Source organism: Mus caroli, unplaced genomic scaffold, assembly GCF_978045245.1.
Source record: "Mus caroli unplaced genomic scaffold, Mus_caroli_1 scaffold_13, whole genome shotgun sequence".
In the NCBI taxonomy this organism is placed as follows: domain Eukaryota; kingdom Metazoa; phylum Chordata; class Mammalia; order Rodentia; family Muridae; genus Mus; species Mus caroli.
In genome coordinates, this window is record NW_028227268.1 from 43,812,501 (window position 1) to 43,878,282 (window position 65,782).

A 65,782-nucleotide genomic window follows, 5' to 3' on the forward strand; every position below is an offset into this window, starting at 1 on the left:
AGATAGTTAATTATTTAATTATTCTAGATCTTTAACACTCCAAACTCCATAAGTTGATCGACCTTGGAGAATCTTTAACATGGGCGTGGCTTCTCTCTTCTAGGAACTTCAGTTTACAGTTCTCCTGTTGGCTAAGCATCATGTGTGTTCATGTAGAAGCCATATGCTTTATGTCCCCGCCATATGCTAGAAGGCTTGTTCCTAGGGCCTCATGTAGCTAAGGCAGCAAGTGGGTTCCTTGGCTACACAGAAAGGTTGAGAGGAGCCTGGAATACATAAGGCTCCGTCTCGATAACAATGAGAAAACAATCATAATAAATACTTTGATTTGTCCTGTGATCTTGGCTTTACAACAGATTCCAGCTCGGAGAAATGAATGGCTTATCACTTTATAAAAGAAACCAAATCATTTTATATTTCTTTCTAACAAGTTGTTGTTCTCTTTTGTACCAGGCCTTACTGGGTTAGGGGTAGAAAGAAGGCACCAGATTTATAAGAAATCAAGATTACCTGGGTTTTTTTTAAAAAAATATTTGTTTATTTTCATTTTCTGTAGATGAGTGTTTTTGTCTGCATGCATGAGTACCATCTGTGTGCTGTGATCTTCTGATCCTCTGGCCTGTGCCTCCCAAGTGTGGGCTTACAGACTATTCTGCTGGGCTCCTCCTGACAGCGACTTAGCAATAGTTAGTGTCATCACCTGCCACTGTTGCCTGCCAGGTGCTAGTCAGGTGTGACAATATATAATATAATAAAGAGGACTGCTTGCTACCCTCCCCCTGCCCCACCCACCACTCCCTCTCAATCTCTCTCTCTTTCCTCCCCCTCCTCCCATTCTCTTTCTTTCTCTGTTTCCACAAGCCTCTCTCTTTCTGTCCTTTATCCCCACTTTCTCTGCCCTCGAGGCTCTGCCTGCCTCTACCCTTTCTCCAGGTCCCCGATCCCCTACCTTCCCTGTCAATAAACCTCCCTTATACTAGGTCTGTCATATGTCAAGATTTCTCAGTGGGGCACTGAGACTTTGGCATGGACCCACCAGGTCCCCCCACTCACTCCCTCTGCCTCCACATTATATTTCATAACCCTGAGCAGGCCATGAGAGCAATAAGCAACTCTGCCTATTCTCTTCCTGGTGTTTATTTCCCTTACCCTAAAATCAACATTAAAAATATCTGAATGAGCTGGGCATGGTGGTGCATGGCTTTAGTGCCAGCACTCTGGAGGCAGAGTCAAGCACAGATCTCTGAGTTCAAGGCCAGCTTGGTCTACAAAGCAAATTCCAGGACTACACAGAGAAACCCTGTCTCAAGGGGGATGGCAGGGGTGTCTTGGTGAGCTCCAACACTGCTTCACACTTGACTTGTCCTAAAATTCTTTTCTGCCAAGTATTCTAGATCTGTTTGAATAGAGATCTCTGTAAAGAACTCTGGGACTACTGTGAGTGACAGCGTGGAGCTGTGTCTCTGTCTCTGCCACCATTAATATTTGTCTTTCCTTAGAGAGGTGTGGTGTGTACACATGTAATCCTATCACTCAGGAGCCAGAGGCAGAAAGCTCATATATTGGAAATCTGCCGGAGACCCTCAATCTTTTATTTAAGTCCTGACCCAAGACTGTTAAAGTAGATTCTCTTAGGGTTGAGATGGGGGAGAGCTTTTTTTTTTTTTTAAAGATTTATTTATTTTTATTATATATAAGTACACTGTAGCTGTCTTCAGACACTCCAGAAGAGGGCATCAGATCTCATTACGGATGGTTGTGAGCCACCATGTGGTTGCTGGGACCTGAACTTTGGACCTTCGGAAGAGCAGTCGGGTGCTCTTACCCACTGAGCCATCTCACCAGCCCGGGGGAGAGCTTTTAGTGCCGTACTTCATTCAGTGTTGCTTCCAAAACAGTTCCCTCACCCAGTGCCTCAGGGCTGACTAAAGTGTCCTGTTTCTACACTTCTCAAAATGGCTCCCCTGCTCACGTGTGTGGTAGCTGGCCAAAGGGACCCCAGTCACCACCTCTCCTCATTCATACAATGAATCCATGCATTTCACACCTTCCTCAAGCCATAGAGTCTGGTTTTCCCCTTGCAGCTACGCTAGCGCTGTGACGTGTTCTGACAAAGAGGTAGAAAAACAAAATACTTCACCCCAGTCTGAGCCTTTCAGAAAACACAGAAGGGCCAGGCAATGGTGGCCCACGCCTTTAATCCCAGCACTTGGGAGGCAGAGGCAGGTGGATTTCTGAGTTCGAGGCCAGCCTGGTCTAGAAAGTGAGTTCCAGGACAGCCAGGGCTACACAAAGAAACCCTGTCTCGAAAAAAAAAAAAAAATGTGGGGAGTTTTCCAAAAGGCAGACCATGTAAGGAGACCAAGGTGCCTTACATTCTGCTTGGTGATCTATACCAAAATCAAACAAACAACAATAAAAAGATAGGCATATTGCATATATTGGTGGGGGAGACTATTTTATTCAAGTCTGGGCTAGAGGGGAAAAAATCCATCTTTTGTGAGGGGGTTTTAGGAAGATTTTCCGGGGTTTATGGAAGAACAAGGAAATCCTGCGCATGCTCTCTAGAGGCATTCTAGGGCAGCTGCTCAAGCCCTCCCCCCTTCTGTGACTCTATCTACTGGACTAGTTCCTTCTCAGTCTTTTCCTTTGAGAGATTATAGATGCATCCCTATAATCCCCAGAACTGAGGGGCAGAGCCAACATAAAGGGTTGGGGCGGGGGAGACCTGGGGAAATAGCAGGTAAGAGAAGTGTCTCAGGCAAGGGCGGACCCTCTCTTTCAACCCAGAAATTCTCCAGCCTCTTCACACAAACAGAAATCCTGGCAGTCTCCCTCCCCACGCCCTGACACGTGACATGTGACACAAGGACATCACTTCTTTCTTCACATGCCTTTTCCATAACTTTTATTTGGGGTCTCCTGTGTGACGGGAGCATGCCACAAAGCTTGCATGGTGTCAGAGGACATCTCTTGGGAGTTGGTTCTTTCCTTCCAATGTGGGATCTGAAGATTGAAATCGGTCATCCGGCTTGGCACAATCACCTCCACAGGCTGGGCCACCTCGCTAGCCCTCCTTTCAGCCATTTTTCCTCAGTTACAACAGCAGGCTTTAGGGAGACATTAAAATGAATTTGTTCTCTTTACTTGGCAATGTGTGTGGTCATCCTATAAGCACACTGACCCCAGCCAGCCAGCAGTAAAAGGTGGCCAGGTATGATTCATGTAGCCCAGGCTAGCCTTAAACTCACTATGTTGCTGGGATAATCGTCTTGTGCACTGAGTAACGGTTGTCTTTGTATCGTTCAAACGTGGATTTCTGTACCAGCACAGTGCTGAGTACTGCCATGACTTTGGTATTGTTAGTTTTATGAAGCATCACCTGCCTCTATGGTTCATAAACAGTCTTCTCTATCACTTCTGACTGATTTAATAAAGAGCTGACGGCCTATAGCAGGGCAGGAGAGGAAAGGCAGGGCATCTGGGCAGAGAGGAACTCTGGGGAAAAATCAGGGAATTTGCCAGTCAGACAAGGAGGGACTGAAGGAGAGAGGTAATGGCCATGTGGCAGGCAGAAATTAGAATAAACAGGCTAATTGAGTTATACAAGCTAGTTGGGGAAAAGCAAAACTATAAAGGCCTAAGCATTCATAAATAAACACGAAGCGTCTGTGTCGTGATTGGAAGCTGGCGAGTTGAGACAGTCCAGTGATACTATGTAATTGAAGATAACTTTGATCTTTTGATCCTCCTGCCTATTCTTCCAATTGCTGGCTGGGATTATAGGAACACAACAACAATAACAGTAACAGTTATGTTATTGTGATTATCATAAGTAAAATGTAACTTAAAAACAATAAACAGGAGTTGGAGAAATGACTCAGCAGTGATGGGCACTTGTTGCTCTTGGCAGAGGGCTCAGCTACAGTTCCCAGGATACACATGGTGGCTCACAACCATCTGTAGCTGTAGTCAGGCATTCACACACATGGCACACTTAGCATGCATGTGAGCCAAAGCACTCAAACATTTAAAATAAAGAATAGGGCTGGTGAGATGGCTCAGTGGGTAAGCACTGACTGCTCTTCCAAAGGTCCTGAGTTCAAATCCCAGCAACCACATGGTGGCTCACAACCATCTGTAATGAGATCTGACACCCTCTTCTGGTGTGTCTGAAGACATCTACAGTGTACTTATATATAATAATAAATAAATATAAAAATAAATTAATTAAATAAAATAAAGAATAAGTCTTGCCAGGTGGTGGTGGCACACCCAGAATTCAGGAGGCAGAGGCAGGTGGATCTCTGAATTAGAGGCCAGTCTGGTCTTCAGAGCAAGTTCCAGGACAACCAGGGGTATACACAAAGCAACAGTTTTGAAAAAAACCTAACTAATTAAGTATAATGGAAATAAGCTTACTACATATTAGCCTATTCTATAGAAAGTAACTATAATCTAGGCTGGTTTTGAGCTCGTAGCAGCCTCCTGCCTCAGTTTCCACATAGTCTTCTTGATACTACATCAAAACTGTAAGTACTGATAAAATAGTAAGAGAGACACTTGCAGGAACAAGAGGCAAAGTTCTCACGCCCTGAGTCCACCAAGCGCGCTAACCACTGAGTCTCTCTCCTCCTTAGTAAACAATGTATGGTGCACATCTGCTCCTATTTCCTTATATCTTATCACAAGGGAAAACCCGACCAGGTAGAGGACAAGCGCTATGATGTCTGCAGAGACAAGCTGGCCATTGACCTGTCTTACACAGGAAAGTCCCACCATGAGGAAGGAAGTTTATAAAGCACTATCCAGCCCCCGAAAGCCCCAGCCCACCTCTGGCCACCTGGTAAACGGCTTGCTGTCAACTGCAGCCCCATGCTGGGTCTTCTTCCTTAGTTCCATTTCTAATTAAGCCGTTGCTTGGTGCATAGCTGCCAAGCAACTCCGTTGTACTGTAGCCTCCATTTTTGTTTCTGTCATCACTGGGATCGGGAACTGCCTGGTGACTCTGGTGGGTGTGGGAGATAATGCCAGGACAGGTGCAATGCACTGGGCCTCAGGCCTCCAGACACCATCTTCTCCAGCAGTTAGGCAACCTCCCCAGTGTGCTTGTATTCTCCCCCAGAGTAGGGCTGTAATGGCCCCAGCAGGAGAGGAGACATTCTAGAGACATCAATGTCCTTCATCAGTTAGAATAGACTATGGGCCCCAAGGAAATTCCCTCAGAAATCCCGTGCTGGGAGAGGCAGAGGCAAGTAATCAATCTTTCTCTCCCTTCCTTCCTCCCTCTACCCCACTGGCCCCTTTTTCTCTTTCCAAAAACCAAAGTGCATAAACCACACCCTTTTCTTGCCTTTCTTGGTAGCTGGGGAATTCCCAGAGCACCGGAGACCTGAGTGGCAGAGGGCTGGCTAGCAGCTGACTCCATAGCTTGTGGCCCTGGAACCCCAGAGTTTCCAGACTCTGGCAGAGTAGGAAGAACACACCCACCTTTTTCCTGGAATCCTTTCCTCTTCTCTCTTAATTGCCATTCAAGTTAGGTCACAAGATGCTGGCCTGTGGTGTTTGAGTTGGGGCACCGGACTTTGTCCTTTTTGGATCTTGCTATCAAATGTCCTACAGGTTAGGATGCCATAACCCTGCTGTGTTCAAGCCAAGAGGTGGCAGGAGGCAGACTTCTCTTAAGACTGGCCATCCTGGGTTAAAAATCACTGGCAGGGGACTAAGGTGGCATGTGAAAGTCCCTTGGTGTGTGTGTGTGTGTGTGTGTGTGTGTGTGTGTGTTTGTGTTTCCTTTCTCTTTCCCGTCTTCCTTTCCATACTGGCTCCCATTTCCCACAAACCAGTCTGCTTTCATAGCCTCTAAACAGCCTTTGGGGAAATATTTCTTGATTGCTATCAGGTCCAAAGTTTCATACACACACACCACTACCCCAATGGCAGTGCTGGCAACAAACATTCTAAATAGAAGAACTTTGGCCAGAAAAACACAAGCCAGAAAGTAGGTTTCTGTTTACCAGAAACCTCCCTTGATCCATTATCTGCCAGGATCTCTCTTCATCTACCACAAAAGTCAGCTACGTCAGTCAAGAACATCTAGTTCCTGGTCAATAATGCCTGAATCTCTCCAAGCCCCCTATGTTTGCTGACTACCGTATGAAATCTGCTTGCCTTTCTCCATCTTGCTCTTCTCTCTGCCCCCTGCCCAGAGATTAGGCAGAGATTAGATTTGGGCAGTTTGGTCCCCAGCAAATTTTTCTTTTTAGCCATGAGAGGTCTAGTTTGGTGGTTTCACTGTGCCCTCCCTTATAATCCTTGGACAATCCAGCTGAGACCTGTCACCATGAGATCCAGAGCCTTGTACAGGAGCTAGAGTCCAGTCTCTGTAAGCCAGGGCTCTACACTCAGTGCTTTTCCTTGTAAAACACCTTATATTAGGACTGGAGAGACAGCTTAGAGATTAAGAGTACTGGATGCTCTTTGGTTTGTTTGGTTGGTTTTTTTGGTTTTTCTTTTTTTGTTGTTGTTTTTTTCAAGACAGGGTTTCTTTGTGTAACCCTGGCTGTCCTGGAACTCACTTTGTAGACCAGGCTGGCCTCAAACTCAGAAATCTGCCTGCCTCTGCCTCCCAAGTGCTGGGACTGGCTGCTCTGACACAGGACCACGGTTCAGGTCCCAGCACCCACGTGGTGGATCATGATGGTCTGTAACTCCATTTCCAGTGACTCTGATGTCCTCTTCTGGCTTCTATGGGCACCAGGCGTGCTAGTGGTGCATAGGCATACATATAGGCAAACATCCACATACATAACACACAAAAAAACCAAGTCCTCAAAACACCTTGTACTCCCTAGTTTGGTTGTTTCTTTTTGCTGTTAGTTTAGTAGGGTCTTGTGTAGCCCAGGGTAGCCTTGAACTCCTTGATCTTCCTGCTTTTATCTCCCAAAGGCTGAAGTTATAGATCTGGGCCACCACACCTAATTCGATTCTTTTGTAAGGCCATCCAAATACCCTAAATTGGACCACATTCAGGAGGTCTGTAGAGAAGACATGAAGCTTTTCATTGCTGTGTGTACTGGCTATTTTTGTGTCAACTTGACACAGCTGGAGTTATCACAGAGAAAGGAGCTTCAGTTGAGGAAATGCCTCCATGAGATCCAACTGTAAGGCATTTTCTCAATTAGTGATCAAGGGGGAAAGGCCCCTTGTGGGTGGGACCATCCCTGGGCTGGTAGTCTTGGGTTCTATAAGAGAGTAGGCTGAGCAAGCCAGGAGAGGCAAGCCAGTAAAGAATATCCCTCCGTGGCCTCTGCATCAGCTCCTGCTTCCTGACCTGCTTGAGTTCCAGTCCTGACTTCTTTGGTGATGAACAGCAATGTAGAAGAGTAAGCTGAATAAACCCTTTCCTCCCCAACTTGCTTCTTGGTCATCATGTTTGTGCAGGAATAGAAACCCTGACTAAGACAAATTGGTACCAGCAGAGTGGGGTATTCCTGTGACAACCTGACCATGTTTTGGGGAGGACTGTGGAAGGACTTTGGAACTTTGGGCTTGAAGATCTATTCATTGTTAAGAGCTCTGTCAGATGTTGTGTAGGAGCTTGGAAGATAATGTTGAGAACAGTGCAGAAGATGGAGGTCTGGTTTGTGAAATTTCAGAGGGAAAATTAAAGACTCTTTTCAGGGCCATTGCTGTTTTGATTGTGAAGATTTTGTAGTTCTGGTTAGCTGGGGCTGAAGAATCAGCTGTGATTAACAAGATACCAGAACTACTAAAGCAAAAACTTTGCATTACTGGGACTATTGATGCTGGTTAGCTGGAGCTAAGAAATTAGCGGTGATTAAAAAGAGACCAGCATCGTTGAGGTGACATCTTCTGGGAAGTGTTTTCTGAAAGCACAAAGAGGCTGTGTTCCAGAGATAGGCAAGGTTGTACTCCTTCTGCAGCGGGATTTGGTAATGTGTAAGGGTCACCCAGGTGGTACTGGTTTTGAAGGCATGAAGGGGTCATGCAGAGCAGCTGAGGCTCGGCACTGTGAGAAGCCATGGAAGGCCATTGGTGAAGGTGCAGCCTCAGTTGTAATTGAAGGCCCAGGACTGACAGGGTCATGCAGTGTTTTGGAGATGCCAGTACCATGAGATGACCACCAAGAACAGCAGCAGCAGTGGAGTACAGGCATCTGGAGCCCAGAGGACGATGTGTGTGCTACAAAGGGCATGGCTGGAGAAATGACCCAAGCCCTTGGAGGAGCCCAGAAGATCGTGAGTTGGATCCCAGATGTTGGACGGTTGGAGATTGATTTTTGCTTTGATTGTGACTGTGCCCTGATATTTTCCCTCTTGAAGGAAGAAACTGTTTTAGTGGAGCCCACAGTTAAGAGACTTTTAATTGTAAAAAGACTTTGGATTTTAAAAGAGATGGATATTTTAAAGAGATTGAAATTTTAAGAATATGTAAAGACTGTGGGACTTTTAAAGTTATTTAGATCTTGGGGATGAATAAGAATGTAAGGGTTGAGGCTTACTAGTGATGTGTTTGTGTGTCAAGTTGACAAGGGGTCAATTGTACTGGCTATTTTTGTGTCAACTTGACACAGCTGGAGTTATCACAGAGAAAGGAGCTTCAGTTGAGGAAATGCCTCCATGAGATCCAACTGTAAGGCATTTTCTCAATTAGTGATCAAGGGGGAAAGGCCCCTTGTGGGTGGGACCATCCCTGGGCTGGTAGTCTTGGGTTCTATAAGAGAGTAGGCTGAGCAAGCCAGGAGAGGCAAGCCAGTAAAGAATATCCCTCCGTGGCCTCTGCATCAGCTCCTGCTTCCTGACCTGCTTGAGTTCCAGTCCTGACTTCTTTGGTGATGAACAGCAATGTAGAAGAGTAAGCTGAATAAACCCTTTCCTCCCCAACTTGCTTCTTGGTCATCATGTTTGTGCAGGAATAGAAACCCTGACTAAGACACTGTGTAACTGGGTAGAAAGAAGAACATAATTAAACCAGTATATCATGAGAGACAGTATCCAAGTGATCCCTCAGGAAAGAGACAACCCAGCTGTACTCTCCTTTTCAAAGATTTATTTTTATTGTTTTTAATTCTCTACAGTATGCACATATGCACACGTAGTCACAGGGGCCAGAAAAGGGCATCAGAACTGGAGTTACGGGTGGCTGTGAGTCACCTGATGTCGGTGCTGTAACCAAAGCCAGGTCTTCTGGAAAGAGCCACAAGCACTGTTAACCACTGCGGCATCTCTCTAGTTCCCATCTTTTTCTGATTTTTGCTATGAATTTGACTGTTTGCTTCTGGAAGACAGGTGGTCAAACCCAGCTTCTCGGGAAAGAGCCTATGACCCCAGGCTAGGTTCATTTACTAATAAAAGCCTGGCATCTCTGTTTCATTTGGTGTCTAGATTTTGGAGGCAGAGAGATAAATCACTGTCCTTAACTTTTCCTCTTGAATCATCTTGAATTCCAGGAAGAGCAATTTTTTTAAAAGACAGACTCCACCCCCCCACACCCCTCCACCACCAAAGTGTCTGCACTCTCACCAATGAACAGATGATTGACAGATTAACAATAGCCTATTGGATCACCTTGCAGGACCGAGCTAAGTCAGTGATGGGCTGGACCACCCACTACTCAGTAGGGGTGGGGCTACTCAGTCATGTACGCCTCTGGTCATTGGAAGGTAACCCTCATGTCAGCATCCTGAAGATGAACTTGAGGTCACTGTGAGGCAGGACGGGAAGACAGGGAAAGCTTCGGGGAAGACTGGGAGGGAAAGAATGAGAACAGAACCTGGTTTGCCCTTCCTGCTCATAGGATTAAATTTTTTCAGCAAAGTAAAGCAGAGTAAAGGCAACGTTGCTCTCAGAGGCCACCTGCATTTCCCTGGAGACATCTTGTCAAGGGCGGTAAACAGGTGGTGCTTACTCAAGGTTTCAGCCTGTCCTTCTGTCCTGAGCCTTTACACTCACCTCACAACTTTGTTGACAGAGAGAATCTACAGTCAGCTGAAATTCTTTACATTTTAGCCATGTTGCAAGGTACACTCTTTGAGCAGTGTTAAAAGGAGAAAGGGGGCCAGGCATGGTGGCGCACGCCTTTAATCCCCAGCACTCGGGAGGCAGAGATAGGCAGATTTCTGAGTTCGAGGCCAGCCTGGTCTACAAAGTGAGTTCCAGGACAGCCAGGGCTATACAGAGAAACCCTGTCTCAAAAAAACAAACAACAACAACAACAACAAAAAACCAAAACAAACAAAAATAAAAGGAGAAAGGGGGGTTCTTAACTTTTAAAGATGTAACCTCAGAGCCACCAAACCTCCATCTATCTCCACTGTAAAGAAATCTCCCGGACTCTCCCAGAGAACCCACTCCCCTTTCAGGCTTTCCTGTTCTCTCTCTCCTTTTCTCCTGCTTTTTAATAAATCCAACTTTGCCTCATATTTGGCTCACCCTGACATTCATTTCTTTGTCAAAGCCATGGGTTGGCCTGGGTGATGTTCTCCAAAATGAATCCAAAGCGTGACTTGGAGATGTGTCTCTTTTGCGGATGACAACTCTACTGCTTTAATTGCTCTCCCTCCCAACACGGCCACTCTGGCTAAATCTCCCTCTGCCTTTCACTATGACTTGCCTCTTGAACTAGTTTATTGGGATTAGGTGGCCAAGACTTGCTTGTTGGCGCTACAAGAGTCCAGTCTTTTACCTGAAAAACTTCAATAGCAAATGAGCAAGTCAGTGCCCCAGCTTCATGAAAGCCTTTCACACTCTTATGTACATTTAAAACAAAACAAACAAAAAACTAGGTTTAGCTTTGGGGATCTTAACTTCCCCAAACTGGGGCCCATCCAGATAAATGGTTCATTTTCTAGACAGTATACACAATGACCCAGGGTGCATGGGGAAGGGGAATGAAAAAGGCGGCATGGTTCGAGAGCAGAGGCTGCTGGTGTAATGGTGTCTCCTCCAGATCAAATGTGTCTGTCATCATTCTGAAGCAGAGTATTGGTGATGATCCCACTAGACCATCACAAGAGGGGACTTATCAATATTTCATCAAGGAAGGAAGGAAGGAAGGAAGGAAAGGAAGGAAGGAAGGAAGGAAGGAAGGAAGGGGAAAGTCCCAAATGAGACCCCTGAGATTCCAGTCAGCTGCTCAGAGTGGGACCTCCCGATGCTGGCTCACTGCACATGCTTCTGATAAGACAGCTGGATAAGGATGCTTGCCCATGCGTCTCTGAAGAACCCTCTTTTCCCACGGCTGTTCGCTGACCCTAACTTGGAAGTAATGGCTTTCTTCTGCGTTTCTGCGCTCCAGGTATCTGCCAGCAACTACATTTGCTCTGCCATTCTCTTAAGCTTCCTTCTGCGTCCATTTAAAAATTCTTTTATCAACATGATGAAGAACCAGCAAAAGGGAAGCCCAGCTCCCCAGAAACATGTATCTTACTCCATTCTTTGGTTGAACTATAAAGGGACATCACATCATGCATGGGATGCCTTGAAGCTCCCCTCTGGTAGCGCTCCTCTACATAACCCAGATGAGTTCACTGGCTCTCCGAGCTGCATCCTTTCTTCCATCTGTCTGCATTCTCTTTCTCTGGGATAAAAAGATGTTTCTTTGTGTCTCCCCAAGAAAAGACATACCATAGCTAGTTATCAAGGCTTCCAGACTAACACTGGGACAACAACATGTACAGAAACTCAGAGACGACCCCAAATCCAAACAGTTTAGACATCTGGCTTATTGGGGAAAGGCCGACAAAGTGCCAACCCTTCTGTTGGCCATTCCCAACATTACACTGTAATCCAGATGTCGTGGTCCCAACCTCTCCAGACCCCTGTAGACACCAGAGTGTAGAGATCACTGAGCAGATCCACTCCAGATGACCAGACTTAAAGATGTCCATTTTCATTACCCAAGGCTAAATGGTTTAGAGAGTGGTAGCTTTATTTTGAAAGGCATTGGAAAGTCCAGGTATACAGTAAGCGCCTAGTGCTGCTACTGTGCCACAGAGGCAATGCCCACCCTCCTTACAGCTCTGCCCCCAAGGTGAGCTCATTGCCCTCATTTATCTGAGCCCCACAATTAGGATGATCTTCAAATTCACAGGCTCCGAGGGTGGGCTCCTAGCACTCAGTCCACACTGCTGTCTGGGCGAAAAGGGAAATGTTGATGGCTAAAGTTTCCCCAGTAAAGTATTAAGATCTAATCTTTTTTTTTTTTTTTTTTTTTTTTTTTGGTTTTTCGAGACAGGGTTTCTCTGTATAGCCCTGGCTGTCCTGGAACTCACTTTGTAGACCAGGCTGGCCTCGAACTCAGAAATCCGCCTGCCTCTGCCTCCCGAGTGCTGGGATTAAAGGCGTGCGCCACCACGCCCGGCTAAGATCTAATCTAATCTTACTGCACCCTCGGGTACAAGTAAGTCCCTAAATAGGTGGCAGTAACTCACTTCAAGGGACATCAACTGGATGGCTGCTAAGTCAGGCAACTTGATGATATGGGAGATTACAAAGCTTGGGCCAGCGAGATGACTGAGTGGGTAAAGGCACTTGCCACCAAGCCGGATGGCCTGAGCACTTTGGTGCATAAAACAAACACTCGGTAAAAATAAACAAACAGATAATAAACAAACAAATAAATAAACAAACAAACAAATACCCTGTCCAGGCTCTTGCTGAGTGTCCTTCCTAGGGCTACCTCCCCCACCTCTTTTTAAAGATTTTATTTATTATGTATACAGCATTCTGCCTGCATGTATGCTTGCAGGCCAAAGGGCGCCAGATCTCATTATAGTTGGTTGTGAGCCACCATGTGGTTGCTGGGAATTGAACTCAGGACCTCTGAAAGAGCAGCCAGTGCGCTTGACCTCTGAGCCATCTCTCCAGCTCCCAGGGCAGCATCTCTTGTTGAGTTCCTCCAAAACTAAAAATTGTCTAAGTCTTAATTACATTTCTAATTCTTACATTTCTTCTACATTGTAGGAGACTACTTTGCAGGGAACATAGTACCTGGGCTAGTCATTTATAAAATTAGGAGCGTTGGTACATACTGGTATAAGCATGCTATATAATTCCTTTATTTTATGATAATTTTCTAAACTATTTGTATGCATGTGGGTGTGTGCACCTGATTGGAGGTGCCTGCAGGATCAGATGTATTGGATCCCTCTGGAGCTGGAGTTACAGTCAGTTGTAAGCTACCAGATGTGGTTCTAACTCTGACCAATGCCAGAGCCGTAGGTGCTCTTAGCTACTGAGCTATGGCTCCAGCCCCAAAATAATGTATGCTTTAGATTACTGTTGTTTTTATGGTTATCACTGTGTGTGTGCATGATGTGTGAATGCAGGTGTGTGTATGCCACGTGTCTCATGTGGAGGTGAGAGGCATTGGTGTTCTCTTTGCTCCTTAACACAGAATCAGGAGATCAAACTCCAGTCGTCAGGTTTGCATGGCAGTGCCCACACCTGTTGGGACCATCTTGCCAGCCCCTAGGAGCTAAGTCTTGCAGGAGCCAATTACCTCTCTTGGTTGATAGGGTAGCTTTGTTTACAATGAGGTCACATTACAATCCTTAACTAAAGCCCTCAAAAACACAGGAGATGCACTAGCTGGCTCCCCTACACCCCACTCTCACTAAATTCCTTGGCCAATACTGGAACAAAACCAGAGAGAATTAGGTTTCTTATTAACAGAACAAAGAGGGGTGTGCGTACGCCTGGATTCTACCTGTTACACTTAGGTTAATAGCCAGGACCCGTAGCCGATCATATTCAAGGAGCAGAATGGCTCAGCCTGTGAGATGAGGCACCTATGGAGGCTGGCACTGGATACTGCTCCATCTGTGCCTGGCTTCTGGCACTTGGGAGACATCACTGGCCGCTATTCCACTGACTTCGGTCCTATGCTAACTTAACATGCTTGGGGAGGGTGTCTTCTCCACACTGTCATTTCCATATCAAACTGATGCCGCCCCATGGTTCACCCACTGCAGACAGAGCCCGTGCCACCGTTCTTGTCCCCATCCCATAAAGTAGGGCCAGCAACTGCAAAGCAGCTCTGAAGTCAGACTTCCACCTGCCACCATGTCCTTAAGAACAAGAAGGAAAGGCCTGTGAAAACAGCTCAGCGCAATGAGTAAGATCTGCATTCAGACCCCCAATGCCCACAGAAAAGCTGGGCTCACTGGCACACACCTGAGGCCCGGGTAGTGTGTGTGTGTGGCAGGAGAGAGCATGAGTTAGATCCCCAGAATCTGCAGGCTGGCAGTCTCATCAATCAGTGACCTGTGGGGAGAGACCCTGCCTCAGAATGCCACGTACTGAGCAACAGAGGGACAACCCAGCATCAGACCCTGCTCTCCCTGTGCACACACAGGTATACCCAGGTACTGGCACATGTGTGTGTGGACACTCACACACATACATGTGGACACACACACACACATGACTGGAGAAGACATCTTGGAGAGGGATCAAATATTAAGGACACATTCATGGAGATTCAGTTTTTTCTCCCCCACTTTCTTTCTTTTTTTTTTTTTTAAAGTACCCTTTTTCTTTATCTTTTCCTTTTTCTTTTTATTTATATATTTTCTGGCCCTGCTTGCTCCAGCCTTATTTATTTTATAAATATGAGTACACTATTGCTCTCTTCAGATACCAGAAGAGGGCACCAAATCCCATTATAGATGGTTGTGAGCCACCATGTGGTTGCTGGGAATTAAACTCAGGACCTCTGGAAGAGCAGTCAGTGCTCTTAACTGCTCTTCAGCCCTCTCTTTCACTTTCAACAAATGAAATAAGCCTGTCTTCCACCCTTATTTTATCAATAGGGAGACCCCACCAGATACAGGTCGATGTCCTATGTCATAGGGATAACCTGGCCACTGATCTGTATTGTGTTCTCTGAAACCACCCTCATAACAACGGGACCCCACACCCCTCTCACACTCCCTGTGAGTGGCAGCCCCTGGTCCTCAAATCAGTGTTAGTCCTTTCTCTTCAGCCCCATTCTAATGAACAACTCTGCCTAAGGCCAGGCATGGTGGCACACATGGCTACTCAATTGCCACGACCACCACCAGGTGAGGATTAGTCCCTGGGCTCAGATGGACTGGACAGCAGCAGTGGGGATGGAGGGACTGCGGCTTTGCTCTTGCCCTTTGCCTGGCAGTCATCTTGGAGCCCAAACCTGTGGCTCTGCTCATCTCTGAGGAATGATCCTTCCAGGCAAGTGGGTGTCTGACTTACCCAAGTCCTTAGCGTTGTTTGACACACATGTCGAGGGAACAATCCTATTCAGAGAACAGCAGTCAGGGAGAAACAATAGAGGGCTAGAGAGATGGCTTAGCATGAGCGTGAGCGTGAGTGTGAGCGCTAACTGCTTGCAGAAGACTCAGGTTTGGTTCCTAGCACTTTCATCAGACAGCTCATACTGCCTATAACTTCAGTTCCAGGGAGCCCAATGTCCCCAGGCCTCTGAGGGCACCTGCACACACGTGGTACACACAAATAAAATAAAAATCTTCTTTTTTAAAAGAAGAAATAATAAGAGCCAACAGATGACTCAACAGATAGAGGCATTTGCCACCAAGCCTGATAGCTCGAGTTCAATCTCTGGGACCCATGTAGAGGAAGAAGTGAGCTGCCTCCTGCAAATTGTCCTGACTTGAGCATTTATCAGTAGCAGCAGCAGTAGCAGCAGCAGCAGCAGCAGTAGCAATGTGTTGTGGCACACCTGTATCTAAGTGCTTGGGAGGCAGAGACAGAAAGACTGCTGAAAGTTCAAAAGTTCAAGGCCTGCCAGTGTATACACTGAGATCCTGTCTGAAATAAATCAAAAGAGGAGTAAGAAAACTGTGAGCTTTCACAAGTGGACACACGTGCTTCAGGACTGTCCGCCCCTTCTGCTTAGACAGAGGTCACATCATCCCGCAGAACTGCAAGGGCACAGACAGGCACTAGCTCACCCGAGTGCCCCACGAACATTCAACCCCCAGTGTGGCCTCTCTGCATCTTCTGGCTACTTTGCCCACCTGGGCCACTTCCCCCTGGACCCGATCTCCTTCTCTCCAGTGAGGACACACTGTGGAGCACGGAAGCCTGGACCTGGCTGGTGCCTACCCTGCCTACTTGCACCTTATTGCTGGTCTAGTGTGGTAGATGTTTTCCCACTTCAAGGGTCAGGGTTTCTGCCTGGAGCATATTGGGAGGGAGCCGCTGCTTAACAGACTGATGGACACAGCATGGCACAGATAAGAGGGTTTGTGGACTCTGAGAGGGGACAAGACACACTCACAGCTGAGTCACTGAACAGGACGAGGAGCACAGCGGCTTCCTAGCAAGGTCCCTGTGCAGCAAGGTCCCTGTGCAGGGAGTTGGTGTGAGGCACATGACTGCCGCCTCACCCAGGCTCACACGGATACCTGACAGATGGCGTATAGGCCGGCTGGGATTCAGATCCACAGCTGCCTGGTTCTCAAGCCCGTTCGTTTCTTTCTATACAGGTGGTCATCTGAGGGGACATCTCTTATGGGGCTGGGAGATCGGTGACGGGACCTCCAGAATAAATTAACTGCCTTCAGGGCAAAGTAAAAGAACAGATAAGCAAAAATGAGAAACACAGAGAAGAAGCAAAAGAACTCCAAATTCTCCCCAAATTGCATATCGTTTCTGTCTGGAAAAGCAGACATAAAAGATGCTGGAGACATGGCTGCAATGACGAGAACCACCTCACCAAATGTCAGTTACGATTTCTTGCTTTCAGCCAACAAGGTCAAAGAATATTCCAGAACTGATGCTGTTCCAAGAGCAGAAGGCTTCTCAGTTCCAAGTGACTCCAGGGCAGCTAAGCACTCACCGTAAGCTCCAGACACTCAGTTTTGTTTCCTATACTGCAAGACAGAGAGATGAGAAACGGGTGAGGGAAGCCATGGGGGAGGGCTCTGTTGTGTCACACGGGCCTCTCCACGCCTGCAGGGGTTTCTGGGAGGTGGTGAGACTCCATCGGAAGGCCCTTCACCTTCACATCGAGTTGGTGCCTAGGCCCTCCTTCTTTAATTAGAAGGCTGGGAGGCCGAGGGCACTGGGACTGAGCATGGAACTCACCAGGGCTCAGCCTTATTCTGAATCTTGTTTGTGGGAGAAAAGTCCCAGGCAGAGGAGACCCTCAGACGCCCAGGGTCCCCAGCCAATCATTGAGGCTTTCCTGTCTTTGTTTTGATTTTTCTGTCAGGGATAAGCCCCAGGGGCTTCTGCTCTAGGCAAGCAGTTGACCACTGAGGTCAATGCCCTATCAGAATCTGGTTTTTACAAAGTGGATTTTAAACCCCACATCTGGAGCGTCTGAGCTAGGACGACAAGGATCTGGGGGTACACTCCAGTTCTGCACATTCCTGGTGCCTTTATCCCATCTACAGTCTAGGTGTTGGTCCTAGACAGCAGCCTAGTCTTGGTCAACTTCACACAAACTCGAGTCACCTGGGAAGAGGCACCCTCAGCTTCTACGGGATTGGCCTATAGGTGTCTGTGAGGCATTTTCTTAATAAATGGTTGATATAGAAGGGCCCAGCCTACTGTGGGTGGTACCACCGCCAGGCAGGTGGTCCTGGGGTGAATAGGGCAGCTGAGGGAGCCATGGGAACCAAACCAGTTAGCTGGCTTCCTTTAAGGTCGGCTCTAGTTCCCGCCTTGGGGGACTGGGAGGAGCAACCATAAGAGATTATCTTCCTACCTAGGAGGAGTGCAGGCGCCTCCGTTTTCTACTGTGATGCGCGAGCGCCCCCTGATGGCCGAGGAGGTTACAGCATTCCTATTCCAGTGCCAGAGCCAACCAAGCACTTACTTTGTTCATGATCCAGTCGGCATCTTCAATGGCTCTTTTAATAATCTGCTGGATTCTCTCGGAGTTGTCTTCATCTGAGTGAACTTGGAAACTCTGTAGGTTTCAGCATAAAAGGATATGGTCATGTGAAATCCAGAACTTCAGAGAGCCCAGTCCCAAGAGACCATGAGGCACTAGCTCTGCTGAGGTGTGCTCATCCCACCTACCCTGCTCTTAGACCACAGCTTTTGAGCCCTAGTTTACTTGGCAGCAGAACTGTCTGTGCAGCCCACAGGGAGGATGAAAAGGAGACCCAGCCACTGGGCAGCTAGGTTATTTGGCAGGGCCAAGGGGAGCCACAATCTCTGGGGTTGATTTGCTCAGCACAGGAATCTAACTCAATCCAAGCGTGCTGGGGAGGGATTGGCCTCGATGGTCACCAGGTGCTGATGCTGGGGAAGCAATGGGGAAGGGAAAGAAGGCACAGGGACAAAGGACCCTGGGAAATCCGGGGTGGCTTCTGACCAGTGACCTAAGACCTGAATTTACTTGTGTGAACCTCAGGGTTCTTCCAAAAGAATGGAGCCCTCCCTCCCTTGACTGTGCTCCCAAGCCCACATTCACTCTCCTACTCATCCCAGGAGCCCACTCGGTGCCTGTCCAGGAAGTCTCCCCTCACTGCCCCAAAGCTAACCACCGCCCCCTGTTTCCATCAGCCTCCTATTGCTACCACTATTTCTCTTTTACTCTGTGAGACAGGATCTCACTCTGTAGCCCTGGCTGGCCTTGAACTCACTCTGTAGACCTGGCTGGCCTTGAACTCAGAGAGATCCACCTACCTCTGCCCCTTGAGTGCTGGGATTAAAGATGTGTATCATCACAATGTATCTGTATGAAATTTAATTTTTAGTTCTTTATTTGGAAATCATTTCCTTTTTTAAAAAGATTGATTATGTATCCAGCATTCTGCCTGCATGTATGCCTGTAGGCCAGAAGAAGGCACCAGATCTCATTATCGTTGGTTATGAGGCACCACGGGGAATTGAACTCAGGACCTCTGGAAGAGCAGACGGTGCTCTTAACTTCTAAGCCATCTCTGCAGTCCCACCGTTAAATTTTTATTATTTTGTTTGTTGCATGGTGTTTTGCCTGTGTCTATGTCTGTGACCATATGCATGCAGTACACAGGTGGCTAAACAACAGAACCGGAATCCTCTGGAAGAGCTGCAGTGCTCTCAACCTCTGAGCCGTCTCCCCAGCCCCAGAAGTGATTTCTTATAGGAAGGTAGTCCAGGGTGCACGGGACCCTTTACCTTGCTGGTTGTGTCATTCTCTCTTCAGAATCTTCTAAAGTAAGTGACAGGCACTACGCCTTGTCCCCTAAAACCCTCACTGTGTGTTTCCTGACAAAGGGACCCTCTGATGTAACCCCAGCAATCAAACTCAGACAAATCAGCATCAATGCAACCGCTCCCTAATCCGCAGCCAGTGTCCTAATTCCCACTGCTGCCTTCCTCTCTGGCTGAGGATCTGGGTCAAGTCTTCCACTTGTGACATCACTGTAGTCGCTGCTAATTGAGAGCTGCTGCTTGCTCTTCCTGGTGGCCCATAAAACTTTGTTCTGATTTTATCTATCTATCTATCTATCTATCTATCTATCTATCTATCTATCTATCTATCTATCTATCTAGACAGGTCCTCTTTCTGGGACCAGGAGTACCCAATCCTTATTTATTTATTTATTTATTTATTTATTTATTTATTTATTTAAGACAAGTCCTCTTTCTGGGACCAGGGGTACCCAATCCTCTTGTCTCTGCCTCCCCAATGCTGGGTGCAGGCCACCACCCCAGTCTTTCTGGATGTTGAACTCTGGTTCTCGTGCTTGTATGGCAAGCACTTTATCAACTGATTCCTCTCTCCTGCCTCTACCCAGTCTGTTTTGATAGCCTTGGAGCTATCTCATTCAGGTCCCAGCACAGTGCTGAGATGCCAACGGATATAGCCGCTGTGCCACTGACAGAAGCCAGAGGCTAGCTGCCTGTGTTTGCAGTGCTTCTTATGAGACTCCTAGGCCCACTCCCTGGCACCTGTGGCTCTGGCCCCCCAGCGCACACCTCCCCCAGACCTGTTCCCACCTGCCTGACAGCATGCTTGTAGTACTCCTGGATGCCCTTGGTTGGCAGCTGCCGGCAACAACGCAACAAGTAACGGTACAGCTGCAATGGCGTCTGGATCAGCTCTGCCCCTGGCAGAGGGGCCATGTGCGAGCCTCAGCCCTGAAAAACACAGAACATCACGTTCTTAGCCATCAGGCCAGTTCCACGGTGGCACCGGTCTCCAGTCCCAGCCCTCTGTGAGCCATCTGCACAGAGGCTTGGTCCCCCTTGTGGCCCAACTCCAGAAGCCTACACCCTGAGCTGGGGCTAGCCTTAGCATACAGCAGGCCCATGAGGACCTAATGCAAGTGTAGAAGGAGATGTGTCACCTCAGCCCAGAGTCTTGCAAAAGCTTAGCTTCAGGTGGCAGGTGAAATGGGGAAAATGAACAGAAAACCCCAGGTGGCAGTCACAGAGCCGTCAAGGCTACCTACATGCTAGTGAGGGCATCAGGCAAGAGGATGGGAAGCCTGAAGGTCTAAACCTGGCTAGTCAAAGTGTTGTTCCCAAAGCACTAACACTGGTATGAAATAAAATCTTGGGCTGCAGAGACAGTTCAGTTCTTTTGTTTGTTTGTTTGTTTGTTTGTTTTTTGTTTTTGTTTTTTTTCGAGACAGGGTTTCTCTGTATAGCCCTGGCTGTCCTGGAACTCACTTTATAGACCAGGCTGGCCGACAGCTCAGTTCTTAAGAGCACTGACTACTCTTCCAAAGGTCCTGAGTTCAAATCCCAGCAACCACATGGTGGCTCACAACCATCCACAATGAGATCTGACATACGATCTGACATACCTCTTCTGGTGTGTCTGAAGACAGCTACAGTGTACTTACATATAATAATAAATCTTTGGGCCGGAGCAAGCGGGGCCAAGCATGGCTGACCAGAGTGAGCTGGAGCAAGCACAGGTTCTGAATTCAATTCCCAGCAACCACATGAAGGCTCACAACCATCTGCACAGCTACAGTGTACTCATACACATAAAATAATTAAATCTTTTATTAAAAAAAGGAAATACAATCTTGGGCCCTAGACAGATAGCTGCATGTTAATGAGATGCTTAGCAGGTCAGAATGCACAGTGTGGATCCCACGAAGAAGCTATAGATGGAGTGACCAAAGAGAAGCTGGGACTAGGTACGTGACTTCATGTTACTGAGTCATTAGTTACAATGAGCACAATATTTATTTAACATAAAAATTGTTGCAAACATATGAAAACTAAGCACAGAAAGGTAAGGTATCTTGCCTAAGCTCACACAGCTGACAAAAGGCCTGAGATTTAAACCTTGGCATTCTGGCTCCAGCATCCAGAAACAAAAGAAAGGGGACCTGAATTGAAGCCTTCCATGAATTCCAGACCAGCCAGACGATATAGCGAGACACTGCCTCAAAATTCATGTTTGTTTGTTTGTTTGTTTGGAGCCGAAAGAGATGGTTCTACAGTTAAGAGCACTTGCTGTTCTTCCTGAGAACTTGGGTTCAGTTCCTAGCACCCACGTGGCTGCTCACAACTGTCTGATTCTTCTGTTACACCCAGGATCCAATACCTCTTCTGGCCTCCAGAGACACCAAACATACACATGGTGCACACACATTCATGCACGCACATGTGAGCATTCACACACACACACTCACACATACGCATTCCTGCACACAGGAGTTTATGTACACATATGTTTATGCACATACACAGGCATGCACACACACACACATGAAAGTAAACAGTCATGCCCATAACATAAAACATAATTTAAAATCTTTTTAAATATTAGAGGGGAAAGATGCTATTAACATACAAAAATTCACAGAGACACTTGGCAATTTTCACATGTCCGCCTCTGCAGGAACCACCACCGCCACAATGAAGAACAAGCTTATCCAACCACAATTACCTCTGCCTCCCTCCAGCTCCTTCCTCACTTCCCAGCTCCAGCAGCTGCTCACTGGCTTCCCCAACCCAGGCTCCTTCACATGTTCCCAAGGTTTGTGTCAATGGAATGGTCGGTCTGCCATGCTTCCTTCTGTATCTAAGGAATCCATTTTTCCATCTTCTGTGTCTATGTCCGTCTGTCTGTCTATCTATCCATCCATTTATTTTGGCTTTTCAAGACAGGGATTCTTTGTAGGCCTGGCTGTCCTGGAACTTACTTGGTAGATTAGGCGGGCCTCGAACTCAGAGATCTGCCTCAGTCTGTTTCCTAAGTGCTGAGTTAAAGGCATGCACCACTCCCCACCCCCTGCCCCCCCAGCTTCCATATTTTTAAAATGTGAATCTGTTTTTCAGCTATTACATAAATCATAAGAATTATGGAGTACCACAGGATACTTCAAAACATGTTTCTATTGTGATTTTTAAAGGCTTATCTTTTCTAATTATAGTATGAATGTCTGTGGAGGGTATGCACATGTGAGTACTGGTGCCCAAAGAGGCCAGCAGCATGGGATTGCCTGGAGCTGGAGTTCCTGATCAGCTACCCGAGGAGGATTCTGGGAACTGAACTCAGGTCCTACTGTACGAACTAAGATGAACTTGTGTGTGTGTGTGTGTGTGTTTACACTCAAGAGCGTGTGTGTCACAGCACACGTGTGAAGGTTAGAGGACAGCTTGCAGGAGTCAGTGCTCTCTTTCCATGAGGTAGGCTTGAGTTTTGAACTGGTGTCATTAGGCTTAGAGGCAGGGACCTCCCTTCCCCTGACAGAGCCATGTTATTGGCCCAGCTTTGTCTTTTGAAGAGAGTACAGGTGTTTCTAAATGGTGGGCTCTAAAATACAAAGATCTGTTACCCTTCCATTAGGTGCCTCCAGCCCTGATCTTACCTGTGTGCCCACTGCTCCAAAGGACCCTGCCTGGCACCCAATGTCAGTCCATTCTATTCCACACTTGATACCAAGTGAGCTCTGACCCGCTATCCTGGATACACCCATGTCAGCCCCAGGAATGTGCCCCAGAATCTCCAACTAGCAAGAATGTCAGTTCTCTACAGCTCCGCATGGCGGTGGCTCCCTTCCCAGCCCCTCAGTGGAAGCCCTTTCTCACTGCCTGCACCCCACTCTCCGTGGGAGTGAATCACTTTGATGTCATGCGGGAGGCTCTCGTAGCTGAGCTGGGCCCAAGCCTCAGCACTGGGCCTGGCCCCCAGCAAGCTTCACACTGGATGAACTGAACCAGCCGTCGATCCTGTTATCTCTGCACTGCAGGCTTCCTGTCTAGGAGGGACAGGCTCCTGCCAGATGAAAAAGCTCAGAGAAGGGACCGAGTGACTGGTGTTAGTTTTAAAGTTGCAAAGGCTGCGGAGAACGCTGCCAGGAGAACCACCCACTAGAACTGCCTGACATCCCTGCACTAACATGGGAACCATGATAGGCTGGGGTCAGAGGCACCAACATTCTATTTCAAGGATATCTTTTCGGAACAATACACGCTCGTCTCCTCAGCTCTCATGGTTCTTCCGGCTCTTTCTCTAACACTGGAGTTGACCAGCAATTGTCCGCTCCCATCATCTGTTCTCCCTCCTAGCAAATGACAGCTTTGCAAAACTCCGGTGCACAGGGGCCCAACAATGCCTGACCAACCAGGGCCCAGGATTCCTATCTGTTCAGGGATTGGCTCGCAGATGAGCAGCTGGTACTGGAAGACTCCCTTCCCAACTAGACTCAGTAATTCTATAAGGGATTCCATCTTGCCTCCTCTTGGTTCCAAGCAGAAGGCAGAGCTGGAACTTGCTAGAACAAAGTCTTAAAATGTTAAATCCATAGGAAGGCCAGGCCCCAGAACTAATACCCTGACAAATTACTCCGATTACCTGCAAAGCCGCTTGGAACGGCGATTCTGTCATCTTCAACCCGAAAGACTCTGATAGAGCTCGATGCCCCACTTCTACTTTCAGGGGCTGGGGTGTGTTTAAGTTGGTAAAACGCCTGCCTAGCGTTTAGGAAGTTCTGGGTACAATCTCTAACACTGCAAACAGAAAGCATGCCGGTGCAGGCCTGATATCCCAGCACTAAGGAGGTGGAGGCAGCAAGATCACAGGGTCACCCTTGGCTATGTAGGTAATGAGTTTAAGGACAGCCTGGGCTATATGTCTCAAAGACCAAACCAAAACCAAACCACTTCTATGACCCATTTCAATGGTTGCAGCTGTAAGGAAGTCTAAACAGGACAGGGCTCTTCAACCCCCTGATTTCAGCAGAGTGACTGGCTCTGCTTTAGCCTAGCCCACAGAGGGTGACCTCATAAGCTGTGATGGGGGTGACTGGAGCAAGTGGGGTCAATCAGAGTGAGCGGGACCAGAGTGAACAGGAGTCCTAAATTCAATTCCCAACAACCACATGAAGGCTCACAACCATCTGTACAGCTACAGTATACTCATATACATAAAATAAAATAAATCTAAAAAATAAAAAATTAAAAAAAAAAAGCTGTGATGGGCAGGACCCTCAAGGACAACCACAGAGGACACACTACAGTCCCAACTCGACAGGCAGCTCCCCTGGCAGGCTTCCCCAGACTATATAAAGTGCTAATCAAATATTGTAAAATGCTAGTCCGGAACAGATGGTTACCATCTGCGGCCCTCAAACTTAACATTTGGAAAGAGCACAAGTTTGCTTCACTGCTTTAAAACCCAGGCAATACTTAGTAACCAACCCAGCAAGTATGGGCGGAAGATTATTTTCAGCTCAATTATATTACTTAGTCATTCTTAGTAATAACCAGCAGAGAATACATGTGTGGGTCCACTGAGAGGAGCTGAACTAAAAACTGCTTTAATTTAATTTAAAGTGTGGGTTTACTATTATTTAGGGGCCACGAACCATCACCAAGACTACAGTGGAAGCCCCGACCCTGGAAAATGCTTGCTCTCTTATTCTGCCCTTCGGACTTGACCTCGGACTCCAACCCCAGCCGTGCCCTATGAAAGCTCTTCCAGGCACAGATGCTCAGATCATCCCTCAAAGCCCAACCAGTCCTCCTCCTTCTAACCCTAAGCCACTTGAACTCCTCTCAAAATCTACCTCTCTGTGCCTCTTAGATTTACAGCTCCTTCCAGCGCAGACTCTTCCTGCCTCACCTGCCACAGTCTAGAACTGGCCTCTCCACCTTCTATCCATTTCCCTACCTGCTCTCCACACAACAGCCTAAGTGGACCTGAAACAACAAATTTCAGGGCACCCAGTCTCCTCCTAATCCCCCTTGTCCTTGTCACCTCCGAATCCTCCCCCACTTGTCACCCTGGCAACTTTTCTCAAAATGTTATGTTTAAAACCATTTTGGGTATGTTGTTTTTAAGGAATGGGCACAGAAATGTACCAAGCGAATAGAGTTGCAATCAAAATGAGGGACTGGCAGAAACGGTGCCCGTGGCACTGAGCGGGAAAGGTGACGGCCTACAGAACACCCAGGTCCCTTTCCATGGCCCAGGGAGTCCTGTGTCTGCATCACCTACCCCTCTAGCTGAGTGGGACAGTCTGTGGCAGCTGTGTCTAGGGATGGTCTCTAGCCTGTGACAGGTGACAGAAGGCTTGACATGGGACAGATATATTAGTCAGGGGCCTCAGTGTGTGTGTCGGTGTGAGGTATGTGTGTATGTGTAGAGTGTGTGTGTCTGTCAGTGTGGGGTATGTGAGTATATGCATGGGTGTATATGTGTGTACATGTGGGGTATATGAGTGTGTGTATGGAGAGGATAAATGTGTGTGTCTGTTGTGTGTGTGACAAGGAATTTGTCCTGTAATTCTGTGAGCTGGCAAGTCCAAACCCTACAAAGCCAAAAATGCCCTGACTCTAACCCTAAGACAGAAAGTTGCCAGGAAAGAGGAAAGAGTCATGGTCCCAGTTCAAAGGGCTTCAAGAGAACTCTTGTGTAGGAAAGGCTCCGCCTGTTCATTCTAGCCCCATAACAGTCACTTGTAAACATCTAACATCCTCCAGACAGGAGAGACAGTAGCGGGAACTGAGGCCACGTACCACTCCTGCCTGCCCCCAGGACTGATTAAATCTCTCCACATCGCCAGACCTACATTTCCTGATGCTGGCTAAGTATAAGACTGACACAGGCACAGGCAGAGCCGGTAGACAGGAAGTGGCTCAAACGCACAGCAGGAACTGTGGTGACCTCAGAAAGGCCATGTCACCCCGTCTCACTCTAGCCTGATCAGGCTCTCAGCTGGACTAAGGGAAGGGCAACCACTTGTGTGCAAGGAAGGCCCGGCAGCCATTTTCTGAGGGAGGGTGTTATAGTGCTTTATCAACCCCTCAACCAAAACCTTTCCATAGCTACACACCAGCTGACACTGTCCAGATGGTCTGAACCTTCTAATGGTGTTGGGAATCACGACGATATTGTGGCTATGTGGTGTTTGCTCTTATTCTTATATGATGCAGGTACAAGTATTAAGAGGAGATATGTGCTGGGTGGTGGTTGTACATGCCTTTAATCCCAGCACTCAGGAGGCAGAGGAAGGCAGATTTCTGAGTTCAAGACCAGCCTGGTCTACAGAGCAAGTTCCAGAACAGCCAGGGCTACACAGAGAAACCCTGTCTCGAAAAACTGAGGGGGTGGGGGACAAACTAAGAAGCACAAGAAATGTGAAGCGGGGCTAGTGAGATGGCTCAGTGGGTAAGAGCACCCGACTGCTCTTCCGAAGGTCCGGAGTTCAAATCCCAGCAACCACATGGTGGCTCACAACCATCCGTAACAAGATCTGACTCCCTTTCTGGAGTGTCTGAAGACAGCTACAGTGTAATTACATATAATAAATAAATAAATAAATATTTTAAAAAAAAAAGAAATGTGAAGCATCTGAGCTCTGTCCTGATCACCAGCAAGTCCATCACACAAAGCCGACTCCCTCAGTCCCTCTGCCATCATCCCCTTTCCAGCACAGGAGTGAAGACATTACCATCTTCCCCACCCCACCCCACCCCACCCTGCCCTACTCAGTGCTTCGCATCCTCCCCACTCTCCCTCATCCCTGAGTTTCCTCCCCCGACTCTCAAGCACACCAAGAGTGTGAGAAACAGCAGACTGAGTGTGTTCGGACCAGTTCCATGAACAATGACCCTGTCAACTCCCGTGACCCGAGAATTCAAGGAATGCAGCTCAGACTGCATTCTCTGTTCAGACCCTGCTGACCCTGGCATCCATTTCAAAGTACCTTTCTGCATGGACTATTATTAAGTCCGCGTACCCATCTTGTACTGTCTAATAAGAGCCCCAGCCGGCTGTACAATCTCTGGGGTGCCTGAGTGTTATTCAAGTCATCTCTATGTAATGAAAGTGCAGAGACAATCACACCCCAGGACAGAGAGAACTGTCCTCAGCATTGCTCATCCACACAACATCTTCCCTGGCATCTGAGTGTACAGGACCACTAAGAAGACCAACACCTTGTTTATCCAGAATCTTCTGCAAAGCTGATGTCATTCATATCTGATCAACTTTTCACAAAGAGGCTGATTAGTTCATTATGACAGCTTTAAACACAATACTAGAGAAGGTATCGTTAGCCCCATTTTATAGATAAGGAAACCAAGGCTCAGAGAAGCTGTGATTTGTCAGTGGCCACATAGCTGTGCATAGTCAGGCAGGGAACTAACCATAGGTCTATTTGATTCTAAAGCTCACAATCTTACTTGCTGACTTACTTATTCCCTGACATCTGCTAAATGGGTATACCTAAGAATGCTAAGGCTGGGACAGGGAAGTAAGCCAGTGTTAAAAGCACCTCCAGAACACATGTGAGTCCCTGAATTAAGTCCCCAGAACTAAAACAAAATGCACAAGTAGGGATTCCATCCACAAAGAACTCTCCTGGGCCTATGCAAGACCAGACTCAGTCATGATATGCTTACTAAACTAGACTGTTCATTCAAAACTTAGCCACAAGTCTCTGCTCCTTTCAGAAATACAAGGGCACTGTAGCACCCTCTCAAACACAGATGGAAAAGAAAATCAGGCTAATGTCAATTACACACACACACACACACAAAGGAATGCTTTAAAAAAAAATCTTAAGAGAGATAGGATGCCTTAGAAACCGGCCTTACAATCTGAGTTCAAACACTTGGATCCCACAAGGTGGCAGGAGAGAACCAATTCCCAAAAGTTGTCCTCTGACCTCCACTTGTGACCACACACACACTCATTACACTCACATACAGAACTGAATGGGCCTGGTGGCATATCCCCGTAATAGCACTCAGGAGGTAGAAGCAGGAAGCCTGGGTTCAAGGTCCAGTCTAGGCTACATAATAAGCTCGAGGTCAGCCTGGGCTATCCAAGATCCTGTCTCAAAACTTAAACAAGGGGCTGGAGAGATGGGTCAGCAGTTAAGAGCGCTGACTGCTCTTCCAGAGGTCCTGAGTTCAAATCCCAGCAACCACATGGTGGCTCACAACCATCTGTAACAAGACTGGATGCCCTCTTCTGGTGTGTCTGAAGACAACTACAGTGTACTTACACATAATAAATAAATCTTTAAAAAAAAAAAAAACTGAAACAAAACCAGTTTATAAAGCTGAAAGAACAAGACCTATTGGTGGGGTCGGGGGGGGGGGGCATAATGGGAACTTCCTGAGTGCCAGGTGACAATGTTGGCACAGGTGCTAAGACGAAAAGACCCAATCACAGGTAAGCTCACTGTCCTTATCACTAACCTATGTCCTAACACGGGTCACCTAAAAATAATTGGAAAAAGAGTCATACATTTAAAAAGATAATGGAACTGCAGAAAATAACCCGAAATTATGCCCAATTGAGTATTGATAAAAGTTAAATTAAGCCTCCACCAGCCATTTTTTTTTAAATACGCAATTAATCTTCATGATGGAGAAAGTTGAAAATAGGAATGGTTAGCTCCCTGCCCCCGCCCATCCGAGGGCTCCATCTGGCATATTTATGTTCTTCCAGCAATCCTGCCTCCCCTCGTCCCTCTCCCACACAGCCAAGGTCAGCCCAGCCTCCCTACATTCCCACCGGCACACCCTTCAGAACCAGCTTTTGGTCCATCCCTGTGGGAGGTGGGGATGCTGGAAATGAATCCTGGGGCTTGAGGACGCCTGGCAACCTTTTTACCACGGAGCTGTTCCTAGCTCTTAGTCTCTTTCTTCCTGGCCAAATCCCACGTGCCACCCAAGGATATACACTTTATCCTTCCCTTTCTTTGGCCCACCCCCACCTTATACCCAGAAGACAGGTATGTAAGAGTAAGGACTTCAAATGAGTCCCAAGGGCCATCACTGGGCACATGGGGAGATAAAATCTGATCCAGGCAGACCTTGGAAAATTATTCTGTAATAAAGAGAATGAAGCACCTACATATGCTACCACGTGCGTGCTTTGAATGCGGCATAAAAGACGCAGGAAACCAATAACCCGGGCTACATATGATTGATTCCATTTCTGTGAGACGTTCAGAACTAACAAAATCTATGGAAATCAGCTAAGTGGTTGCCTAGCGCAAAGAGAAAGGACGAGACCGGAGAGGGGTTTTGCCAGCAAATGTAGATGGTTTTCTTTCAAGGTAAATGTTCTAAAATCAACAGTGGCCGTAGATGCACATCTGCGCACATTCTAAACGTGTGCACTTTAGCACTGGCCGGGAATCACAGTACTACTGGGAAGTTGGGGCAGGGGGATTACGAGTTCAAGGCCAGATAGGATTACATATTGCAAAGACCAAAATTATTCCAGATACTCCTGGTAACAGGGTGTTCCTGCAGACCGAGTAAAAGTAGCACGTCTCCTCTTTAAAAACCATAGAACGGAGGCTGCTCCAGCCGAGTGCTGATGCCAGCAGCACATGGCGGAGACCTGGCTCCCCGTGTCCTCCGACACCGCATCCCGGCCTCCCACGCTCCTCCGCGGCGCAGCAACTATGGCTGCGACAGGTGTCGCTGGCTCTCGGGGAAAGCCTGGAGCGCCCGCAGATCGCCCCCAGGGCTTCCACAGATCCCGGCCCTGCAGGCAGCCTCGGTAATCCCCAGTCCGCCCCCGCCGCCCCCCGAGTCCCCGCCCAAGGGCCCGCGCAGCGCGGCTCACCCGCCTTCCCGGCGGACGCCAACTGGAGACACCGCGAGCGACACGATTGCGCCTGCGCGGCGGAAGCAAGCGCAGCCCCGCCCCCGCCTGGTACCCTAGCGCCCTCTGCCGGCCATCCGCGGGACTCGGGGTCCTACTGGGTGCGGGCTTCCTGATCCGACCCCGCCCAGTTGGCTGGACCCATGGCCGGCTTTTCCTTGTCTTCCTTACAACCTCTGATGGCAAGCTCTTCTTCATATTCCCACGAATGGATAGAATATTAGGGGTGCTCAAGATCTGTGAAAAGTCTTCTTGAAGGACGTGTCCTTCCTGTTGTTATGTTGATGACAGGAATTATGTTTGGAAGGGAGTCTTCATTTTGAGTCACTTGATCAAATTACAGTCCCACAACACCTGTCAGAAGAATACATATGACAGTAATAGGCACGCTTCCTTTCAACTCTGCTATAATTATAATCGAGGGAGAGAATGAAGAATCTTAACTTGCAGCTACTGCCGGGATCATTTTTTGAAAATGAAATAATGCTGTTTCATTAAATGGGTTCTCCCCACTCGCGCGTGTTTAAAGTCACAATGCTTCTCTGAATTGATTTAAACACAAGTTTTATATCCTGAAAGAAACAAAGATAGGTCTTTTTCATGAGACAAACGCCCTGTTCAATGAGGCTTCTAGCTTCTCTGGGCCGCTGTCTGAAAGGCAGCAAGGGCGCCGGTGGATAACATTGCTTCTCTTCATCTTTCTTCTCAGGGGCTTTAAAAAAATCTACCTATAATGAAAAGCCTGATTTCCTCCTCATGTAGCTGGTTTAACAAGACAATTTCTTATAATGCCTTTTTTTCATTTTTAAAAGTAAACATCGCTGTTTAGCAGCACTCGGAAATCTATTTTTCTTCCTCTTAGAAAGCAGGGGCTATTTCTTAACAGAACTTCTTTCTTTCTCTGATTCATCTTCAACCCTCTAGAATGCCACCCCCCCATACACACACATACAAAGCACCCCCTTCGTCCTCTTCAGCTAACACTCTATCTACCCTGTCTTCAAATCTGTGTGGGAGGATTCTTCCCCTGGAAAACCCAAATAATTACCTTCATTTATTTTCAAAATGTAGACTTGGACCAACTATATCTGAAAGATCCGAATGCACCCTCATAAATCAGCCTTTTTATTTACCCATGCATAATCACGGCATGTCATTAGTGCAGATCCAATCAATAAATCATTACGCTTTTAGAGCCCTTACTAAGAGCAACCTGCTGGGACACCAATCCACTCTCTCATACAACATTAAGATCCTTTCATATTTTTAAGAAATTTCAGTCTGTTCTCTCAGTCCCCCTCTTTTGTTCCTAGATCTCAGTGTTCCTGCTTCAGAAGCCTCATTCTAATACCTAGGTCATAAAATATTCAAGAAGCAAGCTGTTAGCTCTACCTCGGAAAGGCTCCACCTTCCTGCCTCTTGTGTTACTTCTGTCTTTACAGAGATGCAACATTTATCTTTCTCGAAAACTCTTTGTCGACAGCTAGGCAGCACAAAAGAGAAAGAACAGAAAAGAAAATTTTTTATTTTTTAACTTGAGGGACAGATGTGGATAGCAGCTCCCTTTCTTTTACCGAGTCACAGTGAGAACTTGGATTTAAGAATAATCCAAGCCAGGCGAGGAGATGCACACCTTTAATTCAAACACTCCAGAGGCAGAGGCAGGTGGAGCTCTGTGAGTTCGAGGCCAGTCTGCTCTACAAATCAGAGTTCCAGGACACCCAGGGCTGTTACACAGAGAAGCAGGGCTGTTTTGTCTTGTAAAAGAAAAAAAAAAACAACCCCCCCCAAAAAAAAACAAAAAACAAAAAAGAAAGAAGAAAGGAAGGAAAAAAAAACAAAAAAAGAATAAGGAAATAGTGATTCTTTTTAACTTGACAGAAACTTCAGATTTATTTTCATTTCAGTAGTAAAACTAAAAAATTCTTACCAGTCCAAGCATTCACTGAAATAGCACCAAGTCTGTAACCTAATGAAAACCCATTCTCATTCTGTCATTTTCTTCCACACTGAGATCGGCAGCTGGGCGCCCTGGTGTCGGGCTGCATGATATTTACAGGTCAGTGGAATTTTTTTTTTATTAAATATGGAACACTTCACGAACTTGCGTGTCATCCTTGCACAGGGGCTGTGATAATCTTAGTATGTGTGCTGCCGAAGCGAGCACAGGTCAGTGGAATTTTAAAGACCTTTTGCTTAAGAAATTTATCACTCAAGGGTTGGCCGTGCAGGAGATCCCTCCTCCCTGCGGAATTTATCGGCTCCCCTCAGAACCACATGGCCATGTTCTGAACACGTGTCATGAAGCCTGACCTGTAATGACATGTAGTGGCAGCTTTGGAACTACTCTGTAGAGAAAGAGGCAAGACATTCTGATCTGATGCTTTCAGTTTACTTCAACCTCCAGATTTTTAAAATTACATGTATGTGCTTATTATTATGTGTATGTGCTGTGGTGTGTGTGTGTGTGTGTGTGTGTGTGTCCAGGAAAATGAACTCAGGCTGGCAGGCTTGACCGGGAGTGCCTGTTCCACCCACTGAGCCAGCTCCCTAGCCCCATTTCCACATTTCAAAGAGAAACAATGCATTTGCATGCTTTGATTATTTCGGGTTATTGTCTCAAATGTTGACCATGTAAATAATTCAAATTAATTCATAAATATACAATGGCTATAGTGAGCATGATAAAATACTTTGAAGAATATACTTAGGCCCTTGGACCTGCCCTGGCTCTCAGTCCTCCCTGGCTCCCATTTCTCTGAGCATACAGGATGCGTTCTACCTTGATGTTCCCTCCTATTCAAAATATGCAAAGTTGCTATTTACCAGTTTGCAATTTGCATGACTCAAATTCTGCCAGAACACAGGGAGAGGGGCACAAAGTGACAGGTGGATGTGCCAAAAGAGATCACCAAGGCAAAAATGGGGGGGAAAAATCCCGCATACAGATCTTTGCCACCCTGGGGTGTTGCAAAACATAGCCCTCGCTGACTCCTAGAGAGGGTTGTTAGTAAGACAGTGAAAATATCGGGTGTAAAAGGTTATGTGAGATCTCAGGCATCTAGTGTCTTTTCTTCTGTAATTGCTGGGTGGGAGAAGGGGATGAACAGGGACTCGAGGTTTTTATAAAAAGGAGTATGAGGGAAAAGGCAAACCAAGAGTAGGGCACGCGAGCTACAGGATGGAGTCTGGTGTTCCAGGACTTTGGTCTTGTGTTGCTTTCTGCAGCACAGTGACGCTAACCCACCGGGCCGGCACATTTTACCCTTCTGGTCATTCTACCCTTCTGGTGTGTTCTGTAGTTATTTATTGACAGTGGCTGCATGTGAAGCCACACAGGAAATCAGTACGTACCACCTCTAGGCTTTGGTCTCTGCTTTTCCGTCTGACTTAAGACTGTAAATAACATTTATATCAATAGCCACAATTTTTGTGTAAATTACCTTTGGAATGGATTCCCTCCCCCCCCCCCCCCCCCAAGGAAAAAGAGTTAAGTGTAGCCAGGCATGGTGATTCATGAGTGTAATGCCAGCGCTAGGGGGCGCTGGAACAGAATCCTGCGTTTGAGACAAGCCTGGACTACACAGCATGAACCATGAACCTATAACAACTACTGAAGAAGAGGAGGAAGAGGAAGGGGAGGGAGGAAAAAGAGAAAGAGGAGAAGGAGGAAGAGGTAGGAAAGAGGTGGGAGAAGAGGAGGGGGGACACAGGGGAGAGAAAGAGAGGAGGGCAAACGCTTACTGCAGGCAGACGCTTGCCGCAGGCAGGCACATGCGGACCCATCTTAAAAAGGAGTGGGTGCGCCTATGAATGTGTTTCTTTTCTTTCTTTCTTTTAAAAATTTTTTTTTGTCTTTTGATCCTGTTTAATGCAAGCTCTACTTTTAAATGACCAGGTTCAAAATGTCTGTTTCTACTGGTGGCTTATGCAGAATATTTATTTATTTATTTATTTATTTATTACATGTAAGTACATTGTAGCTGTCTTCAGACACTCCAGAAGAGAGCATCAGATTTCGTTACAGATGGTTGTGAGCCACCATGTGGTTGCTGGGATTTGAACTCAGGACCTTTGGAAGAGCAGTCAGCTATCTTAACCACTGAGCCATCTCACCAGCCCATATGCAGAATCTTAAGATGGTCACAGATTCTCAGCACTCAGGAGGCAAAGGCAGGCAGATGTCTGAGTTTGAGGGCAGCAGAGCCCTTTATCTACAGGGTTCCAGGACAGCCAGAGCTATATAGAGAAACCCTATCTCAAAAAACTAAAATGATGATGATGATGATGATGATGAAGACAATGAAAGTGGTCACAGATAAGAATTCAATGCAAAAGCTTAGAGAGATAGCTCAGCAGCTGTTCTTCCAAAGGACCGACTTTCAATTCCTAGCACCCACATGGCAACTCGCAACTGTCTGTAACTCCACTTCTAGGGGAACGGACACCTTCACGCAGACGTACATGTAGGCAAACACCAATGCACATAAAAAATAAAATAAATGAATCGTTAAAGAGGGGAAAAAAAGAATCCAATGCCACCGAAATGGAGGAAATAATTATTAACTAGAATTAGTTGGAGAAAACCAGGAAGGAGGAGGGATAAGAAGAAACTAGAGGAGGGGAGGAGGGAGAGGAGGAGGGACTTAACCTTATGGATACTGTCACGAAGAAAAAGGGCTGGACAAGTGAAGCTGCCCAGGGAAAAGGGAGAAGTGGACACCAGTGAGGGGAACCATTCTTTGGTATAGACAGGAAACAGGGTGTTCTGGCCAATCAGGTGTGTGGTTAATAGTTAACTGTCGCCGGGCGTGGTGGCGCACGCCTTTAGTCCCAGCACTCGGGAGGCAGAGGCAGGCGGATTTCTGAGTTCGAGGCCAGCCTGGTCTACAAAGTGAGTGCCAGGACAGCCAGGGCTACACAGAGAAACCCTGTCTCGAAAAACCAAAAAAAAAAAAAAAAATAGTTAACTGTCCACTTCGGCAAGCACATGCTGATACCCTTCCCAGGCAAGCCATCATTAAAGCCCCAAGTCATCAAAGAGACGAGCATCCCTTTTCTGTGGGTTCTCTCCTACCTCCCCCTGTCCTAGCCTCCCTCCCTCACATGTTGTTTGAGACCGGTCAAATCTTGTCTTTGTCCTGCAATAGACCCCCTCACTGGCTCCTCGGAGTTCTCTGAGCACAGAGGTCAAACTCCTGACTGCGTCCTACAAAGCCCGGTAGGGTTTGGATTCCAAAGTTTCACTTCCTGTTCCCAAGCCTTTGCCACAGTCCTGTGGTACATTCAAAGGCACTCTGTCCCTTCCGACATTCTCCTTTAGATCCCAAATATATCCTCCTCTGCTTCCCTGACACCCACACTCCTACACTGGGGAAACGACCTGCTACCAGACGGTAAGTAGCCTGCCCTGTCTCCACAGCAGGCATCAGTTTAAAGTCCCCAGAAGACACTGAAGCAAGAATTTGAGAGCACATAGTTTCTCTGGACAGGAATCTAGAAAACACCCAGTAAGGGGTTGAGGCTAAGAGGCAGTCCATACAGACCCTGCTAAGCAAGCTAGCACTGCATCAGACTTCCCTGGAAGGCTCCCTCTGGGAGCCAATGTAGTTAGTGCCCTGGGGTACTTAGAGGGCCGTTCCTTTCAGTTATTAGTTAAATGTTGCTCTCAGGGCACTGACTCCCTGATAGGGCTAGCCTGCCATGATGTTTGGAGCAGTGGGAAGTCAGTCAAATATGGCAGAAGTTAAGGCTCAGAAGTTAGGAGCAAGCCACTGACAAGTCTACTGGCCATAAATAGTCATAAATGTACAGATGTAAATGTTTGTGTGAGGGTATGGAGTCATAGCCATCTCCCAACTGCAGCTCCAGGAGAACAGAGCCGAGCAGCAGGGTCCCAGCCAGTGTCCTGAGACACTAAAAGCGCCCTCCCCGCACCCCCAGCCCTCTGTCTCACTGCGACTGAATCTATCATCCTCCTCCAATCTGCCCCCAAGCAGATTAATGTTGAGAAAATTACACAACAGAGCTGATGGGTCTGACTTTAAATGCATCCTGGATACTTCCTGGGAAGAAAATGACTGCTCTTCAGAGCTCCCACACGCCACCTCCACCCTGACTCTCAGCTAACTGCCCGTGGGAAAGGTCAAGGCCACCAGATGAGAACACCCCCCTCGGAGTTCTCAGCCTCTCTCCTTTCCTGTTACAATGAGGCACAGCTGCTGTGTGCCTTTGACAACTCACTGGCCCCTGTGGGTCTCCTGGCTGTCTCCCTTGAGAGTTGTTAAAAAGTCTCTGCTGCCGGGTTACTTCTGCTTCATCCCTAATTAATCTGCGTCTCTCCACTTGCTCATTCTAAGCACCATACTGAAGGGGTCTAGAGCTTTGCCTCAAAAGGTGATTTGTGGACCCTCGGTCTGAGCCTCTCGCCGGGAGCCTGTTAAAAATTTGGAATCTTCATCCAGACGGCAGAATCAGAATCCACATTTTAACAAGATCCCAGGATGGCTCCTAGCTATGTGAAGGTTTGATAAGCACCAAGCCAAGTGAACCAAATGTCATGCCCCTCTCTGTTGTCCTCTGTCTCCCACTACACAGATTCCTTTCTTTATTCTCCACTGGAGGCAAACGTTTAATTCAACCCATGCATATAGAGGACCCAAATGTCCTCTTCTGGCCTTCAAGAGCAACCCTCAAGCAAGCACACACACCAACACAGATACACATGCAAACATATAATGAAAAATAAAAGTAAAATCTAAGTAAGTAGGGGCTGGAGAACTGATCCTCAGTCAGGCGCACGTGTTGCTTGTGTAGAGGACCTGGACTCCATTCCCAGCATCCACATGGAGGCTCATAACCATCTTTGACTCCAGTTCCAGGAATCTGATACCCTCTTCTGACCTCCACAGGCCCCAGGTATGCACATTGATACATATGCGTGTGTAAAGGCAAAACACTCAAAAATTAAATAATAAAATAAATATTTTTTTTAAAAAACTGGATAAATAAAGCATATAGACCATCATGCCTATGTGTGTTCCAGGGGCTGAGAAAAATGAGAGAGTAAGAGAGAAAATGAATCATAAACAAGTCATCTGCAGTCAAATAAAAAGTGACCTTTGGGTTGGAGAGATGGCTCAGAGGCAAAGGCCCCTTGTTACTGAGCTGAGTTCAAGCCCTTGGGGGCTCACATGGTGCAAAAGAACCAACTCCTGCAAACTGTCCTTAACCTCCATCCCTGTACATGTGTGGCACAGACATGCATGTGCGCTCTCCCTCCCTCCCTCTCTCTCTCTCTCACACACACACACACACACACACCATTAAAAAACCAGATGACGGGGGCTGGTGAGATGGCTCAGTGGGTAAGAGCACCCGACTGCTCTTCCGAAGGTCCAGAGTTCAAATCCCAGCAACCACATGGTGGCTCACAACCATCCGTAACGAGATCTGGCGCCCTCTTCTGGAGTGTCTGAAGACAGCTGCAGTGTACTTATATATAATAAATAAATCTAAAAAAAAAATATTTAAAAAAAAAAAAACAAAAAAACAAAACCAGATGACTACTGTAGATCACTACAAGTATATGACATTTAGACTGAGATCTAAATGTCAAGCAGCCACACTGCCCAGAGATGGGAAGCTGGCTCCGTGCGTCCTGTGCATGCAGATCTGAGCTCCATCCTAAGCATTAAAGTTGGAAGGGGCAGCCTGTGCTGGACTGACCAGCACAGGGGAGGTGGAGACAGAACATTTGCAGGGGCTGCTGGTTAACCAGCCTAGCCAAACTGGTGAGCTCTAGCTCTGGTGACAGAGCCTGATTCCAAAGCAGGGTGAAGAGTAATTGAAGGAGATAGCCGACACCACCACGTGTGTTTGTTTGTTTGCTTGTTGTGTTTTAAATCCTTTATTGTGTCTCGTGTATCTGGAATACTCCTCTGATCCAACAACTGCCCTGATCCAGCCACAGAGGGCAAAGCTGGCCCCACCTTTTCCACCACTGGTCAGTGTGGTCCTCAGAGTAGCTGAGCAGGAAAGAAAGCCACAGAGGGTTAACAGGTCTCCCACAGCTCAGCGGTCTGAACCTGCTCACACCTACCCTTTCCCTGAAGGGCAGACAGTGCAGAGAGGGCTGTGGAGTGTGGGAAGGACAAAAATCACACTTGCTGGAAACCTCGGAACCTTCTCAGGGAGATGGATGGATGGAGGTTATTATTAGCTGGCTACTGCTCAGAAATTTCCAATTCAGGCCAGGCAGGTGGTTTTTGGATGTCCACATACATCCAACCTCAGAGTGGGCTTTAAGGCTACCCCAGTGCAGAAAACTGTACACCCCTTTTGTCTATGGGAAATGTCTAAATTCTCGCTCTGTTGTTTGTTTTTCGTTATTAAATACTATTAGTGTTCATCAAGAGCATGTACCCCGCCCACTCGCCCACTGATGCCTCCTGGCTACACGCTGAAGCTTGATCCCAGGCGCACAGCAGTAGTGGAGTCATGACCACCAGTGCCCGTAAGCACCATCATAACCACTTGACCCAGGGGCCACACATGGGCCGTGTGTTCCCCTTCGTCCACACCCAGTCTGCACCCTGCACATGAAAGACAGCCCTTGCAGATTTCCATAGCAAAAGACAAAAGAAACATCGTAAGAGGTGTGAAAATCACATGCCATTCACAGCTCAGTGGTCAGAACGTTCTATTGGACTCAGCTGTGCCCGTTCACTTTCGTGTTATCCGTGGCTGCCTTTGTGCTACAGTGGCAAAGGTGAGTCACTGTGACAGAGACAACATAGCCCTCAGAGCCATCTACTTATTTTCTGGCCCTTTATTTTAAAACGCCATCAATCGTTAGTCTAGAGAAAATGCTGCAATGTGTTAGACTCACAGTCAAGGCTCAGCAAAGATGGAGGCTTTGCCCCACCCTTACAGGCCCAATGACTGTGCTGCCTCCAGCCCACTCACCTAACACCCCAGTAAACATCGTGTTCCCTCATTTGCATTTCTTGCTTGTCCCACCTCCGTGTTTCCCTCCGATGCTCTCCTCGTCTGTAAACCACACGGATGGTCTCCATGTACTTTTATGACGATTTCCCCAACCTTCCTCTCTCTCTCTCTCTCTCTCTCTCTCTCTCTTCATAATTCTTTCTGTACTGTCTCAGGACACACCAGTTTTCTGCTTTGCATTCTAATTATTTATGCACATGTTTTATTCCCCCTTTAGACGATAAACTCCTTGAAAAATGCATTGGCTCATTACAAAATTAGCATTCTGTGAGCCCTTATTTGCATCACACATAAGATCTCTTGTCTTCAGCAAAAAGGAGTATACTTATGACACGTATAATTGTCACTTATCACACAAATCAGTGATAATGGGGAAGCAGGGCGAGATGGCTAATTAAAAACCACAGTGAATTCTTCAAAAATTCATCTTTGAATCCCCTTCTCTTTCCACCAATACAATATATAATACTGGGCTCCATTAAATCCTTTTTTCTTTCTTTTTTCTTTTAACTTGCATTGTATATGTGTAACTGCCATGACCATTGTACAATTCACCCGAACCAAAGGCCAGGAGAGAACAAGCCTCCGGCTGGAGCCACCGACGTGCTAGCGACAGAAGACCTTTGGAGCGCTCTTCCCAAGGAAGCTGAAATCTCTATTCCCCAAGAAAGATCGATGGGCACGATATCTCGTTTCTGATTGGAACCCAGAGCCTTAGACCTGCCAGGCCTCTATCACTAAGTGACACTCCCAGTCCCCTGCCTGCATTTGGAACTTAGACATAAGACAATAAATCTTTAATATGTCTCTGATATTCTGACTGATAGGTGAATTTAAAATAATTTTTCTTTCATTTTTCTGCACCCATGCTTCATTGGGCGGGTCCAAGAGTCTATGGCCGCCAACATTAATTGCACAAAAAAAAAAAATGGTAAGGAAGTCAAATAAATATGAAGAAGAACCTGGCTTGCCAAAGCAACATATGCGTCTGGGATGCGCCTTTGCACCCATGACTAGTGCACACAAATATTGTGCTAAAGCCCTTCTCTTAATAGCCGAGTTTCTCACATGCTCTTCAGAGGGAAAAATGTGACACTAATTTAAGATGACTTATCCTGCTAAGCACATAAATAAAAAACAGTTCAGAATCCAGAACATGACAGAAGTCCCCTTTCACGTCTAATTAAGTACTTTTAATTGGCAATTCAATTGGCAGACTGCATATTTGGGGCTGGAGAGATGAAGGCAAAGTAGACCCCTAGTAAGATACAAATGAGGAGATGTGGGGCATATGCAATTGCTTTATCGCATGTGATGCAGAAACACCATGTTAGGCAGAAGGAAAAAAAAAAAAACCCAACCCTGCATCTGGAAAAGAATCAGCAATGAGCAGGGCCAGCGCTAGAGGGTCTGATGGTGATTATAAAATGTCATTTAGAAAGATATTTACATTGTTAATTAGGCAATGAAGCTGATAACTGCTACTCTGTAAATTGTGCTAATTACCCCAGTGCCTTGGAAGGCTTTCTAATCAGCCAGATCAATAGGCTCCGGGTTTTATGCTAACAATGCAGTGTCATCTTCCTTGAGAAGCCTAGTCCAGCCCCCACCCACCGGCTGTGCAGCATTCATCTGTCTGCCCACATCACGACGGTAAAGCTGATGCCCGCTCACCCTCAAGGCCCACAGCCGGGGAGCTAGGTTTCAGTCGCCTCAATTGTTCAAGAAAGAGGCCCAGGCTTTTCCGTTGCCCGTTGCCCATTGCCCATTGCCCGGAATTCTACTGCAGCCATAGTCCTCTTGCTTCTGACAGAAAAGATAATCAAATCCTGAGGACCAGGGACCACAAGGGAGACCTCCATACACATCTCTGCCATTCATTGACTTAGAGAAAGGCACATGCTCTCTGACAGTAAGGGTTGTGATGTACGAAATCATAAAGACAGTCTAATAGAGAATGTCCAGCTGCCTCTTGGTCAGTCACAAGAAAGCATACGTAGGAGAGACTCAGCCATAGTTCATCTACCTTATAATTTCTTTTTGGGGGAGGGGTCTGGGGTGCTTTGTTTTGAGAGAATCTCACTACATAGCCCCAGGCTGACCTCAAGTTTATAATCCTTGGGGCCGGAGAGATGGCTCAGTGGTTAGGAGCACTGACTGCTCTTCCAGAGGTCCTGAGTTCAATTCCCAACAACCACATGGTGGCTCACAGCCATCTGTAATGGGCTCTGATGCCCTCTCCTGTCATGTAGGCATACATGAAAGTAGAACATTCATTTATATAAATAAATAAGTCTTAAAATAATAAAACAATAACAACAACAATAATAATAAAATCTTTTTAAAAGTTCACAATCCTCCTGCCTCAGCCTTCCAAGTGCCAGGATAACAGGTGCACAGCACCACACCTGGCACAACCTATAATTCCTATCTCCTTCCTCATCAAATAACAAAGAAATCATCTGCTGATGGCCCCGTGGCCTGAGCTGAAGATCTTTTGATTTTTGATAGTGTCCTCAAACAGCAAAGCTCTCACTTGGAAGGTAGAAGGGTTTTTGAAAAAGAAAGGACCTGGCTGCCTGGAAGACTGTAGAATCAAGTCAACAAGTAACAGAGAGCTGCCTACAGGCAAAGGTTAACCGGTGGCTAAGGGCAGGCGTGGAGTCAAAAGCCACCGTGGTCATGGGGGCACAGTTATCCCCGAAAGCCTCTGGGCTCCGTTTCTGGGCAGCCTTCAGTGCTGAGCTCTGAACCTTCACCACTGGCTGCCCAGCCATAGCAGGCAGGGCCTGTGAGTTCAAGGCCAGCTCCTGAGGGGCTGGAGGGTGGGCTTTGGGATGGGGGCCAATTTGTTGAGTTGTTTCAGTGCTTTGATGTGTAAACTAATCATCCTTCATTGTGCTCTAATTAAACCTAAGTGGTGCAATGGATTTGCTGTCACAGAGGCCAGGGCCCCTCTTGGATGGGGGAGGGGGTAGCATCTGTTGAGAGCCACAAAGCCCCAGGAGGATAGAGAGAGAGGGAGGAAATGCCAGGCATGAATAGGAAATGAGAGGAGTTGGAAACCCTGTCCAGGTCCAGGATGCTGGAGAAATGGAACAAACCATCCATCCCCCAGTAGGTCAGGGAGTCTCTGATTTCCAGGGCACGGTCACCCCCGGCATGGAAGTCTAGACATGACAAGCTTGGGTCAAGTGAGCAACCACAAGGTGACCTTACTTACCATTTGCCATGGCAACATATCTCTCAGGCCAGCTGGCCTGTCACCAACAAAATGTAACCCAGTTTCACGAGGCAGAATGCAGGATTTTCATCTCCACGTTTAAACAAAATGACCAGAATGACAGGAGGGCAATGCCCAGAATCCAAACACTGTTGATCTTTGAAGGTGCATTCTTCTCCCTCTGCAGGCTATCTGTCTCTCCAGACTTTCTAGAATACAGTTCTTCTAGAATCATACAGGGAAGCGCCACCCTCACAGCTAGAGGAAGAGCAGAGTGGAGGTGGGGAAACCAACACTATGACCTGTGACCTGGGCAGCTTCTCTAGCCTCAGGTCCCTCTCTTTCCAGGCTTCAAAGCCCAGGGGTGAGGATGCCTGTGTCCCACACTGCTCCACCTTCTGGGATCTCAACATGATAACATGAGACTGCAGACTGATATTTCTATTGCTTCAAAGTCATTAATGCAACCCATTCTGTAGAGGGAGGGTCGGAGTGTAAAAAGAAAAGGCTTCCCTCTTCCCCACCCACTTGTTTACTCAGCAGCCGCTGGTTGAGGGCTAGGTTGCCCGGAGAGCAAGGTTGTGTGAGTTACACCTGGGCCACAAAAGAACTCAGAGTGGCAAGGGAAAGATAAAATGACTGTGTGCAACTTTCTCATTTCACACAGCTTTTCCTCATGATTGCAGGTGCCAAAAATCTGTGGAGGCCCCAGTCCTTTCTATAAAATGCCGTGGCGTCTCCATATAACCTGTGCATACTCTCTCGAGTGTCTTAAATCAACTCTAGGTTACTAACAATACCCAATGCAATGTAAATGCTATGTAAATACTTATGACTACTAGGCAATAGTGTCAAGAAAAATGCGCCTGTTCAGCACAGATGCCATTTGTTCAATCTGCGGTCGGTTGAACCTGAGGATGCGAGGCCTGCAGATATAGAGGGCCAACTATAATTCAATAATAAATGTACCTCGGAAAGAAAAAATAGGTCAAGCGTATCATGAGGAACTGTCTAGACACTTACCATGTGGCGCTATAGCAAAAGGACACTAACATTTATTAACAACCTTTCTAAATGCCAGGCATAGTGCACAGACATTATCTTGGTCAATACTCACAATTACCCCATAAAAGGAACATTATTATGCATATATATATATATATGCAAGATAAAACCAAAATGTTCCTAATAAATGGCACATAAAAGTGTGCCAGACACTTTATTTTGGTCTCTGCCCTTCCTGTGCCCCCACTATCTTCACACTTTTTCTCTGGTAACAGAAAATCAAGCCTTGGATGATGGCTGAGATATGAAGGCTCCTTCCTGTTCTCACATCCAGCTTATGAGCCGGCACACCTCAGGATTGGCAGTGGATTGTCTTAGACGTTGTGGGGGCAACTCCCAACTTACGTTTTAACTAAAGGCAACAACTCGGCTTCCTTTTCTTCCGCCTTGATCCCACTTCAGCTACATAAAAGACAGGAGGGGTGATGAGCCACCAGCCCACAAGACCCTGCCTGGACAGATCACAGCAGGGACTGGGTTGGAATCACTACTGAAAAAAAAACTTTAATTACACATATGTGTGTGTTATTTATTATTTATTTGTTATGTGTATGTGTGTCATAGCACAGTGTAACTCAGGTCATCAGGGTGGCAGCAAGCATCTTTACCTACTGAGCCATCCTATCAGTGCGCTCCCCCCTCCCCCCATTTCGAGACAGGGCTTCATGTAGCCCAGTCTGTCCTCCGACTTTGTTACACTCCATAGCCAAGGATAACTCTGCACGGCAGACCATCCCCCTCCCCTCCCTGGTGCTGGGGTTACAGGAGAGTGGTATTATATCCTGCTGTTTCTACTCAGTTTGGTAGCAGCAATACACTTATTTGGTTAAATCGCTCAAACAGTGACCTTTGGTGTGTCAAACTTTAGTGTCAACCAATATGGAGGGCAAAAGCAAGTAACAGGAGGTAGCCTAGAAGATGAGGGGTGGGAGAGGGCTCAGGCTGTGAATGTGGGCTGGAAATCCAGTTCAGATTTTAATGGTGCAGGTGGAGGTGAGCAGAGGCTGAGCTTTTACTTGACTGGAGCTCAAGTCTTAGCCATTCTTGTCTATCTATCTATCTATCTATCTATGCTTGCAGGTGCATGCACCTATACAATCATTTATTTATCTACTTACTTTCTTCTTCTTCTTCCTCCTCTTCCTCCTCCTCCTCCTCCTCCTCCTCCTCTTCTTCTTCTTCTTCTTCTTCTTCTTCTTCTTCTTCTTCTTCTTCTTCTTCTTCTGACAGGGTTTCTCGCTGGGCAGTGGTGGTACACACCTTTAATCCCAGCACTTGGGAGGCAGAGGCAGGAGGATTTCTGAGTTCGAGGCCAGCCTGGTCTACAGAGTGAGTTCCAGGACAGCCAGGGCTACACAGAGAAACCCTGTCTCGAAAAAAAAAAAAAAAAAAAAAAAAGACAGGGTTTCTCTGAATAGCCCTGGCTGTCCTGGAACTCACTCTGTAGACCAGGTTGGCTTCTAGGTCAGAGCCTGCCTCTGCCTCCTGAGTGTTGGGATTAAAGGTGTACAGTTCAGATACTTCTTATTCTCTTTGAAACAAATAGTTGTAAAACAAAGACCAACAACTCTCACCTACCCCCAAACCATACCAAACCAAAACCACACAGAACTTCCATAACCCACTCTGTCGTTTATTATAAAGTATGACCCTCAGGCGCTTGGCTCCCTCAGCCCTGCTGAGGAGTTGAGAGCCTCACAGATGGAGCTGAAACTCAACTACTTCCAGTGTTAAGAAGGCTGCTGATGTTGAGCAGGAGATGTGAGCCAGGTGTGTGAGTAGCCGGAGGAGAGAATGGGCTGCTCATTTCTGGACCTCATTTACACAACTGCCTCTTGATTGCTCCAGGGACACTTACGGATTCTTGAGTACCTCCCAGTCCCACGTTTGCAAGGAGAGGAGTGTCCTGTTTGCATAGCCTGCCCCTGCTTCTCTCACTTCCACTTATTGTTTTAGTTAAGTGTATAGAGCAATGTGTATCATCATGATATTTTTATACATATGTTACTGTAGTTTGCTCTACTCTCCTCTCCAGTCCCTTCTGTGTCCCTTACTGCCCCACCCCCCTCTAAACAGCCTGCCTTCTGCTTTCCTGTCATACATACACACATGCTCACACGTGAGTTCCTTTTGACCAAAGCATGTTCTTATCCTTGGTCTCCCTGTGCTGGAAAACAGCACCATTAAGTTACCAAAACCAAAGACTCATGGAATAGCCTCCATCCTCTCATTCCCTTTACACTATGTGTGCATTTCAGCCATTCCTGTCCACTTTCCCCCCAGCCTATCTTTAAATCCAGTGTCCTCTCTCCATCCCACCACCGACCTATTCCAAACCACCCTCGCCTTCCCCTTGCTTGCTGCTCAGAGCTGTCTGGGGCCTCCAGCACCATCAGCACCACTAGGAACTGGCTGAAGATGCAAACTGTTAGGCTGTGCTCCAGACCTGAAAGAGGGCAGTGAGAAGATACCTTTAAGCAAGATCAACAAGGGCCCTTTGTGCATGCTGATGCACCGGCACAGGGGCTGAAGGGTGAGCCCACCAGTTCAGCTCAGGGTGGGATGGAGTAAGGGGAAGATTTGCAATAGCATAGAAAAATACAGGTGCTGTAGCTAGCTGTAACCCAGCACTGCGGAGGTGGGGTTCAGAGACCAGAAGCCCAAGGCTACATAGTGAGCTTGAGGCCAGTCTGAGATACATGAGAATTCTAGAATACAGCAAAACCCTCAAAGTAACCAGGTCCCTCTGCTCCTGCTAGTTTGGTCTGGCTTGAGAAGTCTATATCCTTGAAAAGTGTGATTTTTTTTTTCCCTTAAACTCTATTCTTCCCCCATAGTACAGTCCACTTACTTAGAGCTTAATTTTTCCCACAAGTCAAAGCGACCACTTGTTCCCTCCCCGAGTAGGTAAAGGAGAATGAATATTCTGGGCGACTTCACCGGGCATGAGGGACCCTTCCAGCGTCCTGCATTTGGAAAAGAACCTCCATTCCAAGCCTTCTTTTCAAGTGGACCCAAGCCCTGTGGCCCCACAGGCATAAAAACGCCTGCCTAGGCCATGACTGTATTCTGGAAACATCTCCCAGTTCCCCTCTTGAGTTGGAAGAGCAACAGAAACCAGGAGCACTTGGTGCTTGGCCTTAATTACTTTCTTATCAGACTCAGACATATAGTTCAGTTCAATTTTGTTTTGTTGAGCTTTTAAATTTTAATATGAAAGTCATTTCTTTATGGTGGGGCAGGGATATAAGAAAGCAAAGGCGCCCCACTGGACCAACTTACCTTGTTTCTAGGCATCTTTGAAAACTAAAAGTAGGGCTGAAGCGTAGTTCAGCAAGAGAGGGCGTGTCTAACAAGCTCAGGGCCTTAGGTTGGATCCCCAGCACAGCAAAACTGAACAAAGGCCCTAAAATTAGATCTTATTCCCTCCCTCCTCACATTTGGGACAAACTCCCAAGCCCAGAGACTCTCTGTGACCCCTGACTACTTAGCTCCCAGGCCTATGGCTCCATCTGACATCATCTATGACCTCCGCCCGAAAGGCTAGGCCCCTTTCTCCACAGGCTTAGTCCTTTGATCCTTCACGGTCTGGCTCAAGTGTCTCCTCCTCACACCCACCTCCTTCCCAAGTCCCCTCAAGCCACCCTGCCACCTGGCTTATTTTATGATTTATTCCACCTAGAATGGTCACGTTTAGTGCTCATATTCTGTTCCCCTCCTTGAACACATACTCCTTGATAGTGTAATAAATATCAAATGAATCTTTTTTTAATCACTTACTGTAAATCTTGTGTTTAGGACAAGGGATTAAAATCTTTTAAGTTTTAATCCTCCACACCCAGTAAACCCTTTGTTTACGCAAAGGCTCACAGCTCTAGTTGTAGTCTAGGCGTTTGGTAGCCTGAGCTGGGTTCCTTTTCCCTGCCTGCTTCATTTCCTAGGCTCCAATTCTTTCCAGACTAGCCAATCAAATAAGACTATGGGGTTGGAGCCTAGCCAATGGGGAAAAAGACAGAGCCATCCTGTAGGTTACAATAAAACCAAAATGCACTTCCTGTTTCAGTGTGTACACTCTTCAGAGCTGACATTATTGGTTAATAGTGAAGTTTGCCTTGTCCAGGCACTTCACTTGAAATGGTGTGGTCTCTTTCTTTTTTTCTTTTTCTTCTCTTTCTTTCTTTCTTTTTTCTTTTCTTTCTTTTTTTTTTTTTTTTTTTTTTTGGTTTTTCGAGACAGGGTTTCTCTGTAGAACCCTGGCTGTCCTGGAACTCACTTTATAGACCAGGCTGGCCTCAAACTCAGAAATCCGCCTGCCTCTGTCTCCCAAGTCCTGGGATTAAAGGCGTGGGTCACCACACCCAGCGGTGGTCTCTTTCTTTGTGACCCCAAACGTACTTATTTATTTGGTTTTTCTCTGTGTAGCCCTGGTTGTCTTGTAACTCTCTCCATAAAACCAGGCTGGTCTTGAATTCAGCTATCTGCCTACCTCTGCCTCCCCAGTGCTGGAACTAAAGGTACACACCATCATGCCAGACTTCCCTCAAATGTTATATTATAGCACAGACTCTGGAACTTCATGAGTCCTTTTGTTTGAGTAATGGTGTCACTGAGTGAGTGACACCTATCACCACATTGTCCAGGAGACAGCCACTGGTCATCTAGGCTTCATGAGCTCACAAAGTGTGACTTGTTCAAACTCAGCTTCCAGCTCAGTGGAAAATGCACACTGGATTTCAAGGACTTAGTATGAAAAATGAAAAATTATAAAATGTCCATATTATTTACTGTCATATTTCTGCATAGAAACAAATATTTTTTTTTTTTTATTTTGGCTTTTTGAGACAGGGTTTCTCTGTGTAGCCCTGGCTGTCCTGGAACTCACTCTGTAGACCAGGCTGGCCTCGAACTCAGAAATCCGCCTGCCTCTGCCTCCCGAGTGCTGGGATTAAAGGCGTGCGCCACCACACCCGGCTAAAACAAATAAAATATCTAATAGATGCCAATTATGAGGCGGGGTTTATTCTGGCTCAAAGTTTGAGGGTCCAAGTGTTCATCATGGCAAAGTCAGAAGGTGCCACTTCATCCCCAGTCAGGAAGCAGAGAGCTGGTGGTATTGCTTGACTGGCTTCTACAAAGTGGTACTGCCCACATTTAGAATGTGTCTGTCTTTCTACCTCAATTAACCCAAACTAGATAGTTCCTCACAGACAAACCCAGAGACTTGTGTCTATGATGATTCTAAATTTAAGCATTACAGCGTCTCATTAACAAATGCTTATTTAGCCATTTACATATTGAAACGGTAGCACCTTATACTATCACATCAAGACCACACTTAAAATTTAACTTTACCTTTCCATAAATATGACTGCCAGGGAGTTTTTAAACGTCCCCAGTGGCTCACGTTTGGTTTTGATTTTCTGTTTTGAAACAGGGTCCCACATATCCCAGGCTGGTCTGGAACTCAGCTGAGGGTGACTTTGAACTTCTGATCTTGCCATCTCCACCTCCCAAGTGCTGGGATGTAGGCATTCATCATTACACCTAGTTTATGCAGTGCTGGGATTGAACCCAGAGCTTTGCACATGCCGAACACTGTATCCCCCGAGCCATAGTCTCAGCCCCCAAGTTCTGCTTCTATCGGAAACTGCCCAGAAGCTGAAGGGGTAGCTAGCTAGCATTCCTTGAACTCATTTCTGTTTGCTCTGGGAAGCCCAGTGATCTGGGAAATGATTCTTTCAGCACTGAGTGACATCTGGGCTCATTCCTAGCTGTGTTGAGGGTTGGGCAATCTCGCTGGGGAAAAACAAACAGCCCAGATCTGGCTTTGTTCTTAATGCTATTCCTAAGTGCAGATGACTCCCCTGCTGGTCCAGCCTCAGGGGAAACAGTGGGGAGCTGATTGACAGCCATTAAGAAAATGGAACTGAGTGCCACAGATCAGACAATCCAGGCTGAATCTCTATCAGTTGAGCATCAGGCCCCAGGAGCTTTCCTGTTAGAGAAAGTCTTGCCTGGTGGACCTGCACTGGCTGTGGGGCTGTGATAGACTCCCATCACCTTCCCTGCTCCAGGATGCAGATGGTAAATGGGCATTATTGTGGGCAGCTTGCCATTGATTGGGCACAAGGGCAGATCAGTTAAGCTCCGTGTTCCTCAGCTTCCTCATATGTAAGGGGAAGGTAACAACTGTTCCTACCCCCACCAGGCTGCTGCGAAGGGGAAATAGGCTTAGACAGTGTCCAGCACTCAGTGTTGGATGGACATTTGTGGTCATTACCAATTGCTATTTATATTTCATGCAGGAACATTTGTATAAAAAGAGCCTTTTCCCACAGCCAAGAAATCTTAAGCCAAGAGATGCACTTCATAACATCCCACAAATCCTAAGGGCCATTTGTGGGTATTAGCTATGGGAACATTCTAAACATTTTCTAAATGAGAGCCAACCTAAGAATCCTTTCCTGCTACCTACAATGGTCATTTGTTATGGTGGCTATCAAGCATCTGCTTCTCTTCTTAATACCCCATCTCCTTTTGGGAAATAAAGCCACCCTCATCTTCCATGGGAAGTAGTTCCTACCCCTTTCTGATTTAAAACCTATCTACCTTGGCAGTCCTGGGAGCACTGCTCCCAGTAGGCTGCCCAGCCCCGGCAACCTTTCCCTAATCCTTACGTTGGTGTGTAACCTCTGTGGCTAGTGAAATCAAAAACCCCAGGAATAGAATCCTCACCCCTCTCTCTCCTTCTCCACTGTGCTCGGCTCCTATCTTTCTTCCAAACATTATCAGTGGACAGAGCAGACCTCATGAACGGTTCAATTGTGGTCTCTTCAGCTGCAGCTGGTGCTAGGATCAGAGAGCGTGTCCTACAGGGCAAGAGGCCTGGGTCCAATGACCTGCACAATTTCCCAATTTCCCTGATCTTTTGTTCCTTAAAATATGTGTGTGTGTGTGTGTGTGTGTGTGTGTGTGTGTGTGTGTGTGTGTGTGAGTATACAAATGGATACATGCATATATGCACATACATATATAATTTTTTAAGTCAGAGCCTCCCTTTGTAGACCAGGCCAACCTAAAAGACTCACAGTCTTCCTGCCTCAGGCTTCTAAGTGGACTATAGGCTTCTAAGGACTATAGATATGCATCAATATACTCACTCTTGTGGTGTGTGTGTGTGTGTGTGTGCGTGTGTGTGTGTGAGTGTGTGTGTGTACGTACTTAAAGATATTTAAGAAATCAGTTTATAGGGCTAGTAAGTCTGAAACTTAACACAACCACAAACTATTTGAACGGTCACCCCTATTAGTGTGTGATCATATTACTGGATACCACAACCTGAGTAACAAGTGAATTCTGCCATTGGACGGAACACAGCACGACTGTACATCCCCGGGGTTAAAGGATGTCAGTGTGTCCAACCTGGGTACACGTCTGGCGCTGAGTAGGAGCTGGGTAGATTGTAGGCTCTGTTGGGAAGGCAGGGGAGGGAACTCAGTGGTGCAACGCTGAGCCCTGGACTCTCTTCTAGACACTTTGTAAATGCTAAATGGTGTCATTTAATCCCCCAGCCGGCCTAAGAGTGAGGTAATATGATTTACATGAGGAACTAGAGAGCCAGAGAGATTACATAATTGCCCATTATTATGGTTTGAATATAAAATGCCCACACCTCACCCGCTCCCAACCCCCTCAGACTCCCGTGCTGAACTCCCGGTCTCCAGCTGGTGGAGCTATTTTGAGGGTTGTGAGGTGAAGCCAAGCTGGAGGAAGTAGGTCCTAGTGGGTGGGCCTTTGAACGCTACCTGTATTCCTGGGTCTCTTGCTTGCTTTCTGCCTCTAGGCTGCTTTTGCAGCAAACAGCCTCTTCGCCCACTCACACTGGTGCGGACTGGAAACAGGAGGAGGATAGCCCTTCCTCCTTTTAGGTTGTTTTGTCTTAGGGAAGAGCAATAAAACCAGGGTCACACAGCAAGCACACAGTAGGCTAGGACATGCCAGGCCTCCCCTTCTTAATCAGATGGCCCCCTAAAGATCTCCACAGGACACCTGCCCAGTGCCCTCGGCAGCTAAAGCCTTAGATACAATGTTGCCTGTTTTGTCACTTTAAGGAAAATTCCACCCAATTGCACAAACACAGCCAGATATAGCTGCCGGCATATTTCAGAAAAAAAAAAATATTTTAGGGTAGAATATCACACCCCCTCCACACTCCACCCTCCTCTACCACTGTCTCCCCAGGATAACAAAAAGCTAACACCTTTCCATCTAAGAAAACTTGGCAGAGGTTCCCTCCCTACAGCTCCTTCTGCCCACTGCCACCAGGGAACTTTCCAAACAAGGGGATGAAGTCACTGGTCAGCAGTTGTGGCTTTCCTGAGTTGGATGATTATGTGATGATATCTTAATCAAAAAAGGTAGAACCCAATTTCTATTTAAATAAAAATGTATTAGAAAAGAGGATAGAGGTCCCGGGATGTGGCTCGGCTGGCCAAGTGTTTGACCAGTGGGCACAAAGCTCTGAGTTTGATCCCCAGCAAAGAATAGCCTGCCATGTGGCGTAAAGCTGTAATCTCCAGCATTTGAGGGGTAGGCTGAATGGCTGAGGTTACCCTCAGTTACATGAGATCCTTCAAAGGAGGCTCTGAGGCCCTGAGTGCTAATGTCTCGAGGTTCCTTCCCTCTGGGTGTGTCTCCCCAGGCCCGTTTACTCAAACAAGAACTAGCATCCAGCATGTCACAGTGGCCGTTTTTGGGTCTGTTTAGGCTCTAGAGAAGACTCCTAAAGTCCTTTCTCTAGGTGTGTGTGTGTGTGTGTGTTGGGGTGGGGGTGAGTTGGTAGGGAGTGTGGAGACGTGACAGGTGGGCAGGTGAGAAATTCTGCTTCCACTGTGAACTCAGGACATCCAGGCAGCCTCCAGACCTACTTGCAGTGTGCTGGAGTTCTCTTTCATAGTGGGCATTTTTATTCTTTTTCAGGAATGTGTTGGAAATCAGGAGCAGGAGGTGTAGCTCGTCCACGGTACAACACTTGCTTAACATGCACGCCTCAGGCCCTAGGTTGAGCCCTAGCTGAAAATGGAAGGAAGGGAGACCACAGTAGGAAAACCGATGAAAAATCAAAGGCTAAAGAGTTTTAATTGTGATTGCTTTCATTTAGGTCAAAGACAAGGCTGGAGGCAGCAAGGGCTGCTAGGCACGTCTCCCTGGGACTAAGAAGCCCCTCCCCCAGGTCTGAAGCCAGAGGCCATTCGAGGGGAAACTATGTATGCAGAACTCTTATCTCCATGAAACTTCATCACATTTCCCTAACTTGTTAAAAATTCGGTTTCTAAAGATTTATCTTAATGTTATGTGTATGAGTGGTTTTGCCAACATGCATATATGTGTAACATTTGTGTGACTGCTGCCCTCGCATGTCAGAAGAGGATGTCAGATTCTCTGTGGGTGCTGAGAACTGAACCCAGGTCCTCTGCAAGAGTAACAAGTTCTCTTAACCACCGAGCCATCTCTTCAGCTCCGTCACTTCTCTTACTTCCTCCACGATACTAGTTTATATCCTCTTTTCCTCTGACACTGGACTCTGGAAGCCTCAGACCTGGTGTTTAGGATCTTCTAGATGGACAAACGGTTCCTCTACATGGGGATGGCTAAAGCCAGTGTCCACTTCCAGATCAGGGGGTGGGGGTTCTTACTCAAGGCAGGCAGGAGCCCAGGTTTAGAGGACTTGCTTGCTGGGATTTGAATGGCACCTTCTGGCCCCGCCCCAGGGCTTGGCTGTCTCTCCCGTCATTATCTGTCAATGTCAGCATCAAATTAGGGAGAGAAACAAAAGAGGACAAGCCAAGGGCGGCTTTCCGGGAGCAGTGCCAGGCTGGAGAGATGCAGCAGCCAGTGCCACATGCTGGCGGGAGGTCATGATCGGGACAAGTGATAGAGAGGGTGGGCAGTGCAGAGATGACGCTTTGAGTCCAAGGACAGAGGTTGGTTAAAGGTGGAGGTCAGAGTTGAGGTAAGTCAGAGTCAGGAGAGAGGTGTGGGAGCAGCAGAGGCAGGCTGGTCACCGAGAGAAGCAGCACCTGCCTGCAGCTGTGCTGGCCTCCTGCTCCTGCTCCTGGGAGAGAGGGTGGGAATAGTTATCAAACTTCTCTGTTCTTCATTCCTGGTAGCTCCTTCAGGGACCCCTGCCTCCTCATGCTTCCCTGTGGCTGTGCTTTGAGTGACAAGTGAGGATACATACATACATCCTGTCCTGTCTTCGTTACTTTTCTATTGCTGTGATAAGGTACTATGGCCAAAGTGACTTAAAAAGTGTTTTCTTGGAGCTTACAGTTTTGGAGGGTTAGAATCTGTGACCAACATGATGGGGAGCAATACAACTGGACATCCCGCATGGAACTGCAGCAGCAGCAGCAGCCAGCTTACAGTCTAATCTGGAGGCAGAGAGAGAGAGAGAGACAGAGACAGAGACAGACAGAAACAGAGATGGAGAGAGACAGAGAGACAGAGAGACAGAGAGAGACAGAGAGAGAGAGACAGAGAAACACAGAGACACAGAAAGAGATTCAGAGAGAAACAGAGACAGAAACAGAGAGTTAGAGAGATATATAGACAGAGAGACAGGCAGAGAGAGACAGAGACCAGAGAGACAGAGAGATAGAGAGAGACAGAGACAGACACACTACAGATACAGAGATACAGAAAGCGAGAGAGAGACAGAGAAAGAAAGACAGAAACGTAGACACACATACACACACACACACACACAGAAGAGAGAGAGAGAGAGAGAGAGAGAGAGAGAGAGAGAGAGAGAGAGAGAGAGAAACTAAGCCTGGAATGGTCCTTGGAAACCTTTAATCATTCTCAGTGACACACCTCCAATGAGGCCACACTTCCTAATCTTTCCCAAAGAGTTCCACCAAATGGACCAAGCATTAAAACATAGGAGTCCTTGTGTGTATGGAGGGGTGGCGGGGGGGGGGGCATTCTTATTCAAACCACCACACAACCTATCTCCCTGATACCCTTCTTAGAAACTTGCTAACATTGTTCAGGATAGGTCAGTGGCTTCCCATAACATCTTGTTCTAGACAATGCCCACATGATGGGCACAAACGGCCCTGGCCCTGGTACTTCTCCGATCGCTCTGCTCCAGACACAGAGGCCACCTGGCTGTCTCCAAATGCCCAGAATTCTTGCCCACCTTAGTGTTCTACACCTGCTTCCTGTGTGTCACCCCCACCCCACCCCCGGGTGACTTATTCCTTGTCATTGTTATTTAGGCTTCACCTCCAAAATCACCTTCTGTAAGATGCTTCCCTTGATCATCCAGGAGCGCTGCGGTCACCGGAGGTGGTCTTCAACACTGACCGTTAACCTGCCGCTCTCTGAATCTGTACTTGTCTGCTCATTTTATGCTTCTCTCTGACTCCTGTGCCTAGAACAGCAGAGCTCAGTGCATTGTAGGCGCTTGATAGTTATGTGTGGAGTGAAGAAAGGGAAAAGGAAGGGAAAGGAAAGGAAAAAGAAAAGGGAAGAGAGGGAATGAATTCAGGTGTGTGAAGTAGCTCAAGTGAAAGTCAAAGCCAAAAGAAGGGGGTGAGAGGGAGGGGGAAAAAAAAAAACAAGGTCAAAGCCTCACGGTGATCACATTGAGAAATGGAGGCAAGATGTCCCCTATCTTGGGCCAGCAATATGGCTCCGCAAGCAAAGGCACTTGCCATAAAACTGATGGTCTGAGTTTAATCCTTTGAACCCATGTGGTAGAGAGAAGTGACTTCAACAAGTTGTCCTCTGATCACAACAAATATCTCACACAAACACACACACACACACACACACACACATCCATATAAAGAAGTAATAGTAATTAAAAAGGTATCACCTATCTAAAGATATTTATATCAAACACTATCTAAACTCTTTATGGCACTGAGCTAAGCTAGTCTTGGATGGGTTGCTAATTGGAGGCAGTTAATAAAGAACAAAGAATTTCCTGTGCGCCTACCCCTAGGAGCATTACCATCAAAGGGACAACAGCAGGCTCTGCACAGGAACTTGGGGGTTCGGGGGAGAAGAAAAACCAAAAGAAATCAGGGTGAGGAAGAGCATGGAAAAGCAGCCACCATCAAGGGTCACTGTCGCTGGAGGTTAAGTGCTGGGACTCCAAAGGGCCCAGTGCGGGGCTCATCACTGATGGCTTGAGTAGAGCCATTTCAACAGGATGTAAGGTGGGAGATGAATGAAAGCAAGAGAAGATGAATGAGGAAAGAGTGGGGAGGATGTGGCAACAGTATGAGGTGACTTTCCGCCCAGGAACCTCAGGCATGAAGGACAGGAGATACTGAGCAATTTTCCACCTGGGCACCCAAAAGAAATGAGTGTCCATGAATGTTTTTGTGCTGTGCATGTCAAGTACAGAAAACTGGTTTTTCTCAGAAATTATCCACAGTAGCTGAGAACCAAAAGCTACCATGGGTAGTCAATAGCAGTGGGCTAGATAAGCCAGCTGCATATAGTCACACACAGATATAAGAAGAGCAAACCTGTGCTCATATAGACAAGAGGTGATGAGAAAAGAAGCCAGACAGGAAAGAAGTTCAAGAAAGGCAAGATTCCTCTGTAGTTACAACTTTGGCATTGGGTGGTGGCTCTGTGGACTTAGACATATTCGAAAAATTTAAAGGTAGGCGGGTTTGTAACTTGGTAATAGCTTACATACATATCGTGTTCAAGGCCCTGGGCTTAATCCCCAGCATCACATACCACACACACACACACACACACACACACACACACACACAAAGTTGTGTGTGTAAGCTCTGTATGAAGGTATATAAACTACAGATAAGTTCTAACATGGAGAGGCTGGGGATGTAACCCACTGCAAGTGTGCTTGCTTAGCATGCATGAGGCTACTTCTATACCAGCACTGCCAAAACCCAAACAAGAAAGGTCAAAATGGCCCAGATGCTGGTGACTGCCGCCCGGCTAACAGGGCTTGACTCTGTTCTGCAGACCACTGAATTTGGCTTACAGACAGAAAGAGTCTGAGCAGTCCTGAGGGTACAGCCAAGTGTCCTTCACTGTTGTTGTCCCTTACTGGATCCAGATGGGGACTGTGACCAAAAGTTGCCCAAAGTTCTACCTTCTGCCAAGCCTTCTACAAGCCTGACTGGTTAGAGCTTCGGGGGTGGTGGAGAGTTTGCAATGTTAGAAATCCAGAGCCAAATTATCTTAGGCCTTCTTTAGTCCTCTTAACAGCCATGCATTGCCCTCTTCTGCATATTTAGGTGTCTGCATTATGTAAATCCTTTGGAATGTGCAGACACCTAGCTCCCTACCACCAAAAGATTGGCAGCAGATAACATCTGAGGCCTAAGCAGAGATCTCACCATTTGCTGTGACCGACTGCCTAATGTTTCCATCAGTTGTATTGGTAAAGGGCTTTGAATGGTGGCTTTTCTTGTTCCATTACTATAAAAACTCCATCAAGCTGTTGCTACATTGAAACATGGCACTTGGGATAACATAAATCTGTGGTACTGGCCTGTGAGCACTCATACTTGGCTCCAGAATCAACTATTTCTCACCTCCTTTGCAATGAGAGTTGATTTGGCAGAACCAAGTGAATCCCAAGGTCAAAGAGACTGCAGTTACTCTGAATGGTTGACAACAAAGGTATTGGCTAAGGTACTCCAGCCTGGGGCACAAGCTGAGATCACAATTAGTACTGACTCCCAGATGGGTCTGAAGACTTCAGGAAGAAATGTCCCTGACCCAGAAGCAACATCTCTTAACCGTGAGCCCTGGAAGCCATCGTGTTAATGGGATGGGTACCAGTGGTCATTTGTTTTCCACTCGTGTCAGTAGGACACAATAGTGACACGTGGAGTCTAGAGCAGGAGTGCAGAAGTGAGGGGACGAGAATCAGACTTAAGAATTATCACCAGAATCCAGGCGGTGGTGGTGCATGCCTTTAATCCCAGCACTTGGGAGGCAGAGGCAGGTGGATTTCTGAGTTTGAGGCCAGCCTGGTCTACAGAGTGACTTCCAGGACAGCAAGGGCTACACAAAGAAACCCTGTCTCGAAAAAAAACAAAAAACCACCACCACCAACAACAAAAAATCATTACTAGAATTTGCCATTATGACATTAGAGGGGAGAGCCAGAGGCTAGACCTCCCAGGGTACAAAGGAAACTAGTGTTTGATAGGGTCCTTGCATTTGACTCAATAGCTAAAGAGACTGGAAGGATACTCAAAGATATGATGCATATGAGACATGAGCTGGACAGTAGACCAGACCCAGGCACCTTCTCCTATAGCTCTTATGCTAAGAGAGGTCGTGGTTATGTTTATTTCAAAGCAGTCTTCAGTTAGGTCTTTGCAGATGGCCTTTTGTGAGGAATGTCCCTACTAATTAAGAAACAGATCAGGTGTCACAGTAAGACTTATGCAGTGACCTTCAGTTGCACTTGCCTCTGCCACGCCCTCAGATTTAAAAAAAGCCTCTGCTGGTAGGTACGTTCTGTTTTCTGTGTCTTTGTTTGAGACTGGGTAGGTTATGGAGCACTGTCCAGTCTAGAACTCGCCAAGAAGATGACGACCATGACCTTCTTCTCTTCCTGCCTCAGTCAAGCGCTAGGATTGTAAGTCAAGCACTTCTGGGCTTACATGGTGCTTTGTGGGGCCGTGAAAGGCAGCCTGTTTTGGTTGAACGAGGCTTGCTCCGGAGACCCAGTAGAAAACTCTGCAAGGGACAGAACAGTAAGCCACGTTCCCAAAGACAGGTGCCTGACACCACAGAGCCCCCAACTCCATAAATTCTGTGACTATCAGTCTGGCTAGACTCCACCCTCACAGTTACCTGACAATAGCCGGTATGCTCCTCCCCACAGTTACCTGGCAACAACAAGGTAGCCCAGCCCACTATAAAAGGAACTGCGTGGCACCTCCTCACTCTCTTTTAAGCTCTCACCTTTCTTACTCTCATCACTTGCTCTCCCTGTCTCCCTCCCATCCCCCCTCTCGCTTCTGGCCATGGCCGGTCTCCCTCTTTCTATCTTCTCTCTTTCTCCCTGTCTTTCTACAATAAAGCTCTAAAACTATAGACTGTCTCTGCTCATCAAGGCTGGCCGTGCTTGAACGATGGGATAAGCTTTCCCCTTCCTCCCGCCAGGAGGCCTTCCTGTTCTCCAGCCACAGACCGGGCCAAGGACTCTTGCCCACGTGGGAACCACCCAGCGCCCCCTCTCTCCCTACCCTCTCTTCTCTTTGGCCTGGGGGCCCCCACTTTGTTCTCAGCTCTTCTGTGGTGTCTAGCGGCGTCTGAGATGCCTGGGAGTGAAAACCTGTTATCTCTGGCCTCAGTGAGGCCCAGAGACCTCAGACTGCCCCTTGTCCACTCTCCATGGCTTCCCACAGCCAGACACCCACCCTGGGCCGTGTGGAAAGCTGCTTGGAAAGCATATGGGCAGTCCTCCCGAGTCTGCCCACCCAGAGCACCAAAAGTCTGGCAGGATGTGGGTTTTCTTCCACTCCCTTTATTCCCCGTACCCAATGTCCAACAGTGCTTTAGGTTGAAGCCAAGGTTTTACACATGCTAGGGAGGCACTCTATCAACTGAGCCACATCCCTAGCTCTGGTTAGTTTTATTGGTTGTGTAGAGGAATTTTAATCCAGCAACATGGCTGGCCTGGCAAGGGATGACAGCCAAAGACCTTTTAGGTTTATGTTATCCAGCTGAATACAGCTATGTTCTAGATTACAGTATGATCAGGCTGGAATACCGACACATCCTTAATACACGCCTTTAATCCCTAACAATGAAGGTAAGAAGGAAGCAGCCATGTTTGAAAGTGACTTCTAATTGAGGGACACAAAGAAAAAGATTTGACAAAATGAGTCAGAGATAGGACATGTTCTGCTCAACTCTCACAAGAACAACACAGGAAGGAGAGGCTGCTTTAGAGCATCACAGAGAGAGGTGTGTGTGTGTGTGTGTGTGTGTGTGTGTGTGTGTGTGTGTGTGTGTAGCAGTTTAGCAGAACAGTTTACAAAGACAGGTGAGTGCCAGAGAGAACAAGCTATTCATGGGTGAAGATGAGGAGAGAGAAGATTAGAACAGATTGCCAATACTAGCATGAGCCCAAGCAGAGCAATTCAGTGAGAAGCCAAAAGAAGCCAGGATTGAGTCAGTCAGCTTGGAAGATTAGATTGTGCAGCAGTTAGAAGCTTCCAGGCTGAGGCCTAGGGATAGTTAGATCAGAGAAGAAATGTTCTGGGCTCAGCCCAAGCTGTGTATTTGTACATCTTGGGTACAGCTCTTATCTCAACCCTCCATTTGAAGGAATAAAAGTGAAATTTACAGGTTGGGTTGTTGTGAAACAGTAATATGAATAAGGAGTATTATTAGCCAGGAATGAGGTACAGATCCAAGCATCCCCCAAAACCTTGGTATATTTATTCTTATGGGCTTTTATTTACTTATCCACAAAATAAAGGGGTCTAGGGAAGGAGATAATGGTTCAGACATTAAGAGCAATTCCCTTCCCATGATGATTCTGGAGGTAGAATCCCAGAATCCATATTGAGCAGCTCACAGCTGCTTGTAACTTCAGCTCTAAGTAATCCAATGCACTTTTCTGGCTTCTGTGAGAACCCATAGATAAACAACACACACACAGAGACACACACAGACACACAGACAGACAGACAGACACACACACACACAAATAAATCTAAAAGAAAAATAAAGAAAAGAATCAGAGTCTGTGAGGAGGCCCAACCTGGGTCTGAAATTTTAGATCTATGCATCTACATCAGCCATTCCAGAAGTCTAAGAATCTACTTAACTTCACACAGCTTCTCGACTTTCTGCCATCCTGGTCTTCTGTTAAAAACTCCTACCAGGAGATCTCTGCAAGTCCCTGTTCTGTCCTTCAAGATTTGGAAAAAAATGATTGTATCGGTCACGATGGCTCAAGAAGCAGGGGAGTGGTGAGGAATGATGTTTTATAACTTAATACGTAAGTTCAAATGTTCAGTTCCTTATCTGAAGCATGTGGCCAGGGTAGGCAAGACAACTCGTATCTCTCTTTCCATCATCCTTCTGCAGAGACTCCGTGTTCTCAGAAGACAAGCTTACAAGTGAGTAACACTGCCTTGCCCCAGGCTGTGTCTACAAGTGTGTAGTCTAGCTAGAAGAAACATTCTAGGTTATTCTTGTATGTCCATGTACATGTTTATGTGCAAATGTATGTGCATGTACAAGTAAAAGCCAGAAGTCTCAGGGGTTTTATTTATAATTTTAAATTTACTTATTATTGAAGTTGGAGAGAAGGCTCTGCGAGGATTTCAATATTCCAGTGTGCTCTTATATCCTTTCTTTCTGTTCCTCCATAGTACTAGAGCTTTTATCTTAGGAATATAGCCTTTAAGAATAAAGACTACATTTCCCAGGCTTCCTTGCACTTCAGTGTAACCATGTTTAGGCTAAAAAGAATGGCAGATGTTAGATTCTGGACAATTCCTGTCCAAGATACCTCACACCTTCTATTTACCTTTTAAAGTCATCTTTCCTCTATCTTACACTCTGGACATTAGAAGTTTCCTTGAACCACTAGAGTGAAGGCTATCCCCAAGAATGTTTGTACGACAGTACTGAAGAAGGCCTTGACAGTTGAGGAGATGGCTCAAAGCAAAATGTGCTTGCAGTGCAGGTACGAGAAACTGAGTTCAAATCCCCAGAATCCATGAAAGCCTGGTGCATGGTGCGCACTGAGGGGAGGAGACAGGCAGAGTCTGTGGACTTGCTGGCTGGATAATCTAGCCAGATTAACAAGCCTCGGGTTCAGTGAGAGATCCTGTTTCAAAAAATAAGGTGAGAGCTGGTTCTAATAGTGCACACCTTTAACTCCAGCACTCAGGAGGCAGAGGCAGGTACAGCTCTGTGAGTTGGAGGCCAGCGTGGTCTACATCGTGAGTTTTAGGCCAGCCAGGACTACACAGAGAGATCCTGTCTTGAAAACAAACAAACAAACAAACATGGAGGAGGTGGTAGTGCATTAGACAAGATTGAGGCTGCTGCAAACCAACTGCCTTAAAAACAGGTATCTCAGCAAGACAAAATGTACTTCTTTGAGGATCGATGCATAGCTCAAAAGGCTGGAGAGCAGGCAGAAGTGGCTACAATGGCCTTCATCTTTTATCCCTAAAGGGCAGGGGAAAGCTGTCTGTTCCTCACTGGTTGAGTGATTTCTGCCTGAAGCAGGTGTGAATTGTGTCTCCCACCACTGTGGACCTGCTAATGACTGCTGACTGCAGCCCTCAGTAAGGGGCTGTGCTGGGGAAAGAGCCCTTTACATGCAAAACCCCTTGGCTTCTTTGGTTTGTTTTGTTTGAGGCAGGGTCTCAGGTAGCCCAGGCTGGCTTCTATTTCCCTGTGTAGTGGAGGATGAACACTTGACCCTTCTGCCTCCACCTCTTAAGTGTTAGGATTATAGGCACAGACCTGGTGTTGCTTAGTTCTCAAAGGCTGAGTTCCAAGCTAGCACGGAGCCCAGTGCCTGGCTTTAATAATGTCCCAAAGGAAGGCCAGCAGCTGAGCCCCAGCTCTGAGAGCTCAGGTGAATCAGGGGTGCTACTGTTTGCATGTGCAATGTACTCCGTAGGGTCATGTGTTTGAACACTTGGAGCCAAGATGGTGACATTGTCTTGAGACCTGGGAAACCTTTAGGCAGGGAACCAGAAAACAAGTTCTGGCAGGCCATGAACACCCTCTCACCAGCCATGCTGGGAGGACCCCACAGATGTCTGAGGTGTGAAGACCTCCTGCTGAGCACCATGGGGGGCCTAAGAATATGCATCACACTCAGCACCCCTCACTGGATAAGAGTGTGGGCTCCCTCGCCCTTCACAGATCTTACATCACTTTCAACAAGTCTGCAGCGTAAAGAAGTCTTCTGCTGTTTCACACAGATGCTGGACCAGGGCCTCATGCTTGTCAGAGATAAGATACAGGGCAATCAAGGAGATGGCTGGGTGTAGAAGGGCCTGCTGAATAAGCATGGAGACCCGAGTTTGAATTCCTAGACCCATGTGAAAACCCAGGTGAGCAGTGAAAGCCTATAATTCTACTGTAGGGACAGGAGACTCCTTGGAGCTTGATGGCACTGGGTTTGCTAAAGGGGTGAGCTCCAGTTTCAGTGAAGAGAGATAGAGGAAGGCAGCTGGCATCAACCTCTGGCCTCCACATTCATACACATGTGCACCCACTCACCCCCACACAGGTATACATGCAGAAATATGCACACACATACATCATATATGCTTGTGTGTGAGTGGGTGTGGGCATGCACACACTCACATGTAAAGACAGAAGCCCACCTTCAGAGACTTGCTTTAACAAGACCAACCTCTGTCAGCATGCACTGTGTCTACCATGGCTCAAGTTTGTTTCTGATGTGTGTGTATACGTATATCCAGTAGGAATCTTTCATTTCATAAGTCAGTGATAGAAACTCAAAGCGGACAAATCAAAAAGGGATTTTCATAAACTTGTATATTCAACAAATATTTATTGAGAGCCTACTGTGTGTCAGGCTACTGGCAAGTTTAGAATTAGTGTTAGTTTCAGGCAAAGCTTGATCCAGCAACTCATAGTTTCACTAAGGACTTGCTGTACTTCTGTCGGCCTGTTTTGCATCCCAGTGATTCCTTTTGAAACTCTGTACAGTGCTCTCACTTGGTCTGCCCAGCAGGCATCTTCTTTACAGCCTCACTGGTCCATTGAAGAGGGAGTTTCTCTCTCAGGAACTCCTTCGGGAAGACTGTCACATTTTGTGGCCACTTGCCTGTCTGCAGCCAATCATGGTGGCTGACAGTGAGCAGGTATTCCAATTGGTCTAAACCAATAAAGACCAGTTGCAGAAGCTAAGCGTGAAAGGCGAACCACCCCAGTCACCTACAGAAGTGAATTCTTTAAAGAAGAACAGGATGCCAGGCGGGAGAGGGGGTGAGCAACTGTGGACAAGCAAGGAGCAAAGTCAGCATCCTGTTGTTTCAGCTACCATGCAGGAGCTCCATTGTGCAGGAGCCTCTGCTGTGAGGGAGCCTCCACTGTGCCGGAACCTCCAAAGTGACCATAGGTGGAACCAGCCTGGCCACGTCTGAATTCTGCACATACCAAGATTTGATAAGCTGTGTGACTTTATAAACTCGTTTAACCTCTCTGTGCTATGGTGCTCTTGTTTGTTGGTACGGCAAGTGTTGCCATCAAGCCAGGCACAAGCTTTCAGTCCAGGTGTTCCATCTTTCAGGGTTGGTCCTCTCTTGAGTCTGTTGTTTTATGGGTATTTTTCTTGGGTATTTTCCCAGGAAGCTAGTACCCAATTCCTCCAAAGCCGGAGGGATCGTGAGAGCAGTAATCTTTCCTGTAAATGCTCAGCCGAGGGTCGTGGGGCCAGTGAGTGGATTCATTAACTGCAGGTGCCACCGTGGTCTGTGCTGATTTAGGACGGCACTATCCAAGCCGGTGACTTTTCACGCTTCTCCAACTGTATAAAAATGAACCGTCATCGGCGATCTATACATAGAAAGTTCCCGTTTCCGTGCTTGTGCAAAGAGGGTGGGCGTGCTGGGACATTTGCATAAAGCTGGTGGATGCGGAAGGCTGTGGGCTCTGGGGGGGAAGCTTGCTTGTGGTTTGAGGGTCTACTGTGTCCTCCCAGTAGAGCTAGGAAAGACAAGAAAATAAGAATAAATGAGATAAACTGGGAAAGAGCCACAGCTTTTCTAAATGGAGGAGGAGGAGGAGGCAGTCACTCCAAAATAGCAACCAACGCTCAGTCTGTAAGAATGGGCAGGTTTTAAGAGAGATGAAACAGGACAGGATACCTGGCCTTCAGGTGGGCTTCCAGGACCAGAGACAGGCATGTGGGAGCCACCTTTCCTATCTGCCCCCTCAATGCCCTTTCCCTGTATTGTTAGACATAAGGAGGCGACTAATGGGCTGTGCTCTAAGTACAGGGATATTTAGACATGCAAATGAGTACAGCTTGTTAATGAGCAGAGGGTGATTAGGCGGCAGGGAGCTGCCAGCCCAAGCCGAACAATAGGTGAAAGGACCAGGTGTCCAAAAGGGGACCTCCACCTTCACCTCCAGCCCCTGCCGCTCAGCATCTCCAACCAGCAGGGCGGCTCCAACCACCAGAGAAAAGGAAGATTCAGGAAAGATCTGGTTGGGTCTCCTCAGGGACCTCCCCCAGAGTCTTTTGAACTACTCCATGGTTGTGAGGCAGTCATTGCCACACAGAGCTTCCCTGGTGGGTGGTATTGGGCAAGTGACATGCAAATGGAACGGGAGAAGAGGGGTTCTGTGGAGGGTGAAGTTTCCCAGGAACCTTTCTGGGCAGTGATTGGAAATCTTGGGAACTGGGAATCCAGGGAAAGGATCTGTGAGAGGGAACAGCGTCTGCATTTGTGGGGACAGAGACTCTGTGTTACTGGAAAAGGTACAGACTTCAGATTTTATGGACCTGAATTTATTGAGCCAGATCTATCGGATGTGTTGTATCCATGAAAGCTGGCTAGCTGAAGGGGTGCCAACTGCAGAGCCAGCCTTCCCCTCAATAAATTATGGAACTTGGCCCGTGGCATATTACTTTCTCAGCCACTCGAGGCTTGCCAAGCATGGGAGGTCATTGCAACAGACTGACAACCAGTCTAAACCAGACTGGTGATGTACTTTCTGAATTGTTCTGAGGCAGTCCAGAGCAAGGCCTGGAGTTTTTGTTATTTTCTCCTTCTTCCCTCCCCCATCAGCTTCCTGTTCTTTGTGATATCTAGGGTTTTTTGGATTTTTATTTTGTTTGTTTGTTTGCATAACTTTGGGGATAGGGAAGTAGTTCAGTTGGTGGAATGTCTGCCAAGTGTGAACCAGGTTCTAGGATCCATCTTCAACATAGCATAAACTGGGGTGGTAAATGCCTGTTATATAGATAAGGAGAGTCGTGGCGGGTTGGTTTAGAAGGAGCTGATGTATAATTACCTTCAGGAATGAACTTTATTAGGAGACAGAGCCCTGAGGCCATGATCAAGCTTTGAGATGGGACAGCCTTAGAAACAGATAGGGCCTTGTACCCGAGACAGCATGCCTGGAGTCTTGAAGGGAGGGAGGGATCAACCTTTCAAACCTGAAGAGAAGCATCTTTAAGAGGGATAGCTAAAAGTAACAACAAGAAAGATACAGAGCCGCCATGATCTGGATGGGCCACCATGATTCGGATAGTCAGGGGAGGCCCAGAGGAGAGCCCTGAGAAATCTCACAAAGGAATATATCAGACTTTTATATCTTTTCAGGGGGTGGAAGCAAGTTACACACAGATTTAGTCTGAGGCTGATATGGCAAAGAGTATGC

General features: G+C 47.0%; 1 protein-coding gene, 1 long non-coding RNA gene and 1 pseudogene across 2 annotated transcripts; all 3 read right to left on the reverse strand.

The window, feature by feature from the left end:
* Positions 1 to 2,878: 2,878 nt before the first annotated feature.
* On the reverse strand, positions 2,879 to 5,903 carry LOC115032442 (uncharacterized). Its single transcript, XR_003838118.2, has 3 exons — positions 5,491 to 5,903; positions 4,834 to 5,163; positions 2,879 to 3,110 (listed from the first exon to the last, which is right to left on the reverse strand). It is a non-coding gene; the product is annotated as an uncharacterized LOC115032442 (long non-coding RNA).
* A 3,157-nt stretch (positions 5,904 to 9,060) lies between these two features.
* On the reverse strand, positions 9,061 to 30,107 carry Lyrm9 (LYR motif containing 9). The gene is made up of 4 exons (XM_021176961.3): positions 30,028 to 30,107; positions 19,965 to 20,105; positions 17,848 to 17,940; positions 9,061 to 16,897 (listed from the first exon to the last, which is right to left on the reverse strand). The coding sequence occupies exons 2-4, from the start codon at positions 20,088 to 20,090 to the stop codon at positions 16,880 to 16,882; spliced, it is 237 nt and encodes a 78-aa protein (XP_021032620.1). The 5' UTR covers positions 20,091 to 20,105; positions 30,028 to 30,107; the 3' UTR covers positions 9,061 to 16,879.
* A 2,039-nt stretch (positions 30,108 to 32,146) lies between these two features.
* On the reverse strand, positions 32,147 to 32,233 carry LOC115032623 (U6 spliceosomal RNA; annotated as a pseudogene).
* Between the last annotated feature and the right edge of the window lie 33,549 nt (positions 32,234 to 65,782).

What these genes read in the sequence shown, in the direction of transcription:
- Lyrm9 (XM_021176961.3), bottom strand. Translation starts at nt 20,090, where the DNA reads ATGGCCCCTCTGCCAGGGGCAGAGCTGATCCAGACGCCATTGCAGCTG. An exon ending in ACAAGCATGCTGTCAGGCAG is followed by an intron (nt 17,941 to 19,964) that starts GTGGGAACAGGT and finishes TGAAACCTACAG; the next exon opens with AGTTTCCAAGTTCACTCAGA.